The sequence below is a fragment of the Pinus tabuliformis genome, chromosome 2_1 (genome assembly GCF_031772625.1).
Source record: "Pinus tabuliformis cultivar Carrire ecotype Pingquan chromosome 2_1, CPIR1, whole genome shotgun sequence".
Taxonomy (NCBI): Eukaryota; Viridiplantae; Streptophyta; class Pinopsida; order Pinales; family Pinaceae; genus Pinus; species Pinus tabuliformis.
In genome coordinates this window covers 364867518-364939606 of record NC_142299.1, presented here as the reverse complement: position 1 = coordinate 364939606, position 72089 = coordinate 364867518, and the positions used below count along the sequence as shown (strand labels likewise).

The 72089-nt window shown below is 37.8% G+C and overlaps 1 protein-coding gene across 1 annotated transcript; it reads left to right on the top strand.

The window, feature by feature from the left end:
- The first annotated feature begins 13062 nt into the window (after positions 1-13062).
- On the top strand, positions 13063-64467 carry LOC149200380 (E3 ubiquitin-protein ligase). Its single transcript, XM_089402706.1, is given in 5 exon segments — positions 13063-13423; positions 42177-42331; positions 63022-63083; positions 64037-64067; positions 64070-64467. Coding segments are annotated over 5 exon segments (471 nt in total). The 5' UTR covers positions 13063-13268; the 3' UTR covers positions 64138-64467.
- The last annotated feature ends 7622 nt before the right edge of the window (positions 64468-72089 follow it).

Genomic DNA, 72089 nt, shown 5'->3' with positions numbered 1-72089 from the left:
AATAGAAGCTAGCTCATTTTCTGAAGAAGAATTATCATCATGATTATTCCTTAAATCTTGATGTTCTATATTATTTAATTTTATTGAACTTAATTCATTATCATGAACATAAGGAGATATTGTAGGAACAATTTCAGATTTCAAATTTAAATCTGGGTTTGGAGAGTGTGTAATATTTCCCCCCAATGTTGATGGTTTAGGAGGAATATTATTTTCATTCGAGGGTTCAACAAGAGTAATTGTAGGATCATTATTTACTAATGGGAATTCCTCTTTATGTTCATTATTAGATATTTCATTATGGTTTTGAAGAAAAGCGGTAGATTTCTCAATCAAAACTTCTTTATATGGTAAGTCATCATGATGGAATTTATTGCACAATAACATAAATCGATCAGAAAATTCGCTAACAGATTCATTTTCATGAATGGCCAAGCTATCAAATTCCAAGCACAATTCCTCATAATTGTAATTACGGTGATCCCATAAGAATACATGCATGAAGTGGTTCCAAAGGTGAGTAGACTTAGCCGGTATCATCTCGTACCACTCTTGAATCCTTCCTTGGAATCTGAGAGTAAATAGCCTGCAAATTTCATTATCATTAGTGATGTCAAAATAATTACATTTGTCTATAAATTGATCAACATGATCTAGAGTAGAAATTTTACTCTCGTTGTCATATTTCAATTCAGACAAGGAATTAAGTGTCCTCTTAGGTATGCCTCTGGTAGGCTTGCACAACCTAAAAGCATGATTGAAAGTAGGAATGCACACAAGAGCCATGATTAGTTAAAAACTTTTAAAATAAGACTTCACACAAATAATCTATCTCATGCCTCCTTCTAGCGTCATTTTGTTGATGGGCAAAAATGACCTCATCAACATCAAAAGAGACCACCTGGTTAGGGCCTCAAATCGAACCCTTTTTTCGTTTGGAATGGTGGTTCTAATTGGTTCTATTGGGTCTAGTTATCCACCCACCTAAGACTAGCCTAAGGTTAACCTAGCCTAAATTAAATGTTATTCTAACCTATATGGTACTAGGTCAAGGTAATACTAATTGTTAATCCTATATGTTAAATATTAAATGTCAATGCTACGCTAATACTAATGTTATATATTAATATTACACCTATGTTAATATATGGATATGTGATTTTTTAACATTTCTTGTTGCTAGAGAGTTTTGGAGACTGCGATGAGCTCAAGGAACCCTAGCAATCCAACCGCCGCCTCCATGCCTTTGGCCGCTCTCGGCTCCCTGCCTTCGGCAGCTTTCGGGCTTCGGCTTGGCCTGGAGAATAAGAGTAATGCGTGCCTTAATCACGGATCGCAGGTTCCCCCGAGGAACCACAGCAGACTTGCCGCCGCCTCCATGCCTTCGACCGCTCTCGGCTCCCAACCTTCGGCCGTTCTCGGGCTCCTGCTCGACCTGGAAAATGATGGTAATGTGTGCTTTAGTCATGGAATGCGGGTTTCCTCAGTCATCAGTGAACAGCTCGCCCTCCAATCTCCTCTGAGTGCCCCCAGCACTCTTATATGCTCTGCTTGGGACTTTGGGGCTGCCAGCTCTCGGCCCTCGGATGTTGCTTCACGCACCTGCCGCCCCCTTCAGTTTGAAAACGCATCAGCCAAGGGTGAACACGCAGATTTTATTTCTGGTTCTCCTCATGCGGGGGTTCTTAGAAGGACACATTCTACTCTGGAAGAATACGCTGCTTCTTATCGTCAGAACTCCTCTTGCTCCCTGGATCTGCCTGGATGGAGTAACCGGAACCCCTTTGATGCAGAAGGCAACAACAAGCACAATGACGTCAGGATGCTCGCATTATCTCTTCACAAGCCCCTGCGGCAAATTCAGGGAAAGACAGCCCTTCAGAGCCCCTGCATCCTCTCATCTCAAATTTGCAGGGGAATGCGAATCTCTGACCTCTCTGCCTCATTTCAGATCCAAATCAGGCTCATCTCGGGCAAAACCTGGCTACAGTGGGTGAGCTCATCGGATTTAGTGCAGAACCTCAAACATGCTCTGGAACTCAAGCTGGGGATACCCTCTGCAGCTCAACGACTCCTACACGAAGGTAAACAACTCGAGGATCTCTACCCCCTTTCTTTTTACAACATTAAGAGAAATGCCTCCATTATTCTTGCCCTTCGTTTGAGAGGGGGAGTTGTAGGACAGTCTTCTTCAGCCAAGGCATTTTCATACAAAGATGTTGTCCATGCACAGAAGCAGGAGAAAACAGTGCCACCAGCTCAGGCTCCCAAACCTTTTCTGGTGGACAAACTGGAGGAAACCCCCTCCATTGAAATAATACACCCAACGCTGGATGAGCAAACCCAAAAGTATGCAGAGCATGGCATTATTTGCAGGTTCAATGGGCTATGGCCACGCACAACAGATCTCTACCAGTGGATTCACTCTAACTGGACCAACAATTGTCAGGTTCTGTTATGCTCAAAGGGCTTTTTCATTACAGTGTTTGCTTTTGAGGAGGACTACCAAAAAGCCTTAAAAGCAGGGCCATGGTTTTGGGGCTCAGCAGGTTTATTCCTCACCCCCTGGTTCCCAGACTTCGATCCATCTACAGCAATCATCACCAAGCTCCCAATCTGGGTCAGACTTCCTAATCTCCCGGCGCATCTATGGCACTTCGCTGTATTCCAAGGGATCGGCAACTCCCTAGGCCGCTTCCTAGACACAGACACTTCTAGAGGGGAAAAGGGTTTATATACCTATGCCAGAATCTGTGCAGAAATAGACATGAGCAAAGGTCTCCCTGACAAGATCAATCTCAAAATTGGAGACTTCCATTGGACTCAGAACCTGGATTACGAGAACACAGCTTTCCGCTGCCGCAACTGCCACCACACAGGGCACCTTCAGAGCTCTTGTCCTTCAATACCCGCCCAAAAGAAGAAAGCCAACCCTAAGAAGAAATCCAAAAGCTGGAAGCCGCATGACCCTCCCCCCATGGACGATTTTGATTTCAGCTCAGATGAAGAGGAGGAGAATGAGGAAGGAGAGGCAGCAAAGATGGCACAGGATCCGCCCTCGGCTGAGCCTGAAAATTTGTCAGTCCAGCCAATTTCTCAGAAAAGAAATCATGAATCCTCTACCTCGGATTCAGACAAGGAAATCTCTCAGTCTGCCCAGCTCAGTTTGCAAATCATGCCAGCTCAGCAGTCCCCTCCTGAATGGGTCAAAGTTGGCAAAAAGAAAGGGAAAAAATGCCGCATAGTTGACTCTTCCCATGTTGGGTAGAATCCTATGCTTGGCTTCTGCTCCTCTGTTCTTCCAGTTACTTCATGCTCAGCTCTTCTCTCTTCTCTCTTCTTCTAGGAGCCGAGGTGGATAGCCTATCCTTTCCGGCTGCCTGTGTTCTTGCTTCTCTTGGATGTAACTTCTGGCTGTATTATACATTTTCTTAATAGACTTAGTTTTTACCGAGAAAAAAAATATATATGGATATGTGTTAATATATTTAATATTATATAAATCTAATATAACTTATTATATGATAGTAAATACTACTTATACTATATCTATGTGACTATTTGTTCTAATACTAAATATGCATATATGTTAATATTATACTATAATATAATATATCTATATTAATATTATAAAATTAAATGTCAATCCTAAGTTAATGTTCTTATTCTAATATATATTACACGGCATCATATCTAATATTATTAAATAAAATTTATTATAACTATACTTACATACATCTATTATATTTATTATTATTGTGGTAGATGTGGGAGGAGGGTGTTACAGAGTGGTATCAGAGCATGGTTCAACCCTCGGACTGGATGGGTGGTATGTTGGTCATGCATTCATGTCAATTGCATATGTGTTGCTTATGCTTGTAGTCCATGTGCTTGTTTGATTTGCATGGTGTTGATCATGGTTATAGTGATGTCGTCATGTGAAGGTTGATGGTGTCGTTGTCAGATGTGTTGTCATAAGTGTATGGTTGTATATGAATTTGTTATGCATGTTGTTGTCTATATGTTGTTATGCATGCATTGTCATGGTTATGGTCATGCATGTATGGTAGGTCAGACATGCATTGTGAGGTCATTGTATGCAATTAGGTCATCATGATGATATTGGTATGTTATGATACTAATGTGTTCGTTGAGATAAAGCAGGAGATGCAGATCGTCAAAGTGAAGTTTCAACATTGGGCCTCAAGGCAAGAGTATGTCGTCCTACAGGTTTTATGTTGAGCATTCATGTATGAAGGTTAAGGATTGTTATATGCATTATGGTTGTGTGTATGTCTTTCATTCTATTGATGTTATGGTTACATACATGATAGATGCTAGTTGATTAGTGTAGTCATATGCACATGTATCAGATAGTCATGAATGATAGTAATCTGTGGTTGTATGCATTGTTGTTGTTGTTTTATGTTAGTTAACTTGATGATCATGTTATATGTCATTGATGAATATGTTATATGTTAATTTGTAGTTAGCTCGATGATTATGTTATATGTTGTTGATGAACATGTTATATGTTAACTTATTGTTGTTATATGTTAGTTAACTTGATGATTAGGGTTGTAGCATTAATATCTTGATGTTATAGGTATCATGCTATATTGGATTGGCCTATGTAGATGGTTAAAGTTATGCCATTCATGTATGAGCCGACTTATTTATGACATTTTGTTGTACTAATCTAGACTGATCATGCATATGTGATTATTATGCATGAACGACAAATGTTAATGAGCTTATGATGTGAACATGTTAGTTAGTTACTATTATGGATATCATGATCTTGTTTGTGTTTGAGTTGATATGTTGTGAAGTTATATCATGCTAATCTATCTTGATTGTGCAGACAAGATAGCCTCCCTTGAGATATATTAAGGTATGAGTGTGCTTATGTCGTCTACTTGGTGCTTGAATGTTTGATTATGTCGTATATTTGGTGTTTGAATGTTTGTTGTCTATTATGCCATCCAGTTGATTTATTTAACATCGTATTTTTGCAAGTTGGTTGATGTTTGATGAATTGCATAATATGACTATGTGTATATAAGATTGCATGAAGGAATGATTTTGTTTTAAGATGGTTGTACTAACACATATGTGTTGAGATAACTGATATGTACTTGAGTGTAAGTAGGTGATAGTTGTAGCATTATGTATTATGACTGATGAATGTGAGTTGATTGTTGAGTATGACATGGTTGTTAGACTTGGTAAAGGTTGATTTCAAATTAATATACATGATGTCTTGATCTTTGGAACATGAGACTAACATGTGTGAGCAATTGCAGGGAAACATGCTTGGTATTAGCTTGACAAGGTAATAGTTGATGTGTTATATAACTAACAGTTGGGTGATGTGATAGTGCATAGTAAGACTCGATTGCAACAAGGTAAAAATGTAAAAGAAAGGAATTTGGTGAGAATTCCTTTGGTTATGTTTGGAAACCGCAATTTCAAACGAATGAGTGTTTTGCATACAAGAAGTCTTCTTAACCTTGATTTTGTATGACATTGTGTGAATATGTGCTATGTTCATGGACATGTATTTAATAGGTATAACAGTTGGTGTCTAGTTATAGCTAGATTTCTCAAGGGAATTGGAGTCCCTTGAGACATGACACATATGTGTTTAGCTACAAGACAACGTGCTCGGCACAACAAGGTAAGGTAATTGGTGTATTGTTATGTTTATTTATGCACTGAAAGTTATGTGTTTATGGAAATATGATGCAGGGGATTGCACGGCAAAGAGACTGCCATGAAATCTTGAAGAAGGCTCGGGTTGAGCTTTCCTTGGGAACCATGGGATTGAGTCATGGTGTCTATTGTCAGTCTTGTGCTTTTGGTCTTTTGTGATTTTTTGAGCTTGATTTGCGGTTTTGTTTATGTGTGGTGCAAGGCCTTGCCACTTTGTTTGTGGTGTCGTATTGTTATTGGTTTTCATGGTTTATTTATTGTTTGTTTCTTGTTCTTTCCTTTTAAGTTTTGAGTCTTGGGAATTGGTTGGGAAAATAGGAAAGTTAGTGGAGCTCAGGGAGCGCTGAATGAAATCCAGCAGGCAATGAAAGACTCAGATGAAGTCGGTGCATGTGTAAAGGCAACTAAAGGTAAGAGTATGACAATCAGTTGGATTGGTTCGGTCCATTGGTGTAAATGGACAGTGGCAGGACAATCATGATAAAGGTAATAAGAAAGGTGGAGTAAATGGATCTGAGGCGTCAAATGCCTTGGCTATGTTGTGAACGATTTTTCTCAATGTTGTGCATGGTGTGCGCAAATAAGGGGAGTTCTCTTAACCTTGATCTTATACTATCTGGTAATTATGTTATGATCATGATTATGTTGATGTTTATATATGTATGTATGTATATATGTCATGTCTGACAGGGTCATCATGGATCATGATTATTAATGCTAATATTTATATGTATATATGTATGTTGTTGTTTGACAGGGTCGTTAGGAATCATTCTTGTGGAGGAATGATTGCTTACGCAGGTGAATGACATGAAGAGGTTCCTGGTTTATGAGGAATCAAGTGGAAGAGTAGTCATGACAAATATATGAGGTTAGTATCATGTGGTTATGAGTTGATATTATGTGATTATATTATGTCTATGTTATGGATAGGCTATACTGAGGGATACATCAACGAAATGAAAGCAGTGTGGTCTGCGGGATGTTGGGATAAGCATGGATGGCAAAGAGACACTAGAAGCAAGGTTGATTGGTAGAGACAATATGGTTTTGGATGTGTGGCACTGCTATTGTGCATATGTTGTACATGTTTCATATGTGATATTGTGCGCATGCAGTGTTGTGCATATATAATGTGTGTACATGTTGTTTATGTAATGTTATTTACATGGTGGTACAAATAGTGTTGTGCGAATGTTGCATATGCAATGATGGGTATAGACGGTGCTATGTACATGTTGGATATGCAGTGTTGTGTACATATTGTACTGTGTGCATGATAGATATGCGGTGTTGTGTGCATGTTGGATATGCATTGTTGCGTACATAGAGTGCTATGTACATGTTGTATATGCAGTGCTATGTACATATGGTGTTGTGTGCATATTGTACATATGGTGTTATGTGCATATGGTGTTGTGTGCATGATTGTACATGTGGTGCTGTGAGCATGTGGTGCCATGTACATGTTGTACATATGGTGTTGTGTGCAGGTGGTGTCGTTTACATGTGACGCTGTGTACATGTTGTGTAGGTGGTGCTGTGTATAGGTCGTACTGTGTACATGTGGTATTATGTGCATGTCATACAAGTTGTGTTGTGTACATGCGGTACTATTTATGTGCATTGTGTAGTCATGATATCATGACATGTGTATTCATTGTGTTGTACGATGTGTACGTATATGTATTGTGTTGTACACCGGATGTAGGCATATGTATTGTGTTGTGTTGTACTCTGGGTGTAGGTGTATGTGTTGTATGTCAGGTGTAGGTGCATGTATTGCATGGTGTTATATGTGTGGGATGTACACTATGCGTATGTGCACATGGTTGAGGAGAAGACAATGGGTGTTTTTCAGATGTGGCAATCGATCCAGAGTGCATATAGAATAAAGACAAAGGTAGAAGCTAAGGATTGATTAAAGGATAAGTATCAACATTTTATTTCAGTTTTATTATGCATGTGATTTATGATTTTGGTCTGTGCTGATTACATGTGATATATGATTCTGATTTATGATGATTGCAAGTAATTCATTATTTTAATTTATGATGGTCGAGTTTGAGCTAATCGGATGTGTAAATTTATTCATGATGATTTGGTCAAGAGCTAGTTTGACTTGTTGTGATAGGAAGTGAACATGATTGCAAGTGTACTTTATTGACAAGCCATCGATGAGGTATGATGTGAATTTGGTTCAATTTATTTTAAATCTAATGGAAGTTATGTGCTTGGTACAAGAAGTACGAAAATGCTCGATTGGGTGGTCGAAACTGACGACAAGCATTAGCAGCAACAAAAAAAGGAATTGGAACATGCAACAATATGCTGGTAAAACATTTAGGAGCAAGGCCATTGTGAGACATTGATACCCAATAGTGTCCATTGATTGCGATGAGCATGCTATGGCCGATATGATGGTTTTGAGGCAGGGATATGCCTTGGTTTTTGTATCTTTTGATGCGAGGAAGCCTTGCAAGGGATGGACTACTCGCGATGGGGGTTCCAACGGAACTTGGAAGGTGAGTGACTACATAGAAGGGGTGACCATATTGCTCGAGGGACTGTGTAGCAGAGAAGGGAAGGTCTGGGATATTTTTTTTTGGTCATTAGTGTTTCCAGATGGAACCAAATGCACATTGGGAGTGTTCCCTGGAACAATGAGCCGGTAACTGTTCAATGAGAGGACAAGTGGCACAGGATTGTAGCGTTAGATATTGGATGTAGCTTTGACTTTGATAGTGGATTCTGGACTTCCTGGGAATGAGGTGAATCCTGGTACTACCTTTGAGGGTGGAGGTGTGAGCCTCTGGATTCCCTTGTTGATTGATACAGACATCATATCCTTTTATCTTTTGGACAAGCAAATGTATATATGTGTATATTATTGTAAATATTGTATCGATCTAGTTTATAAAGCTCCATAGTCAGAATGGTTATTTTCTAGTTGAAGCAAATGTGTATAAGTATATGTGGATTGTAAATATCGTAATGAGTTGTGTTATAAAGCTCCAATAAACGATATGTTTGTCATGTTTTAGCAGATGGTCATTGTAAATACTGCAACGAGCTGTGTTATAAAGCTCCATGGGTAGTATGTTTTGTTTTCAATAGTCTTGTTGGTTATAGGTGTCATTGAACATTGAGGACGGTGTTCCCCCAAGGGGGAGGATTCTGTAACAACCCTGGTTAAAAATTCATGTAAAAATATATAAGACCACAGTCATGGGACACGTATTCCAAGCTAAATGGTGGGAAAAACATCCTAGTGGGTGTTTATTCAGTTTATTATGGCTAAGGAAATTGGCAAAGACAATGACAAAGGCTTTGGAAAGGCATGAGGCATTTATTGGAATTTTATTTATGAAAATAATGGAAATTAGGAGAAAAGGAAGGTGAAAGGTCACAAGTTGCATGTGAGGATGAAATTGAAGGAAAATAATGGAAAATGAAGAAAATAGAGGCCTCATTAATAAAAAGGCTTATGAGGATCAATGGGTAAGCTTGGTTAGTTCAGTTTTGGAGCTCTCTCTCTATTCTCTCTCTCTCATACTCTTGGACACTTAGATTTTTCTTGGAGCACTCTTGGAGGAGTGTGGCATAATTGGAGTTTTGAAGCAAGAAGGAAAATGAAGAGCAGGAAAGTGCAAGAGGACATTGAGATTAACAACTACAATGGGTTTTGCTTGCAAGTACAGAGTTGCATGTATGTTTTCCTCACTAGTTTTGGCATGCATGGCATACACATGTGGTTTATTGGTCATGATATGTCACTGGCATGGACGATTACCTGGATTGACAGTGGATTTGCTTAGCCTTGCCATTTCCTGGATAGCCATGGTGTTGTGGGTTCATTTCTTTGTTTTTTTGGTTGGTTCTCATGTTTCCTTAGCTTGGGTTGAGTTACTAGTTCTTGGAGCCTTGGTCGGACACACGCTCTTGAACCCTGTAACAACTTCGATTGAGTTACTAGTCATGGAGCCTTGGTTGGAAAAACGCTCTGGAGCCCTTGGTGGGTTGAGTAACTAGTCCTAGAGCCTTGGTTGGACAAACACTATGGAGCTCGGTATAAGCTGTGGGTTGAGTTACTAGTCCCAGATTCTTGGTTGGAACAAACACTCTAGAGCCCTGGAAGGCTTGGGTAGAGACGAATCTGATGATGGTTCTTGTGATGTATGACTGTGAGGTGGAATCACTGTTTGATGGGTTAAGGTGGTTGGCATCTGGAAGCCTTGGATGGTTTCGGTTGGTGTGTTTATGAGATCCCACATTCATGCTTGGAATATGGCACGAGGGTGACTAGATGAAAGAAAGATTTGGTTTAGCCATGTCTATGGTCGGGTGGTACGTGGAAGTTCCGAACCTGGTTGGATTTACCTATGTCTAATAAAAGCTAAGTTCTCTTGCTTTTCTACTTATTTATATGTGGATTTAATGATTGTTATGTCACTGTTATTCTCATGGTTTTATGCTGGTTATAAGCATGGTTAATTGGTTGGTTCATGTCATGGTTATTTCATGTATTTACTTGTAATTGTTAAAATGATGGATGCAAGACCTAATTGATGTCATAATAGTTCAAGGGAGAAGGTGGTGATCCTTCTTGTCATGTCTCATAGGAGTTTTCATCTATTCATGCTCTGTCGTGTATCATAGACCTATAGATAGCATTGATGCTAAGTGTTTGACAGAATGTTAGTCCCGGTTGGGGATGGTCAGGCCTAGTCCTGGAGTTAGTTTTTGGTTTATTAGCCTTGTCATCATGTGTTTAATGGATTCCGAAAGTTACAACAAGTTCTGGGCAGTGGTCAGAATTATGGGCTTGAAAAGTGCCTTAAATCCCGCAGACTCTGGCACAGGTTTGCTAGAAATAGTCCCTGGACGTAGGCATGCAAGCTTGTGGGAGTGTGGGAGCATCGGGAGCTCTCTGGATGTTGGCATGCCCATAACATGGGAGTGTCCAGAGGTTTAATAGCTTAAAAACTCAGTAGGACTCAGGGGCTGGTTAGCAGAAAGGTTGGGATGGTTCTTAGGAGTCCTATTGCTGATGTTGAAGGTCTGTATGGTGTGTTTTCGTCAGTTCCACTTCCTTAACATGACTTAGGAGGTCAAATCATATCATAGTAACTTCTCGTCACATGTTTACCCCAGTTGGCCAGTTACTTGGGTAGATGTAGGAGGAGGGTGTTACAAAACCTGTATTGGTGTCTAATGTTGTGAGTGGACACTCCACCTAGATGATGAAGCAAGATGACCAAAGACAATAAAAAATTATAATGAGTCATTAACCAATGAAGATATTTTAAAAATTAGAAGAAAAATAATATTAATAAAATAAACAAAAGTTATAAGAATTGAAAAATAAAATTAAATATAAAAAAATAGAAGTAAAAAAATTAAAATTATCAAATATCACATTAGAAACACAAAGGAAACAAATTTATTGGAGCTAGCATTTCGTGGAGGGCAAAGGTTCTTATTGCTCAATTAAGGACCAACTCACATCAACTTCAGTGTGAAACAGGATGGTGGAAAAGGCCTAAAGAAGCTTGGGAAGAACAGGTGTGTACATTTTGCTTTGCACGTCTAGGACTGTGGAATCGGAAAAGCATTTCATTTTGGAATGTGATGCATTCAAAGACATCAGAGAAAGTTATGAGAACATGTTAGCATCAGTTTCTTGGCATTGTCTTTTTAGCGAGGGGATTGTTGGAAGGTTAGGTAAGTTCATCATCAATTTGAATCGGAGGGGATTGTTGGAAGGTTAGGTAAGTTCATCATCAATTTGAATCGGAAAAGGACTGAATTGCAAAGAGCGAAAAACAAGGAACTAATGGTCTCATAGACTATTTTTAGTCTCGTGGACCTTAAAATATCATTTCATTTCATAAATTTATGAATTAGAAATCAATTCTCTTTAATAAATTACAATCACGAATTAATAAATTTTAAATCTTTTTTTTCTTTTTTTTTGATTCTTTTGTCTTTTTTTATTTTTTAATCTTGATATTTCAATTCTTATAACTTTCTACCGTTATACCAAAACATATATATATATATATATATTATTATTATATATTTTTAACCATAATCTTACCTATATTTTCATAGTCACTCATAATATAAGATGAGTTTTAAGAGAAGAATTCTGTTTTGAATTTAGTTTGTTTTACATTTACAATATTTTTAAGAGCCAATTGTTCACCACTCCTTTAATATCTCTTTGACCCTCTTTTTAGACAATGGGTGGGAGTGTGCACTTGAAACATTGAACCACTCAAAACACCCAGTTTAGTTTATATCAAAAAGAATTTCTCAAAATGGAATATTTTGATGAATAGAAATTACAACAATTTATTGAAAAAAATGAATATATAAAAGATGTTCTCTAACTTTTCTATGTTTTTAGTTTTTTTTTTTTGGGTTAAAATTTGATAATATAATTTTGACCAAGGATGAGATCTTTTTTGGTTTAAAATAAGTTTTTTAATGCATAAATAGATTCAACGGTTTAAAATTCCAAATAGACTTGGATTGTATTAATTATATATCTCAAACTTGTGAACATATAGCAGATATCAAGCACAATCATTCCTGTTCCTCAACTTTAACTGAACTTGCGGTGAAATCCAAACACCATATCTACATTGAGCATTCTTGGGTCATCACAAGAGTTGATCACTTCCATCTTAGGAAGCTAATAAAAGCCATTAAAATTGAAAAAAACACAATTAATCTTAGGAGGGACAACTCTTGAAAGTTAAATACAAACTGGATCCCTGTCCACTCTTTTTAATTTTAATAATATTATTTCTAATATATATATATATTTCTTATTCTATTATTATTAATTTAATTTATTTTAATTCAATATTTATTAATTCTAAACGGTTAATTTTTAATCGCTAATTCTTACATGCTATTCTCTAACGGCTAACTTTGAAACCAGATGCATCTTTGCTATTTAAACATTTAGATTGATTGATTTTTCATCTTTGCCCCGAGAATGAATCATATAAGATGGTTTCAAAAGTCAACCAAATTTTAATGATATAATTAATCTAAAAACAATTTAATTATAAATTTCTATCAATTTTCTATTGAAATTCACTGAAAATTTGCCAAAAACAAAATAAACTAAAATATAAGAAAATTATTTGAAAATGAACCACAAATATAACCAAAAAAAACCGCATAGAAAAATTCTGTCAAAATTCACTGCCAATATAAGAAGCCAGAAAAACCAAAATATAGAAAAGTTATGTCAAAATTGACCAAAACATATACCATTATGTAGTCTGCTATTTTTGACTATAATTTTCATTCCGATATTTTCGAGTCTATAATTTTTAAATGTAATTCGTTGAAAATAATGAAATGCCCTCCAGGAACGAGGGCAGAAACTACACAGTTTATTGAAGAAAATTGGGTGCAGAAAATGTAATTAATTGCAAGACATTGACATTTAGATGATGCGTTAGTTGGGGAGGGAAGAATTGAGGACGGTGAAAAGCTCGAATGATTCGATTCGGCTCATTTGCTTCCTGACAATGAACAACAACAACGTGATAGACATAGCCAACGCCTCAGGGCAGTTGGAGACCCTCTCAGAGGAAGATCGCCGAGCGTTGCGCCGTAGCCGCTTTTCATCTCTCGCCCAAACTGCCAGTTCTCCCAAACCCGACAAACCGCAGTCCAGTCCCAGGTGAATTTTTTTATCTGTTCACTCTTATTTTTACATTCATTCCCTTGCTTCTGTTTTCGATAATTCAATTTGGTTATCAAACCAGCTTATGGATTTGGAGAGGCTGGCCTCATTTAAATCATCAAATTCTTTAACATTCTTTACAGTAACTGCTATTGTTCTGAGCTTTCTGTGCCCATAAATCTTGCTTTTTTTATCAGTTTTAGTTACTTCCATTATTCCGAGCTTTGGGTCCGCATGATTTATTTTGGGGGTTTTAATCACCTGCCAGTATTCTGAGTTTTGGGTTCCCTTATTTTTTTTCTTTACTATTATTATTTAAACTATATGGAAGATTTTGGTTAAATATGTCCTCACTATTACTTTAAGCAAAAGCTGTGGTTAGTTTGGTGGGGTCCTCCATGAAATGGGAAGGCTGGTCTTTAATTTTGGTTCACCCACTCGCAATAATGCTCATGGCAGTCCTCGGAGCCCTTTTCCAAAGGGGGATGAATGATAAAAAGCATATTAGTTTGCTTGTGCGTGATCTGAAGAAAAGGCTGACCCTAACTGTATCGGGATAGGCTAGCCATGAAATGCTAGAGAGAGTGAGTGGCTATGGAACTTAGTGACCGAGTCAGGAGTTTCACAGTTTATGATTCCAAGTTCCTAGGCATAGTGACCGAGATGCAGAGTAATTTCTTGTTCCAGACGAAAGACGAAAGGAACCAATGCTCTGTTTCAGGCAATAGTAGAAAATTTTACTTACCAGATTTGGTCGGACCCAGAAGCTTTTGAATTGAATGAGCAACACAAGAAAAAAAAAAACTAAAAATATCAGTTCAAAAGAAAAATAAACTTGTGTATGCTTATGTATTTTTCTCCAGTTATTTCTGACTAATATGTATGATTTTAAATGTTATGCCTCTGAACCCTTTTTCCGAACTTTTCAAACTCTTTTGCAAGTCTGAACTTTTTTGAATGTATATCCTCTTTAACTCACTGAACTTCTGAATCCCGGTAACTATTGTTGATGGGTTTGCGCACATTTTCCTTTGGTTTCTTTGACCTCCTCAACCTTATTCCTTTACACACTTGGCGCTACAGTATGACCAAGTCTTCACTAAGGAGAGTTGGCCTTAATTGGCTAACTTTTAAATAGCTTATTTACCATCTCAAGATGCATGAGGTCGTGAGCACTTGAATTAGAGGTGGATGTTTGTTTTGAGGATGATCATGCGTTGGATGAACTTATCAACATATTTTCATGCATGTTTTTACTTTGAGTTGCACTTTTGAGGCATATAACACATCTCCAGGCAAAGTTTGCATATGAGGAGGCATATTGGACCTTCAGTACATTCAGCTAGCAAGAGTTCAAGCATGAAGAGGATCTCCTTGATTCGCATGCAGACACGTGGCACATGATTACTTATTAATTCAAGGTTCAAGAGGCCAACATGAGAGGAACTCTCCACATTTGAAGGTTAAAAATCATATTTATATCTATCTTGATGAAGGAATGTAACCCATCAAAAAGGGCATCCTAGATCCAAAGGTTGTTGTAACAACCAGCCCACATTTGCACACTTATCAAGGCTTCCCCTTTGGAATCTATTGTTTCACACCTGGGATCGTCTTGTGAAGAGATGGAGCACATATTTTTAGGTCACACCTCCCTTGGCATTCCTTTCAATTGTTTTTTGACATGGTCGAAGGCACTATAGAGGAAGTGATTGATCCAGTTCTTAAGGGCCGAGATCCAGAAAGCTTGAATGCCAAGAGGAGCTGAGAGAAAACATGCAAATCTGCCATGAAATTTATAGAAGGGAAGGGACATTGATGAAAACACAAATAAAATAGGCCACAAACATATAAGAGAGTTGGAGAAGAAGGATTCTATTAATATGAAACCATTACATTGAATAAGGTCAATTTTAGGACCTCTCCTTCCTGACCTCGATGCTCTTCTAAGCACTCCATCTAAGAAAGTCTGGAACAGCTCACAAATAAAAAAGAACTCATTATTTAAGTGGCGTGCTTGGATTGGAGATTGACACTAGGCACATTTGGCATGGTCAAAGGCACACTCATGGAGCACCCTATGTTTCTCCAGCAGATCTAATTAAGAGAGAATTGCAAGTTGAACCTATAAATTGAGGTCTCCCATTGACTTGCAAATTGTGATGTCATTGTGGAGAAATAACCTGGACTTTTGCATTGGAGGCTGAAGATTATGTTGCAGATTTGGAGCTTCATTGCGAAAATATCCAGATTCCAGGGTTGATTTCGAACATGGGATCATCTTTTGAGGATACAGAACACATTTTTCTAGGTCGCACCTCCCTTGGAAATCCTTTCAGTGGGTTTTTGACATGGTCAAAGGCGCTAGAGAGAGAGTGCTTGATCCAGATCTTGGAGGCTGAGATCCAAAAAGCTTGACTTCCAAGGAAGAGAGAAAACATGCAAATCTGCCATGAAATACAAAATCTCGTAAATATAATACACCACAAAAATATAAGAGAGAGTTGGAGAACAAAAATTCTATTAATATGAAACCATTACACACAATGAGTCAATTTGAGGACCTCTCCTCCCCGACCTTAACTCTCTTCCAAGCACTCCACCTAGGAAGATCTAGAACAGCTCACACATTGAAAATAAATAATTATTTAAGTGGCATGCTTGGGTTGGAGATTGACACTTGGCACATTTGACATGGTCAAAAGGTCCACTCATGGAGTGTTCTATGTATCTCTAACGGATTCTAATTAAGAGAAAATTGCAAGATTGAACCTATAAAATGAGGTCTCTTCTTCACTTGCAATTTGTGATGTCATTGCGGAGAAATAGCCTAGACTTTTGTACTGGAGGCTGGAAATTATGTTGCAGATTTGGAGCTTCATTGCGGAAATATGCAGGGCTGATTTTGCATTCCAAGGTCACCATCATATCACTTCAGTCCTTTTTTTCTTAGCTGCACTGAATATTGTTCTGTTCTAGTGAGTTGATGCTAGTTTTTTGAAAGGCTGAAGGAGAGGTCTGTTGACCTCCTTCTTGGCTGTTTGTGATAGTAGATTGCAGAAGTTTGTATTCAGGGCTGATTATTCAATAGAAAACTGTCCTTTTTTGTTGCTTATGTTTTATGTGATATCACAAACTCACTTGAATGGTTGATGTGACATTTTGGACATCTCTACTTTGCTGTAGGTGCAATCTACAGATCTGTTATAATTGGCAGCACTGTTGTTAATGGATGTTTGTTGGGTTGCTGTGCTTTATAATCAATCTCTTACCTCGTAGATTTGTTGGGGACCCCACAGCCAAAGGATAATGCACTGACCTACTTGATTTCACCATCAAATACTTACTGAACACCACAAATTAGTGTTTTGGTCAATCTGGTTTTAGTTATTTGAGCTGTAAGGACTGATTGGCAAGCCTCTTAGGGAAACCACCCTTGTGCTGTAAAAGAGAGAGGTTTTCACCAAGGTGACAGTAGATGGAACTTAGTTGCCCTAGGTTTGCATTCTTTATTGTTGGACATGAGTATTTTGCAAGTGCAAATATATAAGGTAAAAAGCTTGGTGAGTGGTTTTGACCAATTTGACAAAATCCATCAACAACAATACTTGTTTCACTAGTGAAGTCAACAGAGTAATAACTTTTAAGTTGTTCCACCAGGATTTCATTCTCCCTCCAATTTGCACCACCGACATGGCATGAGTTTCAAAGGGATGATGCTGGGTGCAGTTCCTAGTCAAGTTTGATTTAATGGGTATCCCTCAAATGTGTTTGGCATGAGAAAATCATCAATGTTGTTTCTGAAGTGCTTCTTCAATAACAGTTTTTTCTGCCTTATCTGCTGTGCTTCATATGGTCCCACACACAATAATAGACATGTTTGAAATGTTATTTTAGCTGGGGGAATTGATTTTGTTTTCAATGTTGATGCGGTTTGCATAAAATCAGTAACATCATTATATGTCAAGATTTGAGCTTGTTTATTTTCACAATAACAAGTATAATTTATATTAGAAAATGATGTAGCTGATTTGGAGTCTGGACAGCTTTGTAATACAAAAAGGATTAGGGGTGGCCATGGCCGAATGCCCAGAATGTAGACTTGCTAATCCATTTTTCCAGAAGGTCTATCTTCCCTATTCTAGCCTTTGAGGGCTTGGGAGGTTTACCGGAGTTACATATTGATTAAGCAAAAACATAACATGACAAAATATATAAAAAAGTTTAAAAGAAAGTTATCAGTTTCCACCATGATGAGCTTCAACTTGCGTGTTCTCTCATGGCTCAGTTCCAATATCATTCAAACATTTATCTTCCTCAAATTTGGAAGTAGGGTTGACCTCATGCGTGCCATCCACTAGTTCTAGGTTTTGAGAGCACAACATGACCTTGTTGCCTTTTGAGTTCAAGGAATGAACATGGAGGGAGGGTTCCATTGGGTGGGGGGGGGGATGAAATTACTTTTGGAGGAAGACCAAGATGGGTCACAATTTTTCCAACCAGTAGTTACAAAATCTCAACTGCTCAGTTTTGAGATCCGAGTGCTTGCTGCAACAAATTGCCATGAATGCTTCCACATCCTTATGCCATTCTTGGATTTCCAGAATGCATTTTGTTGTGTCAACTACCCAAGTGTCCCTAGCACACTTTTCCTTTTGGATGTGCCTTTCAAGTTCATCTTTCCTTTTTGCCTAGCAAAAGGTTCAATTCATTATGTGGCACTGTGCTTCTATTGTTTCCTTTCACATTTCTTTACTGCTTGCTCCACCTTGTTGATTTTACACATAATGCAACAATTGTCGTTGTAGTCGCAATTTGCCATTCAAGCCACCCTTCTTGCCAACTTCCTTGAAGGCATAACACCCAACAAAGTGACAAACTGCCTAGCTTTCCCCCCCACTCGTAATGTGTTGACCTCACCAGTCAGCAAAAATATACACAACCATGTCTGATGGAAGGGACACAGGGAGTTCAATCTCATGAAACCCTTGAAGGGGAATTTTTTATTAAATTAAACCATTTCCATGTGTATTTCTATTGTACACATGATCCCTTTATATAACAATAGATGACCATAACAACTATGTCATTACGACTCATAATTCAACCAAATTCATAACTATCTTCACAATAATTTCTCCAGTAATCTCTCAAGTGATCTTCACCCCTAACTTCTATCTTTTCTTCTCATCTTTTACTCTTTCGCAGACTGCTATGCTTGGTCTACATTATTACAAATCCATCATATTATTCATGATTCACAGGAAGTAGTTAATCCTTCAAAGTCATACTCCTACTTAACGAGTATTCATGATCCAATCATTTATCTTTCTCTTTTCAACTGCTCCAATTACATCGTCATCTTATGTGATCTTTGTCTTCGATGCTCTTTGTCTTCATCTTCTATCTTTTGCAATCTTTGTCTTTGGTCTTTTCTCTTCTTTTCAATTTTCATCTTGTACTTGTAAAACATAAACATTGTGTTTGGTGAAGTCCATATAAAAAAAGTACTATCCATCAGAATACATGGGTCGCCAATTGTTGTATTTGTCTACAAAACATAAACATTGTGTTTGTTGGAATCCATATAAAAATAAATTATAATCCATTGAAATACATAAGTTGCCAACTATTGTATCTGTCGGTTCTCTAGGAAAGTTTTTCTTGTACATAGCTCAACAACCATTCTTTAATCACAAACATTTTCGTTCCCCCTGCATCATCATCAATTATCATTTTGGGTTTTCTTTGGTTTCACCGTAACCACACTCTAGGTTTTCTTGGGTTACTCTCAACCATTACATCCTTTGGGTTTTACATCGACTTACCCTCAATTGCTACAATTTTCAAGTGGTGTCGATTGACCACAAACCATACAACCATCAACATTGACTCAGGTGCATAAAATTTCAAAATTTCTTTTCAGGCTAAGCTTGCCCTTATATAGTCATATTACCAAGACCATTTTCTTTCCACTATTAAAAACATTACTCAAGAAGGACCATTAAACTTCTTAGGGATGTCATTTTGCATGGATTCACTACTTTTGCATCTCACTTTTGAACACATAATACTAATTTTTTCTTACCTTGCTTCTTATTTCCCACATTTCCATTGTGTTTCTTCTTTCTTTTGCTTTTGCTTCATTCTTCTTCTCCCTTTTCCTGCACCCCTCTTCCGTTGCTTCATTATTTTGCTTTCTTTTCTTCAAACTGTTTCACTGACCTTGTCTTCTCTTACTTTATTTTTTCTTCATTTGTTCATGCCCATGAGTTCATCTTCTTAAACTTTCATCTTTGCTTGTATTTCCTCTATCATCTTCTTCTGACTTGGAGTCTACGCCTTCTTTCATATTCTTTGGCTGCACCATCTCTCAATTTCTGCTTCTTTCTTTATCTTCTTCATTCCTATAAAATTACATGCTTAAAAAGTATGTTTCTTGGTGGAGTGACATCTCCATCCAACAAGACACCTACGACACTAGATTGACAAATTTAATTGACACACCAATATCATGATTTGAGTAATTCAAACTTGACTTGACATTTGACTATGACTATGGTTTTGCAAAAACTTTATATAACTAGGATCTTTTGACCCACACTTGGGCTTGACTTTCAATTTACATTGGCTCTTTACATCAATAGATTTCATCTCGACTTTGACTCTTTACAACAACATGCAAACCTTCTACACACTCCATGACTTTAATTTGCCTTTGACATTCGCTTGACTTCAACTTTGCTTCAAAGTGGGGGCTTTGACTCAATCTAACATTGATATTTTACATCAATAACTTCTTATGTCATGTATCTTAACATCTTATAAAACTAACTTTTGACTTTCAAGTTTCAATGACCTTACAAATGCTAAGAACTCTCCATTGACACTTGGAGTTGACTTGAAATTAACTTTTCTTGATATTAATAAAGATTACAATGTAACCCATTACAAGCATTCCTTTCAACATTGGTAGCTTTCTCTCTCATTTGTTTTATCATGTTTCCACAAAGTAGCTATCTTTGGTACTTTTCTGCGTGTGATAAAGCAAATAAAAAAATGTATACTTGTCATTTTATTTTCACTGTTGCACTCTTGATGGCTTGATGCCTCTCTTCGTGGTGAATGCAATTGAGTCTGCACTTGAGTTGGACTTTGACTAATATGAACACCTACAATCAATATTTGGCAATCGTTCTTTCAACAATATCTTTGATTTCCACAATAAAAAAAATGATTCCAACAATAAATACTAGGCCCGTCTTTGGTTCATGAGCCCCTAGTCCTTCTTCTTTTAGATTTGATCTAGCTCTAATAATTTTGTATCCAGGAAAAGAAATAAAGAGTGAAGTCTCCTAGTTTTGTAATTTGTTGGCTCATGATTTTTCTTGACAAGAGTTATTTGATCAAATATGGAACCAGATTTATAGTTCAAACCCTTCTTAACATTTGCAATGCTTTGAAGATTTGAAGACGAGAAATCTAATGGTGATGAATGCTTATAGTCATTGAGAAATGAGGCATGGGATTGTCTTGATCTGTGGGCTTCCTTAATGAAAATGTATGTGCCTTCCTCATGACTTTGATGCCATCAATGTCCAGTCACTTGGCCCTGTACATGTGATTCTATGATTGTTATTTTTTCATATTCCTCGTTGGCATATTCTTAATCTTATTACTTTAATTGTGAAATGCACATAACTCTTATTACAATTGAAGCGACACACTACATTTCACAATCTATTCTCAAGAAAATCCTCTTGAATACCTTAACTTGGCTCTTCATCTTGCTTTGATGTCAATAGAATGGCATGGCTTACTTGGTGGCCCCTTTTTTGAACGTGCTTAGACACTTGGATAATTATGGCTCTATCACTCACATAGTGTCTCATTGTATTTACTGGTTGCGCTATAATCAACATGCCTAATAGTAGTTCACTACTCCACAACCTCTCACGATCTCTCACCTTGAGCTCTGATACTAATTGTTGGCTTCGCTAGTCAACAACAAATATACACAACCATATATGAAGCAAGGGACACAGGGAGTTGATACTCAAGAAGCCCCTGAAGGGGGGAATTTTATAAAATTAAATCATTCTCATGTGTTTTTTATATTGCACAATTGGTCCCTTTATATAACAATACTTGACCATAACAACTATGAAATGATTAGATGTTTAGTTCAACCAAATGCATAACTATCTGCACAATAATCTTTCCACAAATCTCTTAAGACATCTTCATCCCTAACTTCTCTTTTTTCTTTTCATCTTTGATTCTTCCATAGAGTTCTATGATTGGTCTACATTATTACAAATCCATCATATTATTCATGATTCACAAGGAGTTAATCCTTCATTATAGAGTTGTAGTCTAGAACAAAAACTTCAAGCCTATTCTCAACTCCAACCCAAATAACACCCAACCTTCATTTGTGCTTGGAGGAGCCACAATTTGGATTGGAAGATTTGAAGCAAAGGTATATTGTCCAGAGTGATTCTTAATTCAAAAGCAAATATGCCCACACATTTGTTACTTGCATTGAAGGAACCATGGTTTGGAGTGATGGCAAGTAATTCGTTCCATGCCCAAATTGTAGGACACATAAATGCACATGCATCCCTTATCATTGCGATCACACCATTCTTAATAATTGGTGCCATTGACTTTAGGAAGGGAAGAGGAGGCTTATGCTAGTGTAATAATTTTCAATCTCGTCAACTTTGCATGGTATGACACATGTTCGAATGAGAGGGGCTTGTCTTTATGTTCAAAAATGTCATGGTGGAGATAAGGTGGTAATGCCCCAATTTAAATCATACATCCCCTTTAGCAACCTAAATCCCTTGTTTGCTTGCTCGTCGGCAAGCTTGTTTTTCCCTTATAAGACATGAAAGAACTTAATTCCCTCAAAGTCTTGGACATGTTGACCCTCCTACTAGCAAGGGTACCCATAGTAAAATGTTTGATAAATAGAGGAGTTTATGGTGTGGCCTAGCCCTCCTTTATGATTTGGTTGCATTCTAATTTTTGACTTTTGGGCACTTTCATGTTTTCCAAGGCAATTCACCTTGTTCAAGGAACTTCATGTATATTGAGGCATTAATTACACCTCTCAAGGCAGTTTTTGAGTTATTCATGGACACTTGGATGTCTCCAACGCGTTCCATGTTGGAGATCCTTGAAAGTTATCATATTTGTCACTTTATGAGCTGATTTGTACTTATTTTGAGGGCTGATTTTACACATGGCAGTCGTGGGGTTTACTTGTCGCTTTTGGCGACTTGGAAGGATGATGCACCACACTCTTGAGACCCTTGGAATGATATGGGTATGGATTGGACAAAACATCTTGGAGAATGATGAGCTGAAATGAAGATCAAGTTTATTTTGTTTTGATGTCACTTGGCTTAGTGGGGGTTTAATGACCAAAATTTTGACTTATATGGACATCTCCCTTGCTTCATGGAGTGCCTTGACCCAAGGCATGGTCATGGGCCTTCCTTGGGACATGATTTGGAGTCTTTCGGTCATTATTTGACATGATTTTGGGAGCTATCAAGATGATGCAGCCCCATTGATGGAGTTTTCATGAGGTTGTTGCACTAGAAAAGGAGGAATGTTGGAGCCCTTTGACTGGGGAATGTTGCGAATTGTAACTAGGTTCGGTTTTCATAATGACCTAATTGTAATCATGACATTGTATATTCTTTATAAAGAAAGAAAATAAAAGAAAGAGAAATTATATGTTATTTTGGATTATGGGTTTCATACTCAAGTTTGAGTCAAAAGCATGTCTATGCTTTTAGGTTTTCTAGGTTTTTCTAGGATAAAGAATAATATTGGTCATGTGTCATAGTCCCATTTGGACTCATTGCAATAAAGAAAGATGTTTATTTTATCAAGAAGAAGTCATTTTGTATCCCAAAACCAAGTCAGCCCAAAGAGCAGATCAAGTCGGCCTAAGGGAGGCTATTTAACCCCTCAAGAAGGCTATAAATACAAGGAGCTCAACCTAATTTGAGACACTCATTCAAGACAAGTTCGATCTGCAATAGCGAAGGAGAAGAGCTAGAAGGACGAGGAAAAGAAGGAAGAATCGAAGTTTCTTGGGTTGAATCTCTCTCTCTCTCCACATGTGCGAAGTTAGGGTTTTTGTGAAGTTGCAGCTGTAGGAGGCCGAAATTATGAGAAGCAATCGCAGGGCCGAAATTGCTATAGGTCGAAGTTTGGAAGCTGCCTTGGAGAAGATCTTGCTGGGGGCTGACTTGATGCTTGGCAGGGTTGTTGGCTTTGGTCTTTGGGTCTTGGAAGTCTCTTTGTAAAGTAGATTCTAAAGAAGAAGAGAAACATTTTTCTACGTTTTCCCCTTAGAGGGGTTTTTCCCAGGCTTGGAGCCTATATCTTGTGTACTTTGTCTTGTTGTGATCTTCATTGTTTTGGTAATTGCTTGATGAACAAGATCTAATAACGTAATAAAAGACCAACACATATCACAAGTAATTATCAAGTTAAGGAAAATCATCTATAATATATAAGTCCCCTGATTTCCCAACATGGTTTGAGAGCTAAGGTGCAAGGAGGAGATTGAAGATTGCATCTTAGTTGGCACTATAGCAAGGGTTATAAGGAAGGGTTTCAAGTTTCTTGGGAACCTCACTACATCCATCAAGGATTGCATATTGAAGATCATCTCCAAGATTGCGAAGAGAGTAATAAATGGAAGTTTGTTCTCTGCTTTATCTGACACTTTCAACGACGAGAATGTATGAGTTCTTGACAGTGGTGCCTCCAAACATATGACAAGAGAATGCAATCAACTTCAAACCCTATCAAAAGGATACTCCTCTCACTCAATTGAACTTAGAGATAAGAAGCGCTACCCAGTGAATGGCATTGGATCTACTTCATTGGAGCTCGAGTCTGGTTGAAGCATTCACCTCAACAATATTTTATGTGTTCCAGGTTTGAAGAAAAACTGAATTTCTATTTCTTATCTAGAGGACAAGGGTGATAGAGTTGCTTTTGTTGATGGCAAGATTCTGGTTTGGGGTAAGGGCATGCTAGGGTGATTGGGATTCGTGAGGGGACATTATATAAAGTTTTCACACCTCTATTTCATGCTCTAGTCCACTTGGATATGAGTCCTTCCAAACTATGGCATGGAAGGTACGGACCAACGTTGCATGAAGCGGGGATGCGGAAGCATCATTTCCCAAAAATCTAGGAAGCGAAGCGTCTACTATATATATATATATATTTTTTTAATATTTTGTTGCATTTATATTAAAAAAACATACAAAATACCAAATTAGTTGTAGAAGACATGAAAACATGCATATTTTTACATAAATCAAGATAGATATGGCATCCATTGTACATCAATGATTAATTATTCCAGCATCAACCATCTACAATCTAGATTCCTCTTCTTGTCTAGCCTTTTCCTCTACTTCAACTCCATAGGGATTTTAGTCAACATTGCCTAATTTTGATCAAACAACTTAATCCAAGCCTTATAATATGGTAGAGAAAGCTTAACATGCCTGATCAATGATTTTGACTTGAGTGAAGGGTACATAATTGCTAAGGCCATGGCGAAGGAGTTCAACAATCAATAACACCAACACTGGGGTTAGGGCTTGGTGCACTTGATTAAATGCCAATCTCCTACCCTCATACATGATATAATCCAATGAAACGCTACAATCCCATTGATCATGAAAATTGTTAAGTCTGCTGAATTTTGAATGGGATATGAAATTCTTTTTTCTCCATATGAAGTCTAATGAGGTTGGAACCACTCTCAAATACCCTGAGTCATTTCATGGTAATGCTAAAAATTTAAGTAAAAGGATGGAAATGAAAGACAAAGGAGAATGCCACTTTTACTTTAAAAATTGAACATTACCATTAGGGAGCATCTAGGAAGCGTCTAGGGAGCATCAAAAGGCACCTTGGGAGTATTCGGAAAGTGTAGTTCCTCACATAACAGTTCGAAATTTCCAAAAAAAAAGACAAAAAAGCCCTGTAGAACCGTGTGAACCGTCCCCCTTCTTTCAGTTCCGCTTGCGATCCGTGGTGGATACACGCTCGAACCTCCACAGATCCGCACCTGCTCCTTTCTGGATCCGTGGATCGGGTAGTAGGACCCCAAATCGAGCCCTCACAGATCCAATTTTCCAGGAATCGCCAAAAAAAGGCGGAACCGCGGATTCGATTTTCCGATCCACGGTTTCACCAAAGGATCAGTGGCGGATCCATACGGGACGCGGATCTGCCTCTGGATCTTTGGGCGGTGGGACGATTCCTACAACACTGGTACGAACACTTTCATTATAATATTTTTGCATCTCTAAGTCAAATGGTCAATCACATCCCTGAATTGAAGGAAGAACATGAAGAGACTTGTAAGGGATGTGCTCTAGGCAAGAATGTGAATAAATCATTTGCAAGAAGTGATACCAAATCTAAGGAAGTTTTAGATCTCATACATTTAGATGTGGACTTATGGCAGTTAAGTCTCTTGGTGGGCATCAATTTTATGTAACCTTCATGGATGATTTCTCAAGGAAAATTTCGTTATACCTTCTCAAGAACAAGGATGAGGTATTCAGAAAGTTTCAGGAATTCAAGAATGAAGTGGAGAACCTAAATCGAGAGAAAGATCAAGACTCTAAGGTCAGACAATGGTGGAGAATACATCTCCAAAGAACTGATAGCTTTCTGCAAGGAAGCAGGGATCAAGAGGGAGCTTATCTTTTCTTATAATCCATAACAGTATTGCGTGGCTGAAAGAAAGAATAGAACGATTGAAGAACGTGTGAGGGTCATGCCACATGATCAATATCTCCCTCAATTCCTATTGGGAGAGGCATGCATGACAACTGTTTACTTGCAGAACTGAAGTCCTCACAAGATCCTCAACAACATGGCCTCCGAAGAAGCATTTATAGGAAAGAAGCCAAGTGTGGATCATCTTTGAATATTTGGGTGTCCTGTGTATATTCATATTCCCAAGGACAAGAAAAAGAAGCTGGATCCTACTCATCTAAAGGGCATCTTTGTTGGGTATAGTGCTTCATCAAAGGTGTTTAAAATATATATTAAGAAGGATCGTCGAATTGAAGTAAGCAGGGATGTCATCCTTGACGAGAGACGAGAGCATAGCTTACAAGAAATCAAAGGATGTTCCGGTTGACTCTGATGAAGAGATACCTATCTTTGAGGATATCTCAAGGGACAATGATGGTCAAGATCAGACATCTACTCAAGAAGATGTTGAAGGTCCTAGTGAGCCTATACAACAAGTAATTATTCCAGAAAATCGAAAGAGGAAGAGATACCTATCTTTGAGGATATCTCAAGGGACAATGATGGTCAAGATCAGACATCTACTCAAGAAGATGTTGAAGGTCCTAGTGAGCCTATACAACAAGTAATTATTCCAGAAAATCGAAAGAGGTCTGCTTGGTTGAGAACTACTCTACAAGAAGTAGAAGGACATATGGCATCAAGGACCTTCAGGGAAAGTAAAAGACCAAAGAAGTATTTTGGGTATGTTGCATATATGAGAAAGCTTATTGAAGCAAAACCTTCCTCTTATGAAGATGCAACTAAACATCAAGAGTGGAGGGATGCTATGCAAGAAGAGTACCAATCCATAATGAAGAATGATGTCTGGGAGATTGTCCCTAGGGCAAGTGACAAATCTATATTCATTTCAAAATGGATTTACAAGATAAAGCACATTGCAGATGGAAGCATTGATAAATACAAAGCAAGGTTTGTGGTAGCAAGAGGCTTCTCACAGAAAAAGGGATTGATTATGAGGAAACCTTTACTCCCACAGCTAGATATACAACAATAAGATCACTTGTTTCGTTGGCTGCTACTATGGGATGGAACATGTCAAGACAACTTTCTTGAATGGGACCATTGATGAGGAGGTTTACATTGAGCAACCTCAAGGATTTGAAATAAATCAGAGGGGGTACTCATGTCTGTAGGTTGAAGAAAGCTCTATATGGCTTAAAGCAAGCACCTAAAGCCTGGTATGCAAGAATGATGCATACCTACTAAGACTTGGTTTCACCAAGAGTACTATAGATCGATCCTAACCTATATATCAAGGTGGTCTAGGGTGAACTAGTTATCATACTCTTGTATATGGATGATCTACTAGTCACAGGTGTAGAACATCATATTCAAGAATGCAAGAAGTAGTTAGCAACCGAGTTCGATATGATCTTGGGATTATGCATTATTACTTGGGACTAGAAGTATGGCAGAAGCCATGTGAGATATATCTTGGTCAAGGTAAATATGTGATCAAGATACTTCAGAAATTTGGCATGATGGATAGCAAGCCTATGATGACTCCTATGATTACCAATTTAAAGAAGTTGAGGAGTTCAGAGTCTAGTCCAGTGGATCCTACTTGCTACAAACAGTTGATTGGGTCCTTGATGTATTTGGTAAATACAAGACTGAACATTTGTTTTGCAGTGAATGTCCTTAGTAAGTGGAGCCAAAACATGATCATTGGATTACAACCAAGCATATCTTGAGATATTTGCGTGGAACCATACATCACTGCCTCTGGTATACTAGTAATGAAATCCAACTCATGGGATATACAGATTCAGATTGGGGTGGCAGTGGGACAAATGGAAGAAGCACATCAAGTGGATGCTTCATCCTAGGGTCTTCCATGGTCTCGGGAAGCAATTTGGCTTAGGAAGTTTTTATCAGAGTTGTTTGAAGGACCACTTAGCCCTACACAGATACATTGTGATAATGAAATTTGCATAAGATTGACGAAAGACCCAATGTTTCATGCTAGGATAAAGCATACAAATAATAAGTACCACTACGTCAAAAGCTTGGTACGAGATGGGGTCGTGGAGCTGCACTATCTACCTACAAATGAACAAGTGGCAAACATACTGACCAAAGCGTTGCCAAACAAGAAGCTTGAGTACCTGAGAGTTAAGCTTGGTTTGGTGGACATCTCCTCCCTAATTGAGAGGAAGTGATGTTGGATAGTTCTTGTCTTTATGGGTCATGCACTAGACTAGGACTACTAGCCATAAGTCTTAGTGAAGGCCATAAAGAAAGAATGGAGTCCAGAGGATTGGATAAGCATTTGAGATTGGGACTTCTTATGGATTGTAGAATCCAAGAAAAAAAGTTGTTGATCGATACTCTTTGAGGATGAGGTGGGGCATCCAAAATAAGAGTAGTCGAAGAGGACCAATATTCTTTGAGGATTTAGGATTGGAAATCCAAGATAAGATTAGTCCTAAAAGGACATACCCGATGAACATCCATATGGGGTATGTGCCTTAAAGGTACTGTGGCAGCTCACATAAAGCCTCCCAGCATAATGCTCTCGATTAAGGATGAGATTGTCTAGTTAAGGCCTTCAAGGACAATGCTATTTATAATAAAGATGGCTTATCAATCCAACTCGTCTTAAGAGAATGCTTCAAGATTGAGATTCCTTGTACCATGTAATGGGATTATGAATACCTCCCTAGTTAAGAGGGAGTGTTGAAATTTGTAACTAGGTTCAGTCTTCATAATGACCTAATTGTAATCATGACATTGTATATTCTTTATAAAGAAAGAATATGAAAGAAAGAGAAATTATATTTTATTTTGGAGTATGGGTTTCATACTCAAGTTTGAATCAAAAGCATGGTCTTCGTGCTTTTAGGTTTTCTAGGCCTTTCTACGTTAAAGAATAATATTGGTCATGTGTCATAGTCCCATTTGGACTCATTACAATAAAGAAAGATATTTATTTTATCAAGAAGAAGCCATTTTGTATCCCAAGACCAAGTCGGCTTGAGGAAGGGCTATTCGACCTTTCAAGAAGGCGGCTATAAATATAAGGAGCTCGACCTCATTTGAGACACTCATCCAAGACATGTTTGATCTGTAATAGTGAAGGAGAAGAAGAGCTAGAAGGATGAGGAAAAGAAGGAAGAATGATCAAGTCGGCCTAAGTGAGGGCTATTCGACCCCTTAAGAAGGCGACTATAAATACAAGGAGCTCGACCTCGTTTGAGACACGCATCCAAGACAAGTTCGATTTGCATTAATGAAGGAGAAGAAGAGCTAGAAGGACGACGAAAAGAAGGAAGAATCGAAGTTTCTTAGGCTAAATCTCTCTCTCTCTTTCTCCACACATTTGAAGTTAGGGTTTTTGTGAAGCTATAGTTGCAAGAGGCCGAAATTCTGAGAAGCAGTATCAGGGCCAAAATTCTGGGACGAAATTGCAGTAGGTTGAAGTTTGGAAGCTGCCTTGGAGAAGATCTTGCTGGGGGCTAACTTGGTGCTTGGTAGGGTTGTTGACTTTGGTCTTTGGGTCTTGGAGGTCTCTTTGTAAAGCAGATTCTAAAGAAGAAAAGAAACATTTTTTTTGGGTTTTCCCCTTGGAGGGGTTTTGTCCTAGCTTGGAGCCTATATCTTGTGTACTTTGTCTTGTGATCTTCATTGTTTTGGTAATTGCTTGATGAACAAGATCTAATAAAGTAATAAAAGGCCAACACATATCACAAGTAATTATCAAGTTAATGAAAATCATCTATAATACATAAGTCTCCTGATTTTCCAACCAGGAAGATACTTCACCATGCTTTGAGGATCAACCATGGACAATCTACATCAACTTTTGACCATTTGTCTCTTCTTTTGTGGACCAACCCCCCTTTTGAGGGCATTTACTCATCAAATCATTGTACATGTGGCTTGACTACGTTGTTTTTATGTTGTGACAGTTTACTTGATTTTAAGAGTTAATTAGATTTAGTTTTCTTAGGCTAGATCTAAGGAATTAAATCAAATAATAATATTTTATTGTAAAGGAAGGTAGATCTCACTCTTTAAATAGAGAGAGCTTCCTTAATTGTACTCATGGTTGGATTGTGAGAGCACTCCTCTCCTTTGAGCTTAATGGAAATATATTTATTGGAGGAATTTTGTTGTTATGTGGTGAATCTTTTTGACTTAGAAGCTATTCTTTGTTGGTTATTTCTTGTACATCATTAAAGGCATTAATGCGATTGTTTAGGACTACATAAGGCTACACATGTCAATCCATTTGAAGGGAAACTTTGTCACTTGGAGGGAGGATGTCTAGAGGCTCTTTTCACATGCTGCCCTTTGTTGGTTTAGGGTAAGTTTAATCCTCCTTGCTAGGACATACTCCAAAGTTCCTTAGTAAGAGTTTTTCACACTATTTCATGCCATAGTCGATCTTGTGGTTGAAGGATTTCCCCTTGGAGGGATCCCTTTTGGTGGGGCCACGACTTCATGATTTTTGTTGATTCGCTGAGGGGTTAATTTAGTCGTGAGGTTCCAACCTAATCCAGATTCCACAAGCACCGGATAACCGAATTCAGAGGGTTTTCTTCTTAATCTCATCTTGCCATTTGATTCCTCTTGACTCCATATCCCTAATAGGATATTGACATTGATCTTCATATCCCTCCATCACCTTTTCCCCCTTTTTGTCAAAAAACCCCTAAAAATATTCAAGAAATATGTTTCCTTGAGGCTACCAATGGCATCTCCTTGTGCCTAATTGACTATGCCTTAGTGATCCTAGTAGGGAAGCCCCCCTTGAGTTGGAGGAGAGTTGGCCTAAAGCAAGAGAACAGGTTGTCGAGGTGCTAGTGGGTGACCTTCCTAAAAGGTTCCTGTCAGATTATGCGTTGTGGATCGGGGCGTTTATCACGTACATACAATTTGGTCATTAACAAGACCTTAAATAAGATCCTTTGCAGAAGGCTATAAAGATTAAACTTCATTAAAGTTCTTCGAAGGGCTTTTGTGGTTTAGTGATCTTATGATTAGTGCTAAGTCCCCACCACTATTACTCTTTGGACCCCTTTGTCTTTTAAGATTGAAATGGTTTTGTAGAGGATCAATGCTTTTGTCTCATTCTTGGCCGAGATCCCAATCCCCCATGCAAATGTTGTTTTTTTTTTGTTTCTTTGGGGTTAAAGATGACCCCCTACCACACCACACTTACCACCTCTGCCAAGATCTTGCAATTGTTGAGACTAAGTCCAGTGTTAATTTTGGCCAGAATTTGACTGAAACAATCTAGGTATCCTAAAAGTCTCTCTATATCCCTGTACATGTCTAGTGGCCATTATGTAGGATGTTGCAGTTTCACGTTGGGTGTGGCCAGCTGGAGGTATCTATTGTCTGGAAAAATGGTTCACATAAAGTTCTGCAAGTGGTAATGTTTACAGATCATTATTTTGATGTTTATTACCCTCATATAGCTATTAATGTTTGACTTGACTTTGTATTTTTTATTGTTACATGCATAGCTCTTTCAATGCACTTTCTTAGGTCATCCTTTTTTTTTTGAATATGTTGTCATTCTAGTTACATAGATAAATGTGTGCACAAGGTTTATCAGCTCTCTATGTGTTGGAGGAAGAGATTTCTGGTTGCAGGAAGAAGGGGTAATGCTTATGTTTGGTATTTGGTTATGCCATGTATCCTATTCATTTTATGGTTAACTGAGCTTTTGGAACAATTTTCAAGTAGTTAAGTTGATGCAATTGTTTTAGTTGACCCGACAATATGGGAAACTTCTAACAGTCAAATACATGGGATGATGGGATGACTATTTGGAATCTTTTTCCACATGTTGTAGAGTTGTGGAAAATTTGCGCTTGGGCTTTTAACACGGAAATATATTTTCTAATGCATGTAGGGAAATTGAATGTTAAGGATTAGAGGTCAAGATCTATCTGTGATTAGCAAGCTGATGCACTTTGTAATGCATACCAGGTGAAGTGAACAAAGTTCCTTCTACAGATTAATTACCCAAAAGACTTGGAATATCAAGATATCCACAAGGATACAAATATTATATATTGAATGTGTGAATAAGAATGAGAATGATGATTACAATGAGAACGAGAGGCTTGCTTATATACCACGCAAATGTCTCTTCATGAAGAGTCATGTCCTATCAAACATGCCTCTTCAACCTAATTACTAGTTTAACTAATCATTATTTATGATTATTATTGTTTACATTATTTATATATATTTTATTCGTTACATTGCCTCCTTCCTCAAAAAGCTTTGTCCTCAAAGCTTGTCGATAAAAAGGCTTGATCTCTTTTTTGGCTTCAAATGACTTTCTCTCTTGGCACAATCATCTTCGTCGATATAAGCTGATATGATCTTCTAAGTGACAAACAAAATTGTCGCATTGAGAAGGGATCAGACCATCCTAGATTAATCTTCTGTATAGTATTCTGATCACTGGAATTTTGTAACGACTTGTTAGCATAAGACTGGATTGAGGTTACATCACTATTATCTGGAACATCAGTTTGTTGTTTCGGTTCTGAATGGTTCAGATATGTAGCATGGTTGATTCGTCTAATCTCGTGATTCGGATGCCGATAGGGAACTTTTTTGGTTTGATTTTCCCTTATTGGGCATGTGGCAATTTTTATATTTTCTTCTGGCGAAGATGTTGTTGAGTTGGTTATGGAACATTCATTGTTTTTACTGCAACATTTAAGTGTGTCGTTTCTTCAATTGACTTGTCTTCTTGAGTAGTCATATTCATTGGATCGGTATTTGTTCCCTTATTTTCAACTAGAACTTTTGCGATTGCAGATTTCGATACTTCTTCTTGAGTGAATTGTTCTAACTTATCTTTTAATGCCTTCTTATCATCGTTAAGTTTCTTAATTTGAGCAAGTAGACTTTTATTATGGTTTCTTAGACGTAAAAGTTCTTTGGTTTTTGATTCATCAATATTATTTTCGGTGTTTTGGATTTTAAGTTTTTCATCTTTTAGATCTCTGATTTGTTCTAATAAATTTTTATTAAGGTTCTTTAAATGCAAGGTTTCCTCTTTTTGTTCTGATAAGTGCTTCTTGAGTTCTTTTTTTGTGACCTTAGTCTTCTTTACTTGCGCTAGTAATTTTTCGACGTGGTCCTTGAGACGAGAAATTTCTTCGTCCTTTTTCATTATTTCTTTGTAATGCATATCCACAAGATTTTTATGTTCGTGTTCTAACGCTTTCTTGTTTTGTTGAAGTTTAGCTATTTTCCCATTCTCTTGATTTTTTTGCTGCAATTTTTTGGTACACTGGGTTATATCGTTTGGTAGAATTGATGATGGGCTTTCAGCTTGAAATGTGGATTCTGTTTTCTTCATTTCCTTATATCTTGCCATTAATTCTCTCATTTTTCTTGCTATTAATTGTTTATCTGCATCACTTAGAGGTTCGACTAAGGTAAAAGATTTGTAACATTTTGTGCAAACAACATTTTGATCTTTGAATGACTCTTGAGAATTAGACTATTCTTATGCACGATAACCTTTTTTTTTGGTTTACTAAATTTACCTCGACCAGTCACAATTGGATGTGTCGTTCCACGACTATACAAAGAGATCACCGTTGTGGACGAAATGAAATATGTGTGGAAAAATTGTGAATTTGCCTTCAAATTCAATGACGATTTCAATGGTGTGTAATCTTCACCAACTTTAGTTTTATAAAATTGTCTAGTTGATGATATTTGTTTGCATTGATGGCAGTCGAAGATGGAGGTGGGTATATTTGCAGTAGAGGATGGAAATGATCCAACGACTGCAATGATGTAGGAAACAATGGATGGTGGGGGTGGATTTAGCTAGCAATGGTTAGTCTAGGCAGTGGATGGTGGCTTGTGATTGGATATTTTTTTGATGGGATTTGGAAGTCGGTGAACAGGGATCAGCGTGACAGAAATTACTGGAGCAGCATGACGGAGATGCGTGTGTAGCAGAGGCGAAGAATAGTGTTTTTTTTGTTTTGTTTTGTTTTGTTTTGGGACAACAAGGCAGAAAGACGATGGATAGCCGGCTGCTGGATGGTTGTCGCAAGTCGTGGGTGATGGCAGTAGATGGTGATAGCCGGCTACTGTGATTGGTACTTTGTCGGGAATGTTGCTAGTCATGGTAAGTTTGTAGTTGTTTTTGTTTCTATTATCTTTGTTTTTGTTTTTGTTTGTTTGTTTTTTTTTTTTGATAATGGCCAAAGGCCTGATTAGCGATATGGAGAAACTCCAACTTTTTGCAGTGAAACGCTTCAACTTGACGACAACAATGTTGACGAGATCTTGATGGCCAAGGGCCTGGATCGAAGAGTGTGGCTCTATGCAGCGGTGAAGATGCCAAAGGATCGATTGCTCTGATACCAAATGAAGTGAACAAAGTTCCTTCTACAGATTAATTACTCCAAAAGACTTGGAATATCATGATATCCATGAGGATACAAATATTATATATTAAATGTGTGAATAAGAATGAGAATGATGATTACAATGAGAACGAGAGGCTTGCTTATATACCACGCAAGTGTCTCTTCGTGAAGAGTCATGTCCTATCAAACATGCCTCTTCAACCTAATTACTAGTTTAACTAATCATTATTTATGATTATTATTGTTTACATTATTTATACATATTTTATTTGTTACACCAGGGTATTTGACTGTGAATTGATAGTGACAGTGATCATCAGCTGCCATTTGACAAGCAAGTGCATTCTATTATGCATGTCAAGGAGTTTATGAATATAATAATTGCACTGATTCAATTATGAGTGCAAAATATAACTGCATTATAAGTCCATCAGTCCTGGAGTTTATCCAGGTCATTAGACAGATATTCAGTGCCATAATTTAGAAACATTGGTAGCGATTTTGACAATTATTTTCCTTTCAATATTGTAAAGTTTTGTAGATGTTCTATGCTAAGAGCAATTTCACTTTTCTCACAGCAATCATACAAGTAGATAAGCAAAATGCAGATAGAACATATAAGCAGATCTTACAGAAGACAAATCAGAAACAAGAAAAATGTATGTGTTTGTTTCGGCGGTCAACAGGATGCTTCAACTAGCAAAGTCTCCTTTGGTCAGCGAGCCCAGCATGTGTCACAACAACCCTCCAACCAGTAGATGAGTCAACCCAAGTCAGTTCTACAAAAGTCAACGCTGTCCTGAAAAGTCAACGCAGGGGCAGCAAGCTAAAAGTCAACGCAGCAGCAAAACGGTCAACCCTTTGACCTCGATTTTTGTGCCAGGTAGTATGGCCTTCAAAAATCGAGCCTCCCACAAGTTTTCAGCTTGTTTGGACCAAGCGTTGACCAAAGTCAACGCTGGTCAAACTTCTGCGAAACCCTAGCAGCAGAAAAATCTTCTTCGTCCTTCCCACGTGTGGCTGAAATTCGTCCTCCAGGTAGCTCGTACTTTTAAGGATGAGAGAGGAAGATGTGAGTTGTGTTGTGATCAAATTCTCTCCAACTTTTCCTGTATATATATATATCCATCAACGAGGGTGTGTGACACATCTGTTGGGCATGTGAGCCTACATTACAAAACTGGCTGACCTTTGCACATATAATTTATTAAGAATAATAAATTTAAAATATAAGTTCTGCTCATCGGATTAAGACTATTTTTATATGAATTTTACACCTCTCAGAAAGAGGAATCCAACAAAAATATTAGCCTCTTAATCTGAGCATCAGAACATGGAGTTTGGACCTAGTTGTCCAAATTTAACACTCCCTCTCAACTAGGGAGAACTCCATCTATTAGTGCAATTAACATCGTGAGTCATCCCGCCGAAACTTGCTTTGCTGGCTTCTTTATTTCAGAACAAAAGTGGGTCAGTCACGAAGACATCATTCCCCCACTGACATAATCAGTCCAGAGGTCCTAGACCTCACAAATCTTGATCCCAGATCAAGTGGTTGGACCATGCCATCCTAGATAGAGAGTACGGCAATCTCTGATGCGTCCATCAGTCTTTGCTAATAGTCTCTAGTTTTTCCACACCTCATTGGCTAAATGAGAGGTACTTCCCATGAGCCCTGAACTCAATGGGTAGGATGCATACGGGGCACAGATTAAATGAGTGGCGAACCAGCTCAATAATCACAAGGGTGGGGTAGAAGCATTATGAGTGCTTATAGCTCCGAGAAGCTATCCCCAAAGCCCCCCAGAGCTCCCAGAGCTCATCGTCCAACAGGACCCACATCATAGGGTCTTTCCACGACACCAAGACTCTCACAGAAGGTTAGGAACTTGACCTTCCCCAGGGGCTTAGTGAGAATATCCGCGACCTGCTCATAAGTTCCTATATGATCGAGCCTTACGGCGCCTCACTGTACCATATCCCGGATAAAGTGGTACCTGATATCAATATGCTTGGATCGGTCGTGGAACACAGGATTCTCAGTCATACGAATCCCACTCTGATTATCACAGAGTATTACAGTGGTATCTAGCACATGTTGGAACAGCTCACTAAAGAGCTTCCTCAACCAAACTGCTTCACAACAGGCCATACTAGCAGCAATGTATTCGGCCTCCGCGGTGCTCAAAGCCACCGACTTCTGCTTCCTGCTCATCCATGAGATCGAAGCAGAACCAAGATTGAAACAGCATCCAGATGTGCTCTTACGATCCACCACACTGCCAGCCCAATCGGCATCAGTATATCCCCGGAGTATCACACTCCCGGCAGTGTATCTCAGCCCATGGTTTATCGTGCCCCGAAGATATCTCAAAAGATTCTTGGCACCAACCCAGTGAAAATGATGAGGCTCAACCATCTGTTGACTCAAAGTATTCACTGCAAAACATATGTCCGGACGGGTGTTCACTAAGAACATCAAAGCTCCTATGAGTTGACGATACTCAGTAGGATTGGCCAAGATAGGCCCTGCAGCGCTGCCACTCAACTTCTTAAAGTTGAGTTCCATTGGTGTCGACACGGACTTACAGTCCACCATCCCAAATCTTTCCAGAAGCTTCACAATATACTTTCCTTGAGAAAGGAAAATCTCTCCAGGTCTCTGCCAGACCTCCAGGCCTAGGAAATAGTGCATCAGTCCTAGGTCTTTCATCTCAAACTCAGCAGCAAGCTCCCTCTTACATTGATGAATGAGAGGGTCATCACCTGTCAGGAAGAGGTCGTCCACATACAGCACTAGAATGAGAGGCTTTCCTTCCTCAACCTTAAAGTAAAGGTTTGGATCAGCATTGCTTCGAGTGAAGCCCAGCTTCATCAAGTAACTATCCATTCTCTCATACCAAGCTCTGGGTGCTTGCTTTAACCCATAGAGGGCTTTCTTCAACCTGCAGACATAAGTGTCTCGATCTTGAACTTCAAATCCCAGAGGTTGTTCTACATACACCTCTTCCTTTATTGCACTATGCAGAAAAGCAGTCTTGACATCCATCTGATGAAGACTCCATCCTTGCGTAGCAGCAAGGGCTATGATGGATCGGATGGTGGTATATCGAGCCACAGGTGCAAATATATCGTCATAGTCAATTCCTTCCTTTTGAGAGAAGCCACGGGCAACAAATCTTGCCTTAAACTTTTCAGCACTCCCATCAAATCCATGTTTAATCTTGTAGAGCCATTTAGCGGTGACAACAGATTTGTCCTTCGGTCTCGGGACCACATCCCAGACATCATTCTTCATAATAGCCTCATATTCTCCATGCATAGCATCCTTCCAGACTTGATGCTTGATGGCTTCTTCAAAAGATCCAGGTTCAGATTGTATAATAGTACTCATGGCAGCTAGATACCCTTGGTATCTACACGGCTTCTTGCTTTCTCGGAATGTTCCCCTTGGGGCAGCATGACCCTCAGCATCTTCGAGGGTGTCCCTGAGCCATGATGGCCTCTTTCCTAGAGAAGGGGAAGGATCAATAGGGTCCATTGGCTCTTCAACATCAGGCATAGTCTCATCCTGGGGTTCTTCCAGATTTCCAGGTCTTTCTTCATGGTTTTCTTCAGATCTAGGAAGATCTACTACTTTCTTCAGGGAAGCATCTTCGTCAAAAGTGACATCATGGCTTATCTCTACTTCCCTTTGACCAGGTACATAGACTCTATATGCCTTAGAAGTCTCACTGTAGCCCACAAACATTCCTTTCTTCCCAGTAGCATCCAGCTTACTTCTCTTTTCTTTCGGCACATGAAAATAGACAGGACATCCAAAAATTCTAAAATGTGAGACATCAGGTTTCTTACCAGAGAAAACCTCTTCGGGAGTTTTGGAGTCCAAAGCGGAATGAGGGCATCGGTTTTGAATGTACACAGCAGTATTTGCAGCTTCTCCCCACAGAAACTTTGGAAGACCCTGGTCACATAGCATGGCACGGGCAGCTTCCACAATAGTCCTATTCTTGCGTTCAGCAACACCATTATGCTCAGGAGTATATGCAGTGGTAGTCTCCCTCTTAATGCCAGCTTCTCTGCAAAAGTCTTTGAACTCATTTGACTCATATTCAGTGCCATTGTCAGTCCTCAAAATCTTGATCTTCTTTCCGGTCATATTTTCCACCAAGGCTTTGAAGGTACGGAACCACATGAAAGCCTCATCCTTCTTCTTCAAGAAGTATATCCAGGTTTTGCGAGAGAAGTCATCAGTAAATGTCATATAGTAAGAACATCCCCCCAGGGATGTTACAGGCAACATACCGGAAAGATCAGAATGGACCAGTTGCAATATCTCAGATGTCTTTGTGACACTTGAGGGGAAAAGGTCCCCTTGTATGTTTTCCTTCAGCACAGCCCTTACATACACCTTTATGATTATTTCCAAAATCAGGCATCCCTGTCACCACCTTCCTTGCTTCGGGAAGAGCCTTGTAATGAAGGTGTCCAAATCTTCGATGCCATAGTTCGGTTTGATGGATAGTATCACAAGTCATAGCTCCCAACGGACTCCCTCCAACCTGGTAGAGTGTACCAACTCTAAAACCAATTGAGATAGCTTCCTTGAAGCTCTTCTTCCACATGAGTACCTTTCCATCAGAGAAAGTTACATTGAATCCTTTGTCTTCCATGGCAGATACAGACACAAGGTTCTTCTTCAATTTGGGTACATAGAGTACATCTTGTAGATGGAGGACTTGTCCTTGAGACAAGTGGAGGGTCACAGTCCCGGTCCCTTTCACAGGATAAGTGGCATTATCCCCAAGGGTAATTTCTAGATTAGTATCCCTTTCAACCATGTCAGAAAGTGCTTCCTTGAATCCGGTGATGTGTCTTGAGGCACCACTATCGATTAGCCAGACATCCATAGTGTCGGGCGGAGATGCAGCTGAGAGAGCAGATATTAGAATATACTCATTTCTTTTATCAACAACATTAGACTCCTCATACCTGGTATTTCTGGTCCTTTTAGAAGGTGGATGGTTTCCTTCAAAGTGAGCCTTCCTCTTTCCTTTGGATTTGTCATTTCTTTGATTCCCATTCCTTCGGTTGTTGTTGTCGTCACTATCGGGAGAATTCTTCTGGAAGGGGCATTCTCTAGCATAGTGTCCAGTCCTATGGCAGGTGAAACATTTTCCCTTCTTCTTTTGAGTCTTAGTCCTTCCTTTGTCCTTGGAACCACCAGAGTTCTTCTTTCGGGAATGAGCAACATAGGCAGTATTTCTTTCATTATCAAATTCCTTCATCCTTGTTTCTTCTTGCATACATCTAGACAGAAGCTCATCAAAGTTAGGGATGGTATTATTGTTGAGAATGGTAGTTGTGAATACTTGCCATTCATATGGAAGTCCTCCAAGTGCGGTGAGAACCATCTCACGATCAGCTATTGTCTCCCCAATAGCTAGCAGATTGTTCCTGGTTTCGGTCAACTTCATAAAGAAGGTTTGAATAGACTCGTCTCGGCCCTTCTTCATATTCTTCAACTTGTTCTTAAGGAATAGCACTTGGTTCACATTGTTTACTCGGAACATAAGTATCAGTTTGTCATACATCTCCTTGGATGTGCCTAGTTCAGATATGTAGGCAACCAGACTCTTATTTATGGATTCCCTGATCAGCAGTTTTGCTCTAATTTCTCCCTTCTTATATTTGTGTTTAACAACAGCAGAGGCATTTGATGGAGGTTCTTGAATCTTCCCTGTCACATGATCTAGGAGATCATGATCTTCTAATTTGAGATCTAATAACATCTTCCAGGCATGGAAGTTATCACTTCCAGTCAGCTTGTCATTCTCCCTGAATTCAAGCTTAGAGGAATCCATTTCCTTCGATGATGATTGCTATAGATAGAGTTTGTCTTCACCTCAGCTCTGATACCATGTAAAGTTTTGTAGATGTTCTATGCTAAGAGCAATTTCACTTTTCTCACAGCAATCATACAAGTAGATAAGCAAAATGCAGATAGAACATATAAGCAGATCTTACAGAAGACAAATCAGAAACAAGAAAAATGTATGTGTTTGTTTCGGCGGTCAACAGGATGCTTCAACCAGCAAAGTCTCCTTTGGTCAGCCAGCCCAGCATGTGTCACAACAACCCTCCAACCAGTAGATGAGTCAACCCAAGTCAGTTCTACAAAAGTCAACGCTGTCCTGAAAAGTCAACGCAGGGGCAGCAAGCTAAAAGTCAACGCAGCAGCAAAACGGTCAACCCTTTGACCTCGATTTTTGTGCCAGGTAGTATGGCCTTCAAAAATCGAGCCTCCCACAAGTTTTCAGCTTGTTTGGACCAAGCGTTGACCAAAGTCAACGCTGGTCAAACTTCTGCGAAACCCTAGCAGCAGAAAAATCTTCTTCGTCCTTCCCACGTGTGGCTGAAATTCGTCCTCCAGGTAGCTCGTACTTTTAAGGATGAGAGAGGAAGATGTGAGTTGTGTTGTGATCAAATTCTCTCCAACTTTTCCTGTATATATATATATCCATCAACGAGGGTGTGTGACACATCTGTTGGGCATGTGAGCCTACATTACAAAACTGGCTGACCTTTGCACATATAATTTATTAAGAATAATAAATTCAAAATATAAGTTCTGCTCATCGGATTAAGACTATTTTTATATGGATTTTACACCTCTCAGAAAGAGGAATCCAACAAAAATATTAGCCTCTTAATCTGAGCATCAGAACATGGAGTTTGGACCTAGTTGTCCAAATTTAACAAATATACACTTCTAGAGGGGTGGCTTATGATGGGTGCTTCTTGAAAGTGTATGAAATTTTCAGAAAGGTCCTCAAGAGAGATTACATTACACGTTGGGAGTTAATGAAACTAAAAGAAAAGAATAATACTGAGAATTTTCCAAAGTTCTTTGGATATGTGGGTATGGGTGATGCTGTGTATGGAGTTCCCTGTACAGATCTCCGATCATTGGGTATATCGGTTTGAAGGTATGGTTAATACTACATATAAAAGAAATATAGATATTTGACTGTCCCAGTATTCACTACAAAATTCAGTCAAGGATATCTGGTTTTCCACACTGTACATCATTGACTGCAACTCCTGTTTCTGCTATTAAGACATTCATTCATCTAAAGGTTCTATTAATTAGGCCTGCTTTACTATACTCATGATGATCATCTACCATGACTTGATACTTTGTCCTTTAACGGCTTATGATGTCACTAAGAACTGCATAATTCACTTTCATAAGACTTCTCATTCGTACCTTCTGTCATCCCGTATGTAACTCTAGCTGTTGACAAGATTTTGCTGATCCTCTTCTTAATCACTGCGCAACTATAGTAACTATGTAAGCTGGATATGGGCAGGTGTTAGGTGCATATTGCATATTGTTTATAGAGGCAGTCCGAAGAACAGATATTGCATTTTGTCATATATTGCTCTAGACTGAAATGAATGCAGCTGGAAGACCATTAACATAAGTGCTTTGGTCTGTGAAGAGTTGCTCATCCAGGTGGGCCAGTTGCAACAAATAAGGCTGTTGCTTTGGCAAAATTTCTGCAGAGGAAGCTCCAAGAGCCAAGTGGATCTGCCTCTTTGGATCCTGACCTTGTTGAACGAGCTGTGGAGGATGCTAAAAGTTCTCTACATGCAGGTATATGCTACCTTGTTGAGCTCCCTTTATTTTTTTTTATACAGCATAGTTGCTCCAACTGCTTATGGCCTTATACCGATTTATGAACAACTCGAAAAGTTTGGACAATGTATGCACTTGTGGCTTTATGTTTTTGAACAGTAATGACTTTTATGTTTACAAATCATCATTACACTTTATTTCTCATGTTATTTGACCTCTACCAATAATTTTAGAGGCGTACAAGTTTGTAACAATATTGTCTACCGACTTGATTACCAATGCAGGCTTTAATGTGAAGTGAAAATCAGAATATCACGAAGATGGTCCAAGGAGATAAAATAATTTCTTGATCACTTTCTAAACCTAATAATAGTAAATATGCACGGTAAATTTGAAAATGCAAATATGCTTTTGGTTCAAAATGCCACTTTTGAATGAATACAGACAATATAAGCATGTAATAATCAACATCTTGTATGCACATTTCCATGTATCTGAATCATTTTCACTCACCGGTTGAGTCCATCATCGATCTTTTTTTAATGATAAGTGATCATTGCTAGAGTTAATTTCAACTGAAACATGCTTTGCTAAAAAATTCTATAGGAATCAGGATACATAGGGCTCCAGAACAGAGGATGTAAGCTTGGCCATGACATGAACTATCATGGATATCATGATGGTCCAGTGGTTCCTCTTTTTCTTTTGTAAAATTAAACTTCTATTGATTGATCAAAAGAGCACAGAAAATATAGTTTTGGTTGACCCTGATCTGCCACTAGGGAAACCAGATCAGTGGCAAAATCTTAAATTCTTTAGCATCCATACAGGACGATGAAAACAGAGATAAAAAATAATCAAGTGTTTGGTCCTTGGACCTTTACTATTTAGCCTAGTGATTAAGATATGCTGATGAGCAGAAAACCAGAGAGACAGCACCAAGTCATGCTGATGGAGACGCGTCTGAGGGGACCACTTCCATTGGCGCTTTACTCTTGCCAAGATGGTCTTCAATCATTGCAGGTGACGGTAAAGGGACTTCAAAAAACAATTGCAGCTTATCAAGCTAAAGGATAATTTCTTCCTTTGCTTCATTTCTGCCCAGTAAAACTCTGTCAACAATGTCTTTATCTGCCAGTATAAATTCATTGCGTGCATGTAGTGATTGTGGCAGCCATGGGTATGACCAGTGTCAGGGACCCAAGCTACAACTTCTTCTGCTAAGTCTGTGTTGGTTAAGCATCTGTGCTCCCCCACAATATCTATTTCAGCCTCTGTGAGCTCTGCTTGAATGTCTGGAGGTGTCTGAGAGTGATATAAGCAAGTTAAGGATTCTGCTTTCTGTCAGGGAAAACTTTAAGGATGTGATATTTATCATAGGGTTTATAAAGAGAGGCGGATATTGTATTTAATGCCCATTTTTGTTGATATTTCTAGGACAAACAAGCTAGAACAATTTTCTTCAACAGATAACTACTTCCAATTATCAGTTAGCATTAGTTCCATATAGCATTCAATACCATTAAACAGTTATACAGAAGAAAATTTCAACGAATAAACATGAAGAGCAGTAGAAAATAACCATGAGACAAGAGACACAGAAATTAGGCCTGAGGCCAGGGCAAAAGTTAAAACCCACAAGGGGAAAACCCAGAAATCTTTCCTTATGAGAGAAGGAGTTCAAAATTTATCAATACATCCAGAAAAAACAAAACATAACCTCTGACCAGAAACAAGTGCCAAGCCTCCCTGAGACTTTCAGCCTCCTCCTCCTTCCTTTTTCACTAGAACATAGATAATACATGAGGTGATTCGATGATCAAATGGGGAGGAGGGCTCTTGTATTTATAGTCTTCAAAGGGGGTCGAATAGGTGCCTCCAAAGGGGCCTAGCCAACTTGGGGCCGACTAGGGCAAATGTGGAGTTATAAATTCAAATTTATTTCCCTTTTATTTTCTTGATGAAGATACTGACAATGACTACCATATTTCCAACAATTTTAAGGTAAGTGAATCATTTAATCTTCTCATGGAAAACTATACTATACGAATAATTTGAAGAATGATGTTCCGGAAATATATCCACATTCTCGTCCTGATGATGAGCCCTGTTTGTGACTCGAAACGTAGACCCTAAAATGACAACTGTGAATATATTTCCGGAACATCATTCTTCAAATCTTAACCAGAGAAATCTCCAAACATCTACGAATATTTCCTTATTGAAAAGATTTATTAGGTGAAATTTTATAATTAGACTATATCATCGGATGGATATTTATGACCAGTGTCTCTTGTATTGGGTAAATATATTTTCCACGCTAAAATCATATGATAAATATAAATCCATTATTTCTCTCCATTAAAATTATAAAATTTCATATAAATCTATTTTTCACGATAGATTTTTATTTGGAAAGCTTAAAAATGTAAATTCATGTATATTACCTAATTAAAAATAAATGAAATTTTATAATTAAAATATTTACATTGGATGAATCTTTATGATCAATGTTTCTTGTATTTGGGTAAATATAAGTCCATGCTAAAATCATACAATTAATATAAATCTATTATTTCTCTCTATTAAAATTATAAAATTTCTTACAAATTTATTTTTCATGATAAATATTTATTTAGAAGCCTTAAAAATGTAAATCTGTCTATAATACCTAATTAAAATTAAAAATATCATAAATAACTTTGATTGTTCAAGTAGAATATGCTTTGCAATATTACAATAATAAAATTATAAAACCCAGTGTTAATATGCATTTCTCAATTATATATTGGACCATTTCCAACAATAAGGTATATCAAACCTTTAATTAGGCTCCATGACATTGAATACCATGGGCTTGAAAACTATGTATGGTTTAACCTTTAAATAGGATTCATCACATCAAATACCATGGAAGAATACCATGGGATTGAAAGCTATTTGTGGTGAAAATTTGTCCCCTTTTCTTGATAATAGGGGAATGTGTTTTCAAATTTCTCTTGCCCACTTAAAAATAAGTGAATATGATTTCTCTTTTTATTTTCTTTGCTTGAAAATAGGGGAATATGATTCATTATGAGATATATGTTGTGCCTATTTGTACCCAATGTTATTAGAACCAGTCATTCCAACCATTTGGAGGGAAAAATCGGTTCAGACAAGTGAACCAAACAATTTTTGGCCGGTTCAATAACGAATTGGCCTTTTTTCATTGAACCAGTGGGTTTTGTACAATGCTCCCAAGGACCCTATGAATGCATTTTTTTTAAAGCAATGATTTATGACTGGGGAAGCCTAGTATTTGACCCAATGTTGCACAACTCGTACTCATATAAGACTTGTCTGGCTATTGACTCGGCGACTCGTGTAAGACTCGGGAACGACCCGTATAAGACTTGACAAAATACAAGAAAAACTAAAAATATGGTAAATTTTAAGCACCAAAAAAATTAAAAAAAAAATCAAATTTTGAGGGTCTCCACGGGTCTTATGTGGGTCATAGGCAATTCTTCACGGGTTCAATGCGGGTAGCCGAGTTTTATGCGGGTTTTAACAGGTACTGGTAGAAACCGCGGGTTCTATAGAAGTGACCCAACTCGCTATAAAACTTGTCAAGACCCTCGGGTACTCGCAGGTCTTATAAGAGTCGTGCTACACTGATTTGACGATATTGCCCTACTAATGCTATGCAATTAATAGTAATGTTAAATTATTAAAGTGAAATTGACAGTCTCCTTTATCTTTCATTTTCATCCTTTTACTTAAATTTTTAACATTACTATTAATTGACTCAGAATGTTTGAGAGTGGTTTCGAACGAATTGGATTTCATATGGAGAAAGTAGAATTTTAGATCCCAATCAAAATCCAATAGACCTAACAATTTTTTAGATTTTCAGGATTGGGGGGATTGCAATCTTTCTATTGGATTATGTCATGTACGAGGGTATGGAACTAGCATTTAATCAAGAGCACCAACCCTTCTATGTACCTTGATGTTAGTGGCATTGATTGTTGAACTCCTTTATCATGATCCTACTAGAATTGTACCCATCACTCAAACAAAATATTGACTTGATATGCTAAGCTTTTTATATTTTATTTTAATGCTTAGAGGGTAATATTGATGATGAAGATCCCAATATAGGCAAAGATTTTGATGATATGTAGGTATCTGTTGTAGCATGATTTTTTTTTGGATGTTAGAGGCCATCTAGCGCTCGTTTGTTGATGTATTTTTAGTTAAAAGATGGATTGCACTCGGTGCTGTTTTGGTTACGTGCACCATTACATGATATATAAATCAGAACTTTTGCTTATTTGTGTATAAATGGTTTGGATTCATATGGATGCACATGAATATATATGTTTTTCTTTAAATTTGAATATTTTATGTGTTTTTGGTTGACTGTTTTTTTGGTTTGGTTTTTTTACCATTCCAGTTCAGTTTGACCAATTCCCGGTCCGAGGGGTTTCCTAATTCGATGACCAATCCGGTTCGGATAACATTGTATATACCTAAAAAAAGTAATAGGGTTTTGAGATAAGGGAAATTATGAGATATTTAAATAATATAAAATATTTACCAACTTCAAAATATTCCCCTAAAAATTCACCTTTTGGCTGTATTTTGCTCCTAAGAAAAGTCCTTGCTCTCTGTTGACCAGAAGAGCCCCTCTTGCTTCATAATATGTTGCCCTACATTGGCATTTGGCTTGTTATTGTTGTATGGTGGGCACATAGGGCCAAAGACGAAGTTGCAAGAGAGGTAAATTATCAATGAGAGTTGCCGAGTCTCCCAGAGAAGGACATAATAAAATAGAGCGAAGGAACTATTGTATGCGAGTGGGACTAGAAGGGCTCCATAAACTAGAGACCAATTCCTTTGGAGCGCAACATTGAGGGGGAGGGGAGCATGAAATGAAGCCCAAGAGAAAAGGGGTGGCCTAGAGACACCCGATGATGCCTACCCACTCATGATGGAACATCAGAGGGAAACAACATAATGGAAATTGAGACAACAGAGCTCGGAGGACGCTTTGTCGAAGCCGCCCATTCAAGAAATGAAGGCATTGCAGCGCAAGACACCCAAAGTGCAAAAAGATCGAAAGAAATCATGGAGGCATGTGTGGGTTGTGCAGGTATAATGCTCATAGCACGACCATTGGAGACTTGAGAGGGAGATGTCAAACCACAATCATGCTTCAACCTGGACCTCTCTTCACCACCTTGTGGCATTAATAGCTTGGGTAGGGGTGTGTGGGGGCAGTGGGGGCTACCTAGCCCATCCCCTCCCATTAGTGTTGGGTGGGATGTTCAGCTTGCCGATTCCCACATGTCCTTTCTTTTCCCACCCCGCATTGGTTCCCTGGTTTGAATGTGTCTTCAGCTTTGAAACTAGGGTCAACAATGTTTGAAATGAAGTGGGTGGAAATCAATAAAATACAATCTTGGAATTTGATTGACAAGATGTAAAGCAGGGGAGGCCATCGTGCATTTGAAAGACTAAAATTTTGAAAATTATTTCGTGTCTTTTGTAGAATATGTATTTTCTGGAAAAGAAAAAGCTTCATTACAATTTACAAGATAAAGTTTTCAGTTAAGCATCTCCAATCACAAAGCTTATCAAGCTTGCTGCAAAATGATTGAGTTCTTGTACCATCCTGCATTTTGGAATTGTTCAACTTGAACTTGCTCCAGTATTGAAGCACATGTCATTTGCATACCATGCATGCATTTAATGACCAAGTTAGCCTAGACTCCATATTTTTATTCACATACACTGGTCCAGATCCAACATGATTTTGATATGAAGGCATGAGTGAGTGCTCATATTGTCAAGTTAACTGACAATAAGGGTCATAACTCATTCAAAACATCTAACTACAGATACTGCCATGACACAATATCTAATGTTAAATCTAGGGAGTGAGAGCATTCCATTTAGTTTAGCATGATTTGACTTTGAATGGAATGTCATTTATGTATGTTGCCTTTTCCCTTAGATGGTATATTCTCCATACACCGACCATTCATATGAGAGCAATCTTCATTTAATTCCTTGTATTACTACCTCATACTCTTTGCAATATCGTGAGTCTTTGGTGAATGTACATCTCATGTTTTTCTCAAATAATCTTTCAACTGCGTAGATATCCAAAATGCTTTGGACGTTATCCTGATGACATGTGCTAAATAGCATGTGCGCAAAATTTATATTGATAATCTGATATATGTCCTGCATGTGGGTCCAGATCCAACATGATTTTGATATGAAGGCATGAGTGAGTGCTCATATTATCAAGTTAACTGACAATAAGGGTCATAACTCATTCAAAACACCTAACTACAGATACTGCCATGGCACAATATCTAATGTTAAATCTAGGGAGTGAGAGCATTCCATTTAGTTTAGCATGATTTGGCTTTGAATGGAATGTCATTTATGTATGTTGCCTTTTCCCTTGGATGGTATATTCTCCATACAACGACCATTCATATGTGAGCAATCTTCATTTAATTCCTTGTATTACTACCTCATACTCTTTGCAATATCGTGAGTCTTTGGTGAATGTACATCTCATGTTTTTCTCAAATAATCTTTCAACTGTGTAGACATCCAAAATGATTTGGACGTTATCTTGATGAGATGTGCTAAATAACATGTGCGCAAAATTTATATTAATAGTCTGATATATGTCCTGCATGTGGGTCCCTCATTTTCTTTTATCACAAGTTCCCTTCAAAGATGTTTTAGGCAATTTGGGGGATATATCTTATTCCTGCTTGTATGGTAGAGGTTTTTCACATGGTATTTTAGTTGACCACATGACATTGATCTCTTAACATTGAAAATTACAAGGTGATAATAATTCACAATAACTCACACTATTCCTGCTTGTATGGTAGAGATCAAAGATAGAGACAACAAGATTATGTGGTAAGCCCCTTGAGAGGGAAACATCCACAAAGCAACAAAAAACGTTGTATTACTTTACTACTGATAAAAGAAAGGCTACATGAAGTGCAGTACTCTACAATTCGTCATAATAAAAGAGTGACCGTCCATGCTTTTTAAATAAGGTGCATGGATCAAGTATTGTTAACTCCAAGAATATGAGCATTGTTTGATCACCTAAGCATAGGATAAAATAGTGACCTCAGATAAGTACAATAAAAAGCACACATGATTGTGGTACGTTAGACCAAGTTGTCTTAACCTTCTAATGTTTAATATCCTAGCACTCTCCTTACGAATAAAATGGGATAGGATGAAGATGAATATGCTTAACTTTTGCCAAGGGCTTCATGAAGATGTTAGCACCTTAATCCTCTATGCGATGAAATCTCAAGTCAAGAACTTGATCATGAATATGTTGTCATCAAATGCAGTGCATGTGTATTTCTATGTGCTTATTGTGTTGATGCTGAACTGATGATAGGCATGTTGGACGAAACTCTGTCACACCAAATAGTGGTCACATGCACTTATTAGAAACCAAACTCAAAAAGGATTTATTGAAGCCAAATTGCTTCTTGGCCTATTCAAACTGTTGCTTGGTGCTTTGCTATGATCAAAGATAGAGAAATGGTATATTATTTCTTACATGTCCAAGTAATAGGGCTCGAACAAAGATTGAATACATAACTAGCAATGGACTACCAATCATTAGCCACTAGCCCAATCTGGATTTGTGAAACCAACCAAAATAGTAGAATCCCCTAAATTGATTTTTCTACCAAACTAAATTGTACCTTGGATGTATTAATGTATTGTGCTTTGATGCTTTCTAGTGGCTCACATGTGCATCTTACATAGAGTGAAAGATTGTGCCAACAACAAAAGAAATCTCTAGACTCGTATTAGTCAAGTACAACAAATCACCAACTAATTGCTGATGCAAAGTGGCATCCAATTGTTAGCTTTTGGGGTTAATAAAAAAAAAATTCACCTTGCTAGGAGAGTCTTAGGTCTCCTAGCGCCTTGGCAATGCTTCATGGACATATGTATGGCTTAGTTTGGGTGGATGCTTGACTTTGGTTAGATTGCTAGCATGGTGCCTTTACTTGGGAAGTTGTCATGTTGATCAACATGATGACTAACACATAGGGTGTCCACAATGGGGAAGTTAGTTGTTCAATTAGAGGGGGTAACTATTTAAAAGGAGTGCTAGGCACTTGGAGGAGGGCATTTAGCCCTAGGAGCTTGGGACTATGTGATATGCACCGTGGAGGTTGGACACTTGACTCGATGATGATTGGGTTGGGGAGCATACTTCATGGAGGTCGATTGTGGACCTTGATATATATGTTGAAGAGGAACATTGTTGCTTAGTGACCACAATACATGAGAGGAGCATTGGGCACATGAGATAAATGTGGCACTTAATTAGAGGAGGAATGCATTGCATGGGGGCACTACCATGGAAGAGGAGCATTGAACTAACAACATGTAGGAGAGTGCACCATTTTGGGGGAAGGGTGTTGAGCCCTAAGAGATTCTTGCTTAAGGTAGTGCTTCATCTTGGAGGTTGGATAAACCTTAATATGCGGGTCACCTTGTTGGTTACTTATATGGGCACATGTCTTTGTTTTATGTTAACTTCCCTCACTTATTGTATATATAAAGGAAGGAGAGAGCTTTGTCATATCATATCATCATTGTACTCTATCTATCTTTTTAATTGCCTTGGAGATGCCTTGTAGGGAGTAGGACACTAGGGTTCATGAGGAAACCCTAGGAGAAGACTAGAAGATAGAGAAAGTAATGTCTTGGATGTTATTGGAGAAATTGCTCGTGTGATGCAAGGGTTTGCCTTTGTAAGATGTTAGGGTTTTTGCTATGCAAGTAAACCTTAGAGAACATGATGTTGGAGGTGATGATGGTTTTCTTTGTGCCTCTTGTAGTAGCGCTAGAATTTGTACTCTAGTAGAAGACATGGAGAGTGGAGCTACCGCCTTGCATGATTTGGAGCCTTATTCTTGTGGGATGCATGGAGGCTAGGGAAAGATCATGGAGAGTCTAGCTTGATGAGTTTTGAGCTTGATGTGATGCCTTGCTTGGAAGAAGACTCGATTGTTGTGTTTTTGTCAGTGTTTCACGGGGATGCGTCCCCCCACCTGGGAAACACGTCCCTGCGCTTCCTTGTGCTTTGGGGATGTGGGGACTTCTGGGGGACGTTTCCCCATGTCCCCCAAAAATGGAAACACGAGGAAACTTGAAGGGGGGGATGCTTCTGCCCAACAGAGGAAATGTTTCCAAATAAAATTCGAGGTCAAATCCCTAATATTTTTTTTTAACATATTATAAATACACTATGAATTGATGGGGGGAAGGGTTTTTTTTGGTTATTTCATATTTGGGACTCCTCACAACCATCACTGCCTATCAATAGGAACATGCTTACCTCTAGAAGAGTGGAGAAGTTAGTTGCTATGCATAGTGCCCTATGTCTTGACCACATGAAGACACCTGGGTATTTGAAGGGACCAACAACATGATGGGATGTTGATCGAGAGGATGATGCATAGGTAGATATGGAGGAGAGATTTGATGAGACACAGACGGGGTTGGTTGGTGTGCCACTTAGCATTTTTGAGAATGCAAGTGATTTTGATTTAGATGGTGACATGGTTGATCCTGATTTATTCATGCAGCAGCTGGATGCAGAGACTAGCGGGGCATTACCTTGAGCAATTATGCTCATTTGTCATTTGATATGTTCTTATGTTACTGACTTTTCTGTTTTAGACTTCAGTTTGTTTTGAATCTTGATATATGATATATAAGACTTGACTCCATAAAAAATTGAATCTTGATGTATCATACTTGACTTTTATTTCAATATTCAATATTCATAGTTGGAACTTCAATATGGTTTAAACTTTTATTTTCATTGTGCAATGTTATAGTTACATGTATAATTATATCATGCTTTTCGTTTTAAATTTGTTTCAGTTATATGATTTATCCTTCATGTTGTAAGTGTTATATAATGACAAAAACAATTAAATTATAAAATTTCAATGATCTATTTAGATTTTTTTTTTATATTTTACTATTTTTGTCGGGGCCCCTTGTTAAAGACCTTGATGCCCCCCCACGTTTCCTAGAAATTGGTGGGGAGATTTTGCTTAGGCTGCTCCCGCGTTTCCCCGCACCCTTGTCCCCACATTTCAGAAACTTGGTGGAACACTGGTTTTTGTTTTTCAATGATGGTCTTGGTGCTTGTTTTGATGTAAGAGTTGAAGACCTAGGGTTTGAGGATTCAAACTCTAGGATGGGCACATAGACTTGGAGGTAGTGCTAGAGTTGTCTTCCCGTGTATTTGTGTGATGCAATATGGCTAAGGTTTGTAAACCCCAATGAAGACAAGAGTGTTGGTGTGGAGAGCTTGTGTGATACATGTTTGATGTATGTGCCAAAGAGGACTTGGTGTTGATGTGAGCATTTTGAAGATCTTTGGTGGAGTGATCAGCTTTGGTTGTGTGTGATTCCTAGCTAGGATTTGGTGGCTAGGGTTTTTTATGGTTTAACCAGCTAGGGTTTGAAGAGCTTGACTTGTACTAGCTTGGTGATAAAGTTGTGCTATGCACTTGATCTTTTTATATATATAAAGTTATAAAGTTTCCAGCTGTCCAAACTTTGTGCTTTTGCAGATTTGATTTTCAGTTTATGTTATCCTCTTGATTGAGTAGATTCCAATGCTTGTGGTATTGAAGTACACATTATTTAGCACATGTCTTGGGATGCCAGGTGAAAGTAATGTTACTGCTGTAATATAAAATTTCATATTAGCCCTAAGGCTGAAAGTTCACAGGGAATAGATCTGGGCAACTTTGCGTAAGTGAGTTGAAATTTCAGAATTTGTGTTAATTGCCTGATTCTTGAAATTTTTATCCCACCTTAGTTGTGGAACACTTGGAAGACAACTTAACTCTAGACTTCATGTGAGATCTACAAAGGATATCTAAAAAGGGGTTGAGGTCAATTGTTAGTGCTCCATGTGAAATCTACAAAGGAGATTCATGGCATACTTTGGTTGAGAAATGGCCCCTTCCATCATCTGCAATACCTGTAGGCCAAGAAAATAGTGCAATTGCCCTAAGTTTGTTATCTCAAATTGGTTCCTAAGAGTAGAATTCACTTGGCAGGTCAAATGAAGGTCATTTCTTGTGAGAATGAATCATAAACATACAAAACCAGAATCGGAAGCTTATCGCCCATGTGTTGAGTACAAATATTTGGGTCAGAGAAGCATCTAGAAAATCAGGAGTCAAGCAGAAACTGGTCCATATTCTCATACTAAACCCACAGAGCTTACTTAAATCCAAAAGAGATTTCTTCAATCAACATCTAGATTATCATTAGAGTCACCTCGAATAAACCCATAAGGTTGTTCCATATAAATCTCTTCTCACAGATCCTCATGCACGAAGGTGTACTTTATGTCCATTTGATGAATCTTTAATCTATGTGAAGCTGCAAGTGGCTATACAATGTGAATAGAACCCATCTTGGCATTTGAAGCAAAGGATTCAGAATTTTGAAGGCTTTCAGCCTGATGCAACACTTCGGCAACTAATTGGTCCTTATATGTGTCCATGCTTCCATCAGCTACATACTTGGCTTTGTAAACCCACTTACATTTCACAATCCTCTTCCCTTGGGAGAGAGGGACTAAATCCCATGTATCATTTTCCAACAAGGAATGATACTTTTTATTGATCACTTAATCCATTTTGGTTAGCTAGACACTTCATCAAAGGTTTCCTGATCTAGAGTCTTTGAGTTTTGAGCTGAAAGCATTGAATAATCATGTCAAAGTTGTGAATGAGTTTGATGAGGAATAGAAGGATTGACAATGAAAGATATAGTAGCTTCCCTAGTTTGTTAAATCTGTTTAGGAAATGGTTGATCTAAATGAGGTGATTACGCAGATTCATCTCTAGGAGGAGAGTGAGCAGGTGGTGCATCCTCATTGTCTTCGTCAAATAAGAACTATCATCTATAATAGAATCATAATCACGAGGAGAAGTAGAAGTCAACATAGAAAAATGAGAAGTTGACTCACAAGTTGAAGAAGGCAGAGACGATGAACTAATCTTGCAAGTGAAAAAATGCTCATCAAAGCCACCTCTATCAAGTATCACTTCTGTAATGCAGGGTACAAAAAGGCAATAACCTATTACATCGTCATCATAACTGACAAAAAAACATTTCTGACTTGTAGGTTGTATAATTTTGTGCTTTTCATAATGAATGTGAGCCCAGTTGTCACAATCAAACACTTTAAAGCTGATAATTTTTTGCTTGTTTCTACACTATTCTTCTTTCGGTGTTACATTTCACACAACATTAGGAGTGCAGTTCAATGTGTTGCATAAAGTTTCCTTCAAAATAATAAAATCTGATGAGGTGCTTGTTAACATATTTTCTTTTATCCCCTGATCTAAATCCGTTAATGTGATGACTGGATTGTCTTTCAACAAGGGAATTAAGAAAACAAACGCAGGTGCATTTGGAAAAATCATCAATAAAGTGCAAAAAAACTTGTGATTGGAAGAGGAAACATAAGGCAAAAGGCCACACAACTCACTATAGACATGCTCCAGAGGGATTTATGCATGCCAAGGGCCACATTTGTCAAAACTATAAGAGGAAGGCTAAGAACCAATTTATGCTTACATAATTGTGTTGTGAGTTGTAATTTTTGTATCCAAATTGCTTGTGTCAGAGTCAACTCGAATCATCAGTATGAGTGACAAAACCATAAGAAACTAAAGAAGACCCAAAATGATCGATGCTTGTATAGTCTGGAAAAATTATCTTCACTACCTAAAGCTATTACATGTTGAGGATCATTCAATTACAACACCGTGCGGTACAATTTTGTTGGCATTACAATGAGAAATCTGGTAGATCAAAAGGAGAATGTAGGAGAGATTGGGAACACAGAGAACATGGTTGAGAACGCCATCATGTAGTTGAATAGTTAATGATCCTAAAACTCCTATTATCTGTTATCACCAACATAAATACACTTGGTGTTACAATCCTCATGTGCAGAACATATTGTCTTAGCCATATGTTGTGAACTCGCCAAATCTAAAATCCAATCATCCATAGAAGTATCTATACTGAAGCTGTAGGTAGAGACAGAAAGGGCTTGACCTTTAGAAGAAGAATTAGAAGGGGGTTCAAGTTTGATGCTATACTACATCGTTATCTCCAACACTTCCTCTTTCAACAATGTGATTCAAGATTGCCATCTTGTCCACAAAAATTACGTTGCTTGTCAGTCATCTTTCCCTTGTGCTTTGCTCCTTGATCTTGATTCAGAGCAGTGGAAGATTGATTGCCTTTGGAAGTCTTCTTCTTTTTGTTTCTCTTGGATTGCTTCTTCTTGGGACCTTGCTTTTGCTGCACCACTAAGGCCTTATTTGTGGTATCCACAAAAATGACACCAATGTCTAAGAGCTTGACTTGTTCTTGTGTTAGTTAATCATAAAATTATTTAAAACTAGGGATTTTATAAGAGGCTCCAAAGGCTTCTTTTCATGAAATAAAATGTAGAAACAAAAGCAAAGTAAGGATCACCATGCTTAGAAAGTATTGCAACTGCAAGTTTCATTTGATCATCGAACTTCTTCAAACCACAATCTGTAAGCAAAAGTTTTGAAGTACTAAATCTTGAGATATTATCTTCAATGTGCTGAAAGTTAGCAGGATCCAAAGCAATTAGCTTATTATCAATGTTTTTAAAACCAGAACCGGTGACTGGACCAGTCATCCAAAGCAATTAGCTTATTATCAATGTTTTTAAAACCAGAACCGGTGACTGGACCAGTCCACCTAATGAACCGGTTTACTGACCGGAACTGGTCTAACCGGCACTGGTTTGGTCTAAACGAATTGGATTTAGAAAAATACATCAAATAATTAAATTTTAATGAAACAAAACTATTTTTAAGATTTAAAACCATGATTCCAAGCCAATAGAGACAAAATATGCAAAGTTTGCTCATTTATATACCATGCAAAGGTGAATATATCAAAATGGCACCGAGTGCAATACATATCATCGACAAAATAGCAAAATACATAAGCAATGAGGCTCTAAATGGCCTATAAAGTCCAAAAACAATGCTGCAAGCTAGGAGGGCATTGGCCTACTACAAGTCTATTGTGTACACATGATCAATCATCAAGTTCATCACCACTAATAGCCACAAGATCATCATCAGGAGCTACATAGACATCATCTGGTTCAAAGTCTGAGGATGCCTCAGCCTGATCTGCAACCTCAGTATCAATGCCACCAATAACAATAGAAGTGGACCTAATGGGAGCACGAGTTTGTCGGCCTGCACGACTAGTGCCTTCCATTGGTTCTTTGCCTTTCCTTGATGCCGCTATTGATCCTGGTTCTGATGCCGCCACAAAATCTGCTTCATCCCCCGCTAAGGCCATGTCGATATCAAAATCAGCCTCAAACACAGGATCTTTAGTCGCCTCCACCCATTTTGATATTGGATCAATATCGTCCAACACAATGGGATCTAGATCAGGTGTTTTGTTCATCATTTGGTTTCTCCTCAGTGGAAGGTTGTATTGCACGAAAACAAGATCATTTAACCATTTTTGTTCCAAACGGTTTCTCTTCTTCGTGTGTATGCGTTCAAAAACAGACCAATTGCGTTCACAACCTGGAGCACTGCAAGTTTGACTGAGGACTCTAATTGCAAATCTTCGCAATTGAGGACACCAAATGACTCCCACCAACATGCTTCAAAGAAAAAGAAATTAATTAGTAACTTAGTTTATAATTTGAATTGTAAAGAACGTAAACAATTTTAACTTGAAAAGAAAAACAAATTGGAAATTGGAATTGCTTACCTGGTTGATCCACATCTCTTGCCATCTTTGCCAAGTTTTTGCCAAAGGTACCACCTTCCATAGTTAAAATAGTAAGTTGTCTATGTATTTCCAACTGGTCTGCATGGGTAGGGACCATGCGTTCCAAGCAATCAATCAATCTAGCTCTGACCTTCCCATCATGCAGATCTCCTAGCCAATCTTTATAATGATACTTTGGGTTCAAAAAATACCCAGCTGCGTGTATAGGACGATGGAGTTGATTGTTCCATCTGTTATCAATGATCTCCCATATACGGCCATATTTAGCTAACCTGTCCTTGTAAGCTGCCTGTATCTGCTCCTTCGCTTTGATCCATAGCCTCATAAATGTAGCCCATGGCCAATATTTCCCCATCCACCATCCTTAGCACCTTAACAAGGGGCTTGGTAATTTTTGCAAGCTCTACAGACCTTTTCCAAAAGTAATTGTCAAACACTTTCTTTTTGGTGTCTTTTCCATTTTGTCTACGAGCCCACCGAGATTCAGACCATTCTTCAGAAGAAAATATTTTCTGCAAGTTTTTATGTTGACCATTGAGACATTGCAGCGTGAGGAAGTGAGTTGCAAATCTCGTAATTGCAGGCCTAACAAGCTCTTTTCCCCTAGTGTTTTTCCTCATTAGGCTCAATACCCATGAGTGGTTGTAAATGTATTTTGTAATGCACTTGGCATGCTCTATAGTGTTTTTTACCCACTCCACTTTGCCTATGTCATCAAGCATGAGGTCTATGCAATGTGCAACACATGGAGTCCAAAATATGGTCCTATATTTGGACTCAAACATCTTTCCAGCAAGAACATAGTTTGAGGCATTATCGGTGATGACCTGCACAACATTCTGCTCCCCAACTTCTTGAATAATGTCATCCAAAAGCTCAAATAGAAGGGCTGCATCCTTCACCTTATCAGATGCATCAACTGATCTCAAAAACATGGTTCCTTGAGGGCAAGAAACAAGGAAATTAATGATAGTGCGGTTCTTTCCATCGGTCCATCCATCTGACATGATGGAACAACCTGTTTTGAGCCATGAATCTTTAAACTCAACCAAATACTCATCAATGGAAGATATCTCTTTTTGCAAAAGAGCTCCCCTCAAGTCATGCATACTAGGGCCTTTGAAGCCTTTTCCTGCAGCTATAACAGAGTCCCACATAGCTTGGTAATAAGGTGAGCGAGTAACATTAAATGGGATATCTGAATCATACCACCATCTAGCAATGTATTTATGAGAAGTTTCTTTGCATTGTTTTTTCCAATGTTGATCCAAAGTGGGTTGATGATTTGGTTGGTAGGAAGTGGGATTAGAAGAGGCAGTGTTGGCAGAAGATGAGAAAAAACATTGGATGTTTGTTCTCTTTGTTCCTTTTGATTGTTGGCCACAAGAAGGATGAACATAGTGAAAGGGGTCATTGGTGGAAGGGATAGGAGTTGAGTCTTGAATCTCATAATCATCATACCCACTCTCTTTCATGGCTTCTAATAATTCTCTCTTCCTTGCAATGTCATCTTGGATGGCCTTTTCCCTAGCCTTATCCTCATAAAACTTTTCAAGCTTGGAAATGTATTCTGCCCTAATAGGACCTAACATTGCATTTGGTGCACCACATGGCGTTACTTGGCCTCTTATCCTAGCCAAGTGTTGTTTCAATCTAAGAATACCCCCACCTCCAATAGATTTATGGCATAATTTGCATATCATTTTTCCATCAATTACATCACAATGAGCCCATGCACTGTCCTTTCCTTTTGGAGCCATGTTTGCTTGAAATAATTACAATTTGCAAAGAAATCTGCCATTTAAAAAAAAAATTGCAGCTAAGCAACATGGAAAACCAAAGCTAAATTTAGGAAAACAAATGCACATGCAAGCTACAAAATTTGATAGCATAGAACTAGAGATTTGATAGCATAGATGATAGAAGTGAGAAGTTTATAAATTTAAAACACATAAAAAAATTTAATTCATGAATCATGGACAACAGTCAAATGAGGAATTTTCAAGTGAAATGCAAACTAGCTTCCTTAGCCTCCTCTTGAAGATGCCAACTCCACTGACAGCTACAAACTATCTCCAAAATAGCTCCAACTCCAACTCCAAAATGACTACTCCAACAAAAACTCAACACTCTCCAAGCTCCCAAACAAACTCACAAACACTCATAAACACTCCAAATCAGATGTGTGAGACAAATGAGAGGGAGAGGGGCCTCTTAAAGGCTTGGAGAGGGTGTTTTTGGAGGGAAAGCACCCTTAGTTTCCCTCCAAAACCCCTAAACTTCATTGGAAAAGCCGCTTTGTGGGTCCTCGGTGGGCATGGCAGGTAACCGACCGGTTTAGGACAGAACCGTTCGGTTCCATCCTAAACCAGCCGGTTAGGACCGGTTAGTGCCAATTTCTTGCCAAGCAGCCTCCTTAACAGGGTTTTTGCTCCGGTTCCAACCGATGGCCTTGCTGACCGGCCGGTTAGACCGGTAATCGGTTAGCTAGGCCGGTTTTAAAAACTATGCTTATTATCAAGTTGATGAGATTGGATTTGATTCTGTTTACCAAACCACTGCTAAAGTTTGTTCCAAGCTTCATTTGGTTTGTTAAGCCTTTGAAGGTGAAATTTTAGATCATCAGAGATGGACATACCAATGAGTCTATGTGTTTCATTATTTCTGCTTTCCCATTTGGCTTTCTTTAAAGCATCCAGAAGCGTTGTTTGTGTTCGTAAAGTAATCCTACAGACCTCCACAATCCCCTACTTCTTAATAGATCTTCCATGTTGGATTTCCATGATAAATAATTGTTACTTGTTAAGCAAATTTCATTTAGAACTAGCCACATTGAAGAAAAAAAATCAAATTGCTATGAACATAGAAACTAACTGGCGACCCTACAAAGTAACACACTTCAAAAGAAAATGATACTAAAAAGGGTGCATAATTGACCAAGATATACCTTTTAGATGTTCTAAAAATGAGGATTAGAAGGGGGGTTTCTAAGAAAATAGAGAAACAACAATTATATAATAGTGAAAGTTCTTGAAACCAACAACTCTAGTGCATAGAGAACAAAAAATACACACTACAAAAAACAACATTGAAAAAAAACTGCGAATGAAAAAGTTATGCCCGATTGAAAATCACTTTTGAAAATCAAAATTACAATGAAGAGGACTCTATTGAAGTGTTGACATCACTTTTGAAAATCAAAATTACAATGAAGAGGACTCTGTTGAAGTGTTGACATGGCAACATTGATTGGCTAAGATGATGTGGTTGTTGATGTGGCATTGTTGACTAGACAAGTTGATGTAGCAACTAGTGTTCCACTATTGACTGGGAGCCCGTTGACATGGCATTGATGATAAGACAAATGACAAAGTATATTTGATAATGTGGCACTATGGCTAGTTGACATGTGAGCTGTGACAAAGGATGTGATAGAGTGGTAGAGTGCCATATGTTGGGTCTTTGTGTCGTCATGGCTAACGTTGGTGGTCCATGTGGTGTTTGCATGTTGGAGTGGTGATTGTGGCAAGGTGTGGTTAGTCCACGCGGGTGATGGTTTCTTCATGGTTGTTAAAGGTATGTTACTCCAAAAGGGGAGTGAAATTTTGGGTAATGCAATGTTGGCGTATTACCTAAGGCTTCGATGCTTTCATGGAAGTTACATAAAGATGTTGCATGAAAAAGTGTCATTTGACCAAAGTGTAGCTCAAAAAGAAGGTGACGCCACAAAAAGGAGCCAGCCTTTCAATAAAGGGCCTGAATAGGAGGTTGGCCACCGAAAAAGGAGGTATGCATCAAGAGGAGTTTCTAACCAAATGGAAGGAAACTCTGCCTACCTGACAAGGGAGCTTTACCCTACAACCACAAAAGGGATCCTTAGAGTCCACACAACACTAGAAAACTAACAAGGGCTTAGATAATGGATAATGGCCACAAATATACATAAACCACTTGTTGGGTAACTAAAAATTAGTTGGATAAACTAATAATGAAAAGCCATTAATATTTAAATAAAAAACTTAAATAAAGCTTTTTCTCTCATTTCAACCTAACAACCACAAATTATTGTTTGAAAGTATCCATAACTCGGGCATATGAAAGCCATTTGGAGTGAAATGAAAAGGATACCCAGCTGAAAAGGATGTTTCAGAGGCAATGAAATAGTCATATTTTCCCCACAATGCATGGAAATGCCCCCCCATCCCCAGTCTCCCCGCCAAAAATAAGAAACTCCAAAGTTGTGGAAAGCTACCTCAATTTCAAACCAAAGAAGAGGTCATCCCCAAAAAGTGCTCTAATAGCACGTCGAAGTAGGTAAGTCACACCGGAGAGAAATAACTCACATAAATCAAGGATAGAGACGAGATTACATGGTAAAACCCTTGAAAGAGAAACATCCATTGAGCAATGAACTGACCATAGTACTGCTCAAGAAAGAAAAGGTATATCCAATACAATGCTCTTTTTCATGATGGACAAGTGAACCTCCATGTTCTTTAAGTAGACAGCATGCAAAAATCAGGAGAGGAGCCACAGATCAAGTATGGTTAACTCAAAGAGTATGACTACCATCCAATCACCTAAGCATAGAATGAAAAGGTGACTGCTGGATAACCACACTAGAAAGCATACATGACTGTAGTATATTAGACCATGCTGGTTTAAATATCCTCATAATGTCTAGTATCCTAACAAAGGTAATGCATTGTCATAATATTTGACCTTGCAAGAGGCTAGGCAGTTATGCTTCATTAAGTCCATGCTCAAGGTTTTTCTCTTGCATAAGAATCAAGGATTAGTATGTCTCCATTGCTTAAGTGATTACGAGTGAGTAGTATAGGGTGCATGTAGAATCGGTCTGGAATGAAGGGGTGCATGTATAATACCGTTCTTGCAGTATGCAGCTTGAAGGTATAGTCTAGGATATATAAGTGTGATTGTAAATATCATGGAATAATTAGTCAATCTATCAACAAAAGTTAGAAAAGAAAATGAGAAATCATTTTATCCGTAAAAGATACAAGGAAAATCTCTGTAGAGGACAAGATAATAGTAGCAAACACAGGAAATAAAGACTTGGTTGCTAGGTTGTTAGAAGGCTATGGCAATATAATCAAAATGCAATCAATCTATGTGACTGTTAATGAAACATTGCGAGGGATAAAATGAATTTTAATACCTTTACAAATCCATGGATTGGTGACAAATACGTGATTGTTAAGTAGTTGATAGAGTAGAAACATTTTCGAACCAAAACTTTGGAAAATAAGAAAGGTTCCCTGTGAATCATAATATCTTCATTGTCTACCTACCTTGCCGACCTTCATGTCTTTTCTATTCATTGGAGTATACATTTCCAATTGTCAAATTGTTGGTTCATATATCTGTTTTTTTAATCTAATATTCAGGTATTGAAATGCAAGGGAATAGTTGAAATTATTCAGAAAAATGTTTGAGATTTCTAAATTCTTTATTCCCTTCTTCCCATAGTTTTCTCTGTCCAGCGGGCCTATGTTTTTGAGTTTGTATTTGTTCTAGTTCTGTCTGTGAAAGCCTCTGATTTATCTTTTGAAGGCATGCATATTTTTTATATGCAGGAAATATACCAATGTCTAATAACTTTTTAAAAAGCATTTTATTCAGTTGTTATACATCTTAGGAGTAGAGCATTAATGTCAAATGGAATCCCATTTTAGGGATATGCCACTATAGACGAATCTATTGGGGGTTATTTATTTTTCATTTCATCTGTATATCATGATGCTCATATTTTTTTTTATGACATTCAGATGAAAATTCAAAATCGACAAAGAGGATTCGGCATGTGGATTCCTTTTCAGAGGGTATAGAGGTTTGTACCTTTTTGAGCAACACTTCTCGCTTATGTATGTTTCTGGTTTGCTCGCATTTTTTGTTGTTGTGGTCTTACAAGTAGATCTGTGCTGCTGGAAACATTTCAACAGTGCAATTGCATGGAAATTTTGCTTGCATTATACACACGAAAAAGGTTCCGAGAAATCCTTTAACCTTGAGAGACAAATTCTAGCTCTATAATCCCCTGCTAATTCAACATATTATGTATGAAAGGTTGCTGCAATTAGCAAGCACGCTTCTCCTCTCAAAGGTTTTGAATATGGATCAAAATACAGTGTTTCTTCTCTAAAGGTTTTGAATATGGCGCAAAATACAGTTTACTTCAATAACAGTATATACATGTTTCTAGATCCTGTATTAATAGATTGTGAAACACGGCACAACAGTATTTTGTTTGTGTGATAAGTTAAGCTTTTTAGAATACACTCATTCTCAGTGTGCCAGATGCTTGGAGTTGGGATTTTTCTGCTAGCAAAATGGCCTTTGCTTAGATATGGGGCCTATGAAACTCTCTATAATGTACATGGACAACAACTGTATAAATGCGGTCCCTTCTCTGCTTGAATGTGGCCCTTTAACAGGCGATGTGTGTCCACCAGGTTTCAAACCTGGGTCATTGTGGTGGTAAGCGACCTCAGTTACTACTAAACCACAGCCTGATGAACAGATGCATGGAGTTCAACCAGTAAGACATTTCGGATTATGTTAGACCCCACCCATGTGTGTTTTGTCTAGTGTCCATAATGGGAAGTTAGCAGATGAGATGTGATTGCTAAGAGGTTTTCTTGTCATCATATTGGTCACTAAAATCCTTTTCATAACAAAATTCTAGTAGAATGGATAAAATGGTTTGATATTGATCGGGAAGTGGTTATACGTAGAATTGATCTTCTGGCTACTGTTTGACATGCTATATTTATGTTCATGCAGGAGACGCAAGTCTTGGAGCTTGACAAACCAGACTTGGTCCTGACAAGGTGTTTAAGCCTAAGAAGAAGAAAAATAAGAAGAAAAAACAAAAGGTCTTTTAAATGCCCCTTTTCAAATGAGGTGAAATGTAAAGGCTGTTGTAAAAGGATATTTGTTTGCAAAGATTTTAAGGAGGTTGTTTAATACCACAAAGTGGCTAACCCATTCATTACTCATCCATTCAATCTTTTTGTTGTAGCATCAGCCGTGAAAAAATTTAATTATCTATCCAATCATGGAAGTTGGGTTTTTTGTAGGCATGCTTGCATTTTCGCTCTTACTAATTGAAAGAGGCGCGACATACATTTTGGTAAGATAATGGAGGACAATGGAAGGGATCTTCATGCTTCTTGTTTTGTTAAATATCGTTGAAGTGGATGTATTGTTAGTCACTTGAATTGTTTAGTTGTCTTCCAGTTTATGGAAGTTTTGCTATAATGGAGAAGTTTATAATGTAGCTTATCCTTGTAAGCACTTCACAAGGTATATAACCCATGTCTTAATCAGCGATATCTTTAATAGTATACTCTATATGTCATGCCATATATATATTTTTTTGTTTAAGTTAATATTACGCAATATTTCAACAATACCATATTGGTGTTTAGTTTATGTTTATTTAATGTTGGGTATCATAATTTGAACCTTGGCCTTTCCACCTTTTTTTTTGTTTAAGGTCATTGACAAGGTGTATGAAATTTTCTTATCTATGGGACAATGCATATACCTTCATGCAGCTACAAAGGCATATATATTGTAGCTTCCTCTGGTTTTGAAGCTGTGACTTTTTAGGAGAAAACACATGCTCTTAACTTATCATTCAATCATGAACCAATAAACCTAAATGATTTAAATACAAGATCAGTTTAAAAAGTTGAGATGTGACGGAAGCTAAATCCAAACCAAAATCTCAGCCAAGTGACAAGGAGATCTGAACTACATTATTTCAACTAACTCTTCACAATTCTAGAATACAGCGATGAAAATTTTTCTCCCAGATGATAAGATCTGAGCCATAACTTTACCTAGAGTTTGCCTCCGTCATCCCCATTTATAACCTCGGTGTGAATGTTTAGGATGGTGAAGTAGTGATGGTTGCATACAAGAAGGTAAGAGTTTATCTCTCGTTTGGAATTGCCATAAGCTTGAAGTGTCTGAACAATGTTTTACCACACTTGACCAAGATAACTTGAATTTGCAAGCTTGACCTAGAAGAGACTCTACATGGCCATTATGCTTTTGAGAATAAACTAAGTCGAGGTACTGAGCAAGAATCAAGTTTGTTTTACCATGAAGGTTTATTATCAGTTCAAAGATAATTAACTTTTTGTTGATAGGGCGCAGGGCTATTTTGCTATTACAATAATAAAGTGTAATACTTTTGAGATGAAGGAGAGTAATTATTTAGATTCTTTAGAGGTACGTGTATATAATTGTTCCGAGGTAAGAATCAAGTTTGTTTTACCATGAAGGTGTTTTTATCAATTCAAAGATAATTAACTTTTTCTTGATAGGGTGCAGGGCTAGTTACAAAAACAATAGGTGAATTGTAACTTTATTATTTATGTATTTAAATTATTGAAAATAATAAATTGTATAATATTTACTTGTGTATATATCGATATTATAATGTTTAGTTTTTTTCAATGTGTTTGAAGTATATAATTGAATATTTATTTGTGGTGAAGAGTATGAGAGGATATATGGAGATTGACAAATTTGAATGGTGATTATTTTTATGGAATTTCAATAAACTTTAAGTTTTGGGGTTGGGGTTGTTAGGTTGGGTTATATATATTATATGATATCTTTTTTAATTATAAATATGAGCAATAAGACATTTTATACAAAATAAAAATTGTTTAAGCGATAATTCTAAATAGGATTAAAAAAAACATGTGAACTTAAAACCAAAATTGCACGATGCGAAAATTACGCCATTTGAGCACATGATGCACTATACACATGCCTATGATATAAAGGTAGATATTTTAAGCCTTAGCCAAGCATGTTACTCAAGTAGGAGATGACAATAGTCTAGCCCCAGGTGGAGCGCAATCTTGATTTTTAAGGGTTATCCTGCATTCTTCAACAATTGACTTAAGATTGTGACTAGTTTGTTACCAACCATCATTATCATGGCTAGGCTTTAGAGGGCCTTTCAAGAACTAATACATAAAGTGTGACCATAAGGAACTTGGTCATTTTTATGAGCAAGAGGAGATGGATAGCCATGGCAATATTCCCTAAGAAAATGACCACCTCAATGGCAAGACTTTCCCTCATGGTGTTGGGATTGTCTATATTATGTTGAGTGGGCTAGAGAGGCATTGGTCATTCCTTCCTCAAAAGTGAAGAAGGTGCTTTGTAAATATCAACCAATTGTTTGGGTTGGCCACACATAACTCCATCTTCTAAACTTGAATAATAATATGTGTATATATCTAACATGGATTTGTGAGTTGTCATAGCTTGATAAGCTTCTTACTCGATGACTGTGATTAACATCACATCTCTTTTCTTCCATTCTAAAAAGAGAACATCTACTATGATCAATTGCCATGTTGCTTAGAGCTCTATGACTTAGCTAGGTAATGAAGGCGGCTTAAATTTCTCATAGAAGGTAGAAACTTAGCTCTATGTAGATTGAGCAAAGAGAGAACCAAAACAGGCACTTCTACTAGAGATATTTATGCCAAGGTAGACCTAGGCAAATTTTCCAAATCCACCATGTAAGATACCATACAAAGAACATTCTCTTGGGCTCTATTAATGGCTTCCTTGATCTACAAAGGTGAAAACACTAATCCCTTATTTCAACTTAATTTTTGTAACTTGCTCAATGTATCATACAAGAGGGGATTTTGGCATAAACATTTATATCCATCAACATGTTGATATTTAGTGAATTTTGTCCTATTCCACATCCAATTTCTCCACCATAGTGGGGGTTTTGTAAGTCCAACTTGATATATAGAGTTAGAAATCATGTCCAGTCCTATCTAAAATCAACTAGTTGATAGCCACTTATCTACATCAACATGCTTATATTTAGTGAAATTTGTCTTATTCCACTTCCAATCTTTCCTCCATGTTGAAGACCTTGTTAGCCAAACTTGATGCATAGAGTTAGGAATCATGTCATCAATATTCTCTAGGATTGTGTAATGAGCCTTGGTAGATGAATGACAACTTCAAAATAAACAAAATACATCCACATAAGAATGTAGAGATAAGAAGATAAGATAATTATATTAATGTTAGATGAATGACCACAAAATGGGACTGAAGAGTACAACTGATATGAATACAATGGTGGGAGTGCAAGTGCAACTCTTGGAAAATGTCAAAAATGATATAGTGAAAGGAACTGACATAACATCATAATATATGTTTAAAACTGTGACAAAGATATGGTGATACAAAACACTAAGTGGGTTTGTCTAGGACTTGAAAGGTGGAGAACTCAAGACCTTATGAGGCGGGGGGAGAGAGAGAGAGGACGATGAGGTAATGATGTTAGGGTCTCCTAAATCTCATGGTTGAAAGTAAGGTGGGTGAACGGGGCATTGGCTTGTTGTTCAAGTCCTCTAGAACCATTAGGGGTGGTTGTTATATGATCTTGGTGGGAATGTACAAGGAAGGGATACTCCTAGCATCCGAGGTCAATAGAAGGAAACTCTAAATGGATTTTTGGCTACTCCTCCAGTCTAGGTGGGAGGTGCTCTACTATGAATTCATCTAGATATTATCTCTCTAATGCTATTAGAACATGTGGCTTGGTGTATGAATTGTCACCACCAATTGGTCTCGATAATATTAGTTAGCCTCCCAAAGGGGTCCCTAAGGAGAAACTCAAGGTCTCATTGTTTTGCTCTCTAGTGCACAATGGGACTTTATTTTCCATTTGTTTCTCCAATTTGATGGATCAAGAGGGAAGTAGGAGGTGATTGATTTGGTTATCTTTGGGGGGCATGACATGCATGAGTTAAGGTATGTGGTAGAATATCTCTTTGATGAAGAGGGATAATCATCTCTAGTCCTGGTACTAGAAGAAAGTAGAGGGGGAGATCCTTGAGTCCCTATAGAGAGAGTGATAACATCCTCTTATGTCATGCACGTTTCATCTTTGAGATTGGGTGGAAGCCATACAATATGATTTTCTAATCAATGTAGCCAACTGGTAACAACCATGAGCATTAATCCATCTTAGTGAAATGTGGACATGGGGTCCAACTATGGCCTTTCCACCTTGATGTTGATTCTGGTTTTTTCTTTGCTTGCATGTTGTCCCTGTGATACTCCAACATCTCTATGCATTGCTTTTAGTCCTCCATGTGCCTCCATACTAGGTTCCTTTTTGGTTCCATGTTGATCCATAACATGTTTCCTAACATTTGTGACCTTACCTTGATGACCTTGGTCTCTCATGGTGGTGTGGGTGGTGATAAGTAACAAGCCTAGCTATTAGGTTTTTCTGACTCTTCAACCTATGGTTCCTTTGAGCAATAAATTCTTCTTCATATTTATGCCATCACCTCGACTTCCCTATAGATGCCTCTATAGACTCGTAGTTTGATTCAACCTCATATTCTTTATCCAATGTGCCACCTTGGGTCCTTCTTCTTGTTAGATTTTAGGCACAATCACAAGATCTAAGTGTGAAAAAATATAGACTAGCTACTTGCAAAACAAGATGAGAATAAAATTGTTCAAAAATTGAATAATTAACCAAGGCAATTCGAATTACTCATATATAATGATATATTATTGCTTAACACAAATACAATATATCAACTCTCCAAGGTGAAGAACAAATTTGAATTAGGTTGGGGATTCTAAGAACATGGACTTAGTATAATTCAAAATCACTTTCCTTAGTTGGCAAGTCAAAATTAGATGGGGAGACCTGAAATTAGAAGAATACCCTAAAATGGTCTGACTTTGAAGTAGGTGGAGTTATAAGTCAGTTAGAACTAAATAATAACTCACATGTAAAAATCTAACCAATTGAACTCCAAAATATGACTAAAAGTCAACTAACAGAGGGAGAAGAGAGAAAAATGGTGCTAAAAATCAGTGAGGAAGTGTGTACTCACTCTAGGGATACCTAAGCATGGGATAATTCAAATTAATGGAGTGGATTAGCCACATTATACTATAACCAATGTTTAGTTAGCACCATATGCCAACCTAGGTGGCACCCCTTGTTAAAAATTGAAAACCATAAAAACTGAAAATGTGCCAAATGATAGGGAATGTCTAGTGGTGAATGAAAACTGGCCACATGTGACCCTAATAATATCTGGAAGAGGGTCTAATGATGGCCATAATGTAGGCCCCGATGAACAACTTAGTGCAATGTACCCCAACACTTCTTTAGTAAAGGTCTTGCATTGCGATTTTATTTTTCTTGTGCCAAAACTTTATGGACTCCTTTGAAACATTAATATTTGTTGTATCCACAGAGTCCATCCAAGGATGACCAAGAACAATATCCACATCATCGATATCTTTAGCATGAAAATTGTGATCCAAACCATATGTATTCACAGTAATATTAGTGTGTTTAAAACTTTGAACATTCTCACCCTCAACTTGTGCGCTTTGAATATGCTTTGCAGGGACCTTGCAATCTTTTAGCCAAGCCAACATTAATGAAAGTATGCTTGCAACTAAGGTTTATAGAAATAATAATCTTATCCTTTTGAAGACGTCCATGAACTTGTATTAGAGAGTTTTGAAATGAATTAAACCCTTAGGGTTTGTTTATCTTTGCATAAGACCATTTGTCTGAAAATGTTTGGTTAGATGTTTCATTTGAAACTTTCATCATTCTTTCAAAGTTAAGTCACTGCCACCATTGGCATGTTATCTATTAAAATCGTGAATAACCATGTTGTCCATCTCCATGGAAACTCTCACTTTACCCCTTTGATGGATTATTCAATATTAGGACCATCATATTTTCTAGTAAAATACATACTCCCCATGAAAACTCTAAAATAGAACTAGGGTTTTGAAGATAATCACCTACTTTTCAATGGGGCTCCTTTGTTTGGAAAGGGATTTTAGGCGACAAAATTGAAATCTTAACTTCAATTTAACCATAATACATCCATGCAATAATAGACACAACATTGTAGAGAGAAATATTGAGATAAGGTAACATGATCAAATACTCCTTACGGAAGGAATTGTAACACCATTGATGGACTCCTATAATGTTCTTGTAAATGCCTTGCTTTAATATCAATTTGGGGTTGTAAACTTTACAAAACGCTCAACAAAATATACACATTTTTGGGCTTTATGCAATTCCTAGCTTGAGAAGTGAAAAAACTAATTACAACTTATTTACAATAATTAAAATTAATTACAAGAAAATCTATACAAATCATTGTAGCTAAAACAAAATTAAACTACAACAGTGCTAATTAAAACTAACAAAAGAAGCTATGGAAATAACTATCAACAATAAAATAAATGCAAAAGAAAATTAACTATCAACAAAACAAATTAATCTATTCTACAAAAAATAATTTAAACTACAAATGCTACTACAAAAATAAACTATAGCTAACTGGAAATAAAACACATATAGCAAAGAATAGAGTATTTTGTTGAAAGTAAAATGCCATGGAACAAAATATGATTACAAAATTAAATTCTATGTTACATAAGTAGATGAAATATCTCTAAAATATATATACTGAAACATGTGCAATATAAAACATGAACAATAAAATAAATTGACAAACATAAAATGTAGAAATATATATCAATGAGAAAATATGGCCAACATGGCATTGATTGCTAATTTTCAGCGATTCTTGCTAAAAGTAAAGGAGGCAACCACTTTCAGTTATAGCAGTTAGGTGTCCCAAAACTTATCCAAAATAAAATTGCTTTAATTGCTTCCCTATAATTGCTCTACTTTAACCCGATTTCAAACCTTGTGGGCTAAATGGCCTGAAGTGGGTTGAGACAAAATTGGAAGTCTGATTTGGTAGATAAAAATAAATGACGGTAAAAAGTGAAATATTTACAATAGAAAAACACATTGTTGCTAGTAGAAGTTTCAACAACAATGACTTCTTTCTTTGGAAATGTCATTGGATGTAGAGAAATTTCGTAGTATCATTGTACATATGGTGTGGATCTTTGTGTTGTAGAAATATACTCCAATGTGAGTTCCATGCTAAAAACTTGTTCAACTTTGTGAATTGCTGACGAAAATTCCTGCAACCGTCCTCACAAGTGAAACTATAAAAGGGTGTCTCGTTTGATACATGCAAACTCATAACCAACCAACATTCGCTAGAGCCTGCAAAATTGTTAACTAATTATAAAAAAGACTTGTTCATGACCACTAAACCCAATCACTACAATTATGATTAATAATGAAGTAGGAATGGATGAAAATGGACAAAACAGGTGATTTTCATCAGGAAAATGATGATAGAATGATAGTAAAATGGCTGATTATGAATGACAATTTCATCCCTCATCAACCATCAAATGCATCTTATGGAAGGAATCACTCCACAAACCATGCTTGATACAATACAATACTCAACATGTCTCAATACAATGATACTCATGAATTTTATACAATCTCACGAGTATTCTTAATGGTTACTATATTTTTTGAGTATTCTTATGCAATGGTTAATAGGTGACTTCCTCCCTAGGTACATTGAAAATTCGTGAGTTAAGGTTCGTCAGTGTTTGTTTAACTTCTAACTCTAGCAATGGTACTCACACTCTGGTATAGAGTCAATGATATCTTTGACAAAGTTGATGTCTCTCTTGAAAGATTCAAGGACCAAGAACCATGTGTTCTTAGCAAGTGGTTTACCTCCATGCAAAAAAATAGGGGACCACCACAGAGGATGATCATTAAGTAAGATAAAATTGGAGGACCCACACTTCCCACTTGAGACAATGTTTCTTGGTCCTAGGCCTTACATATACTTCGCATTGCAAAAGTCCCTTTTATTTTTGCTTGGGC